The sequence below is a fragment of the Sceloporus occidentalis genome, unplaced genomic scaffold, assembly GCF_023333645.1.
Source record: "Sceloporus occidentalis isolate IW3139 unplaced genomic scaffold, rSceOcc1.0.p SCAF_2, whole genome shotgun sequence".
In the NCBI taxonomy this organism is placed as follows: Eukaryota; Metazoa; Chordata; class Lepidosauria; order Squamata; family Phrynosomatidae; genus Sceloporus; species Sceloporus occidentalis.
The window spans coordinates 58,659,526-58,720,473 of record NW_028316982.1 but is presented as its reverse complement, the minus strand read 5'-3'; the positions used below and the strand labels follow the sequence as shown (position 1 = coordinate 58,720,473).

Sequence of the window (60,948 nt, the reverse complement as noted above, 5' to 3'; positions counted from 1 at the left end):
CTAATACTCCAGAGGACAGGATCAACATTCAAAATGACCTGAATAGACTAGAAAGCTGGGGCAAACTAACAAAATGAAATTCAACACGGAGAAATGTAAGGTACTGCACTTAGGGCAGAAAAATGAACTGCACAGATATAGGATGGGGGACACCTGGCTGAATGAGAGTACATGTGAAAGGGATCTGGGAGTCCAAGTAGACCACAAGTTGAACATGAGTCAACAGTGTGATGCTGCAGCTAACAAGGCCAATGCGATTTTAGACTGTATATTGTCTAGATCAAGGAAAGTAATAGTGCCACTATATTCTGCTTTGGTCAGGCCCCACCTGGAATATTGTGTCCAATTCTGGGCACCACAATTCAAAAAGGACACTGAGAAACTGGAGTGTATCCAAAGGAGGGCAACTAAAATGGTGAAGGGTCTGGAAACCATGTTCTATGAGGAATGACTCAGGGAGCTGGGGATGTTTAGCCTGGAGAAGAGAAGGTTAAGAGGTGATATGACAGCCCTGTTTAAATATTTGAAGGGATGTCATATTAAGGAGGGAGCTGACTTGTTTTCTGTGCTCCAGAGAACAGGACCCAGAGCAATGGATGCAAATTACAGGAAAAGAGATTCCATCTCAACATTAGGAGGAACTTCCTGACAGTAAGGGCTGTCCGACGGTGGAACACACTCCTACTTTCTCTGTAGGTCTTTAAATAGAGGCTGGATGGCCATCTGTCGGGGATGCTTTGATTGAGATTTCCTGCATGGCAGAATGGGGTTGGAGTGGATGGTCCTTGTGGTCTCTTCCAACTCTATGATTCTATGAACCATGGCAGCCCATGCTACAAGTTATATCCCACTGACATAATCTTCCATAACTCTGAGTAACTTCTATACTACAATGAAATAGGCACAATAAGACTTTATAGAGACAACTGAAAGATCAGCAACATAAATATGTACACAAATCCCAAGAAAAATCTGAAGCCCCACTCCCCATAAAGGAAAAAAAAGTTTACCCAGTTTAGATTGAACACAAACTATTTGAATCTTAATCCAGTCATGAAGATATAACAATTGCAGTTGCACTGTAAAGAGGCAGATGCCACTTGCAATAAGCCACCCAGCTGCTAAACCAGTAGTACTTTTGACCTCTGTTGATCTCCACAAAAGAAGCAAGAGAGGCAAGAAATATTGAGAAAGTAAATTTTTGAAAGCTTTCTCTAAACACCCAAAGAGAGGCAGCATCCCACTGAAAGAAATTGTGTTGGTTGCAAGGATGGTGCCACTTAGAGGCTGAAGTAGTGCAATACCAAACATAGAAGTACTATAGGGAATGTATGGGATTTATGGGAATATATGGTATAACTTGGGGTGAAGCAGCTTCCACCATGGAACAGCAAAAGTGTGGCCACTCACTTTTTACAGGACGAGTTTGGTGCACAGCATGCAGAGGGAAGCCCTGTTATCTGTGATCCGTACTTGATGGCGACTGATTACTTATTACAAAGAATAGCAGGCATTTCCTTACACTCTGCTTTTCTTCCAAAATGGGGGTTGTGAGGAGCATGCAGAGAAATCCCCACTCTTATACTTCAGTGTATAACCCCAGGACTTCATCTCCTTGTTAGTTTCCAGGAGGCAGGACTAAGGAAGTGCACAGCTAGATCCTGCAAGCCAGGATAGCAAGAAGGGCATCAATCCATCTATCCAGCAGCACAGGCACATGCATCCAGGGCTACTCCATCCTTGGCACCATTCATTAATATTATCAGTGTGACACATGCATTTCTTTGCTGTTTGATCAGGTTTAGTGGATAGGACACAATCGTTTCTCTTTCTGGGCTCAAATCAAAGTGTTAGTTATGACCTAGAAAGTCCTATACAGCTTAGGTCCAGACAATCTGACAGAATTTATCTCTTCATATGAGTCTGCCTGGGCCCTGAAATCCTCGGGGGTGCCTTTCTCTCAGTTCCACCGTCTTCCAATCCAGCCCTTATCAATATGAAGTTGAAGGCTTTCACGGCCGACATCCTTGCGGGGGTTTTTGGGCTACGTAGCTGTGTTCTGGAAGAGTCCATTCACCAGCATCTGGCATTCAACAACAGACCAACACTGCATGTTTTCTGGATTGTGAGATACCACAACAGGGAAACCCTGATAAGTGAGCCAGCGGACTGGGACCTTCAACCAAGGTAAAGCATCTTTCTTCTTTTCATATTTGGACTGAATTGGCATGTTTTAACTCAACACTTGCCAAAATGTTCCTGGTGCAAAAACATGGAGGCTTTTTGAGGAATCCATTGTCCTCTGCCTACAAAGAGGCCTGTGGCTTCATAGGAATGGAGACAGATTGGACTGCAAAAGAAGAGTCCTTGTTGAGATGCCAATGGACTTTAAATTTCCTGGACTTTGCCCAATTGCTGCATGGCCAGAAGAGGAGGGGCCAACCTGCCAAAGATACCCTCCCCATACCATCTTAACCAAGGACAGAAACAACAAAATGCAAGCATCTTACTAACATCTCTATTTTTAATCCTGTTTGTTGGTAACTTCTTGACTGATGAAGACATCCATGGAGCTTGGAAAGCTTGCAACAAGTCTATTGTGCATTTTGGGCTGGCCAATAAAGGGATCAGTTTGGTGGATTTTTGTTTGAATTTACTAAATGGCCAGCACACCATCCCTGCATGTAAATCACTTCCTCTCAACCCACGGTCATACAGTGATTGAGATATATATATATATATATATATATATATATATATCTCCCACTCACTTCCATGCCAGCATTCTCTGAAGATGCCATCCACAGATGCTGGTGAAACCTCAGGCTCAGGAATAGATTTTTCCAGAACATGGCCATGTAGCCCAAAAGACCCACAAAAAGCTACCCCTTCTCACTCTCATCTGCTCATGGTTGTGCCCTGGGCATTAATTTCCAGACACAGCTTTATCTATCGGATCTTCCTCCTCTTCTTCCTCAATGGATTCCATTGAGGATGGGGAAGAAACTGTTAACAGGCAGGGGCTGCATTTGCACTGAGGAAATAACCCGGTTTGGCACCATTTTAATGGTCATGGCTCCAGGCTAGGGAATTCTGGGAATGGTCGTTTGTGGTGGCCCCAGAGCAGAGCTTCCACAAACGACCGTTCCCAGAATTCCACAGCCTTGAGCCCTGGCCATTAAAATGGTGCCAAACCGGGTTATTTCCCCAGTGCGGATGCATCCTAACTGATATCCAGGGCAGCCAAGAAAGGCCTCCAGGCAGATAAGGATGCGCTGCTAAGAGCCGCCTCCATTGCTCTAGTGATGTTGCTTGGGATGAAGATGAGGATGCTGCGCTCTTTGGTTACCAAGCACCCTGCGACGTCACAATGCCCTCCCGACCAATCAGAGGGCGAAGGATGCAGTTCTCTGGAATCCCACTTTGAAGGGCTCCAATGAGGAGGCGGCAGCATCGGCAGCATCAGGGCAGGAGGCCGACGCGCAGGCCCCGCCGACACGTGTCCAGCAGCGTCACGTGGGAACGGGGCCGGTGCCTAGGAGGCAGAGGAGGAGGAGGAGGATGGGGTCTGGGTCGGGCTCGGGGGCCGTGCTGCTGCTCTTCTTCTCCCTGTCTCCGCCTCGTCCTCCGGGGGGAGCGGCGTGGCTGCTGGGCCTGAGGCCGGAGGACACCAGCCCCGGCCGGGTGTGGCTGGAGCGGGGCTCCCTGCGGGCGGCCGAGGGCTCCCGCTTCTTACTCCGCCTCTACTTCCAGCCGGGCCCCGAGGAGGAGCAGCAGGAGCAGGAGGGCGGCAATAGCAGCAGCATGGGCAGCAGCAGCCCCGGGGGCCGAGGCGGGCGGCACCCGCGGGAGCGGCGCCTGGTCTTCGTGGAGGAGCCGGTGCAAGCGGAGCGGTGCCCGGAGCGGAGCTCGTGGGCCTCGGAGGTGGAGGTCTTGGGCCCGCTGCTGCCGGGGGGCTCGGTGGGCTCGGCCTTGGCGGAGGTGCGGGTGCGGGAGGCTCGGAAAGGCGAGGCCGGGGCCGGAGGGCGGCGCTTCGGCCTGTGCGCTTGGGACGGGCAGCAGTGGCAGCTGCACGGGGCGCCGGGGGGCTTCGTGCTGCAGGTGGAGCCGGGCCCGGGCGCCTCGGGGGCCTCGCTGGCGCTGGTGCCGCTGCCGGAGTCGCTCTGGCTGCGGGGGCTGGGGGCGCTGGCGCTGCTGGGGCTGTCGGCCCTCTTCAGCGGCCTCCGTCTGGCCGTGCTCTCCTTGGACCCCGTGGAGCTGCGCGTCCTCCGCAACAGCGGCTCGGCGGCCGAGAGGGAGCAGGCGCGGAAGGTGGAGGCGGCGGCGCGGGGCCGGGGCGGCAGCGGCACCTTCCTGCTCTGCACTCTCCTCCTCGGCCAGGCAGGCGCCAACGCAGCCCTGGCCGGATGGCTCTGCGGCTCCCTCGGCCCTCCGCTGCCCGCCGCCGCCGCCGCCACGGCCTCCTCCTCCTCCTCCTCGGCTGCTCTGGCCTCGGAGGCCGGGGTGCCCTGGCTGCCGGTGCTGCTCTGCACCGGAGTGGTCTTCCTGGGCGGAGAGGTGGCGCCCTACTCGGTCTGCTCCCGCCACGGCCTGGCCATCGCGGCCCACACGCTCTGCCTGACCCGGCTGCTCATGGCCGCCACCTTCCCCATCTGCTACCCGCTCAGCCGCCTCCTGGACTGGGCCCTCCGCCAGGAGCTCAGCACCTCCGCCACCCGAGAGCGCCTCCTGGAGACCCTCCGCGCCGCCGCCGACCCCCGGCACCTCTCTCTCGGCCGAGCAGGAGAAGGAGCAGCAGGGGACCTGGTCAGCCAGGAGCTGGCCATGGTCCAGGGCGCCCTCGAGCTGCGCACCAAGGCCGTCGAGGAGATCCTGACCCCGCTCAGCGACTGCTTCATGCTCCGCTCCGACGCCCTGCTCGACTTCGCCACCGTCTCCGAGATCCTCCGCTCGGGCTACACCCGCATCCCCGTCTACGAGGGAGACCGCAGGGACAACATCGTCGACCTCCTCTTCGTCAAGGACCTGGCCTTCGTCGACCCCGACGACTGCACCCCGCTCCAGACCATCACCCGCTTCTACCGGAGGCCCCTCCACTGCGTCTTCCACGACACCCGCCTCGACGCCCTCCTCGAGGAGTTCAAGAAGGGTCAGAGCACCGCCTCCCCCGATCCCCCGACGCCAAGGGGCCCCCCTCTGCCCCCACCCCCAGGCCCACTGCCCAGGGCCTCCGCTGCCTGGGGAGACCGAGGGGGGAAGGCCACTCTCAAGCACTCCCCCTTTGGAACCTCCAAAAACTCCCTCCGAATCTCCAAAAACCTCCACTTAGTCTTTGGACCTCCCTCCTAATCTTTGGATACTCCAAAGATGCCCCCCTTATCTCCAAAGTCTCTCACCTCTTCTTTGGAATAATAGAATCCTAGAACTGTTAGAGAGCACAGGGGCCCTCCAGTCCAACCCCATTCTGCCATGCAGGAACTCTCAGTCAAAGCATCCCCATTGACAGATGGCCATCCAGCCTCTGTTTAAAGACCTCTATGGAAGGAGACTCCACTACACTCCGAGGGAGTTTCTTCCACTGTCTTACTCTCAGGAAGTTCCTCCTAATGTTGAGGTGGAATCTCTTTTCCTGTAGTTGAGTCCATTGCTCCAGGTCCTGTTCTCTGGAGCAGCAGAAAACAAGCTTGCTCCCTCCTCAATATGGCATCCCTTCAAATATTTAAATAGGGCTATCATATCACCACTTAACCTTCTCTTCTCCAGGCTAAACATCCCCAGCTCCCTAAGTTGTTCCTCATAGGACATGGTTTCCAGACCCTTCACCATTTTAGTCACCCTCCTTTGGGCATGCTCCAGTTTCTCAATGTCCTTTTTGAATCATGGTGCCCAGAACTGGACACAGTATTCCAGGTGGGGCCTGACTAAGGCAGAATAGAGTGGTACTATTACTTCCCTTGATCTAGACACTATACTTCTATTGATGCAGCCTTAAATTGCATTAGCCTTCTTAGCTGCCCGACCCTCCAAAGGCTCCCTCCTAAATCTTTGGATACTCCAAAGATTCCCTCATTATCCCCAAAGACTCCCACCTTATCTTTGGACCCTCCAAATATTTCCTCCTTATCTCCAAAGACTCCCTCCTAATCTTTGAACAACCCAAAAATTCCCTTCTAATCTCAAAAAACTCTCTCCTAATCTTTGGACACTCCAAAAGCTCCCTCCTAAACTGTTAGGATGGGTGTCCAAGATGTCCTGGTGAAGCTGCTTGCCTGGGGGATACTGAGTTTATAGGTATTCTTCCATTTCCATCCATGAATGAATATAGGCTGGCCAAGGTGTTGTCTGTGTCCTTGCCTAGTGGTCCATGCATTTTCCTTTCCATGCCCCTTGCACAGGGACTCTCTGCTTGCATAGTGCTTCTCTGCCTTTGCTAACTGTTGTGAGGAGAGATCCTTGTGCCATCATCTGCCTGCACAAGACAAATAATAGAAGATGAACTTTGCCTTGAACATATGAAGTTGTCGTATACCAAGTCTGGTTCATCTGTCTTAGTACAGTCAGCCCTCCACATCCACAGATTCCTTATCCACAGTCAACCATCCACAGCTTGAAAAATCTTTTAAAGAAATCTTGATTTTGCCATTTTATATAAGGGACCCTATTTTACCATGCCATTGTATTCAGTGGGACTTGAGCGTCCACAGCTGTTGGTATCCATGGGGAGTCTTGGAACCAAACTTCAGCAGATACCAAGTGCCCACCATATTGTCTTCATTGAGCACTCCTCAGGTAGGGTTGGACACTAAATCCCTGACCAGCCCTACCTGGAGATGTAAGGGATTGAACCTTTGACCACCTGAAATTAAAGTATGTGTTCTAAATGATGTATGATCCCTCCCCAGTAGAGAGTTTGTTGAACCCCAGCATCATCATCCCACACACATACTGTTCCAGAGAAAATTCTGGAACTTATATTTCCAAAATAACTTTTCTAGGGTCTGCACACATATCCTTGCATACATATCCTGTTGGTATCAACATGGCCCTGAGCAGCTCACCCAGTCCTGGCTAATCTCATGGTTTTTTTACGTATTGCACTGAACATCTTTTTTTTCTTGAACTATGTATGTTAGATGTGAAACGGAGCAGGAAAGCAGATGCAGGGAATTGGTAGTAGTACAACCCATGGCTGCAGTTTTAACCTTTAGGTGGGAAAGCCTCTCTTCTCCACAACCCCAGTTTGTGAATTTGTTTTAGGGATGGTAGCCAAGAAAACAGGCAGTTTGTTGGCCACACTGACCTTAATTTGGATTTGTGTACCGCAGTTAGTGACCGAGCATCCCTTTGGGATTTGGGCATATGTTGCACTGGAGTGATAGGTAGAGATGGGCGGTAAGGCCATTGCTCTTTGATTAGTGAACTTTTAGGTTTCCCTTCCTGGTATCAACACAGATGCGCTAGTATACGGTTAGTTATCTACAACTAGTGTGCTCTTTTCAATTGCTGAATGTTGAGTCAATGTGTAGGTAACTTCCATTGATTAACTAGATCTAACCTACTCAGAACAGACAACAGCAGTTAGGCCACAATGCATTAGGCTTGCTGGATGTTTTAAAACACAATTTTCTTCAGCTGTTAGCCATGCTGGCTTCGGCTGATGGGAGTTGAAGTCCAAATAATTTGTCAGGTACCATGTTTGGAAAAACTGTCTGGACAGCATCTGTCTTAATGAGAAGGATGGGCATGTATTCAGGCATGAACTCAACTTGGATTGTGGACAAGTCAGTAAGTAGCAGGACCAAAACTGTATCTCTTTTCTGCAAACTTTTCCAGAAATATGCTTGCATCCCATATTTTTGCCTTGTAACAACTGATTGCACGCTCCAGAACCCTAGAATCGGCGCCGGCACACCACTTCTCCCCTGACTGTCTCGAGCCCTAGTCTCTGGAGCTGCAGCAAACAATCTTGCTCTATCCTCAATATGGCATCACTTCAAATATTGCTATTATATCATCTCTTACTCTCTTCCCCAGGCTAAATATACTCAGCTCTCTAAGTTGTTTCCAGACCCTTCACCATTTTGATCACCCTCTTCTGAGTACATTGTGGTTGTGACACATGCAACCCCTGGACTCCAATGTTATGGCCCAGGAGGGCCCCCACCAATCCCTCAAAGCCCCCCCCCCAACTCACAAATTTGTTTTTTGAAAATTTCAGCACAGTTTCTAGGCAATTTTTGTCCCCAAACAATACAGAAAGCCCCTCCAAAATGTACTTTATGCAAAATACCCCTGGAAGCACCCCAGAATCCTGTATTACCCCCCCCCCAAATAACTGTTTTCCTCAGCAGCCCCTCTCAAAATGGCTACAGGAGGTGAGGCCATGCCCATGTCACTTCCTGTCATTTTGAGAAGGGCTGTAAAGGAAAACAGAGGCATTTGGGTTGATGGAAGATGCTTTGGTGGGTTGAGGGGGAATTGGTCCCTGCCTTCTATGTAGTTGCTTATCCTTGCCCTTTATAAACATAAAAATTGTGTTCAAAGCCTCTCTGAAGTAAGATCAAAAGTCCATTTTCCTATGAAGGCAGATTTTCCAGGAGAGCACTGTGCACATCCCTTGGGTTGAATGCTTAGGAGAAAGGTGGAATGTATTTTTAATAAATACATAAATAATGATCTTGGGCACATGCGAGCACACTGGACCAACGCAATGCCACATTTGAGATGATACCCAGCAGTGGTTCTGTTTAGCTACAAGCATCCCTGAACGATGCTGGAATCATTTGGCTGAGTTGCAGCTGGATATGCCAGATGCATACAATCTAAAGCAGCTGCCCTCTTGAAAGGCAGGGGAATTATATGTTGAGTCTTGAATTTGGCTTCTTTCTTTAATCTCCAGGTGTGCACTACAGGCTCCCCTGACACTGCTGAGCTTTGCTTTGGCCATATGGAAATCATTAAGGCTCATTGATGTTGTTCAGGGTCACCAGCTTTCACAATTTTATTGTGAACCTTGTGATAGCGAGTGCTAACGTTGCACCAGCTGAAATAATGCACAGAAATTATGTAGGGGAAGGGTTGCTCTCCTTCTTTTAAAACTCCAGCTCTCTCACACACTACACAGTTAAGGCACACTGATAACTCTTTAACTGTCATAGCTCCATCCTATGAAATTGTGGGAATTGTAGATCTGTGAGATATTTAAAATGTTCAATCGCAGTTCTTAGTGACTCTCCAAACTACAACTCCCAGGATTCCATAGGATGCAGCCATAGCTATTAAAGTAGTATAAAGTGATATAATTGTGTAGTGTGAAACAGACTTCACTTTGTGAAGTCAAAAGCTTTCATGGCTGGTATCCAGGCTATGTGGCCGTGTTCTAGAAGAGTTTATTCCTAATGTTTTGCCAGCATCTGTGGCTGGCATCTTCAGAGAATGCCAGCTACAGATGCTGACAAAACGTCAGGAATAAACTCTTCTAGAACACGGCCACATAGTCCAAAAAACCTACAAAAACCACAGACTTCACTTTTCTAGATAATATATTTGCAGTAAAGCTGAAACAGTTCAGAGGCTGAAAGACACATTAGTGGTTTTCCAGAACTGGCATAGAGGGATCAGTAATGATACAGAGGGCATTGTGACTCCATAATACCTCTCTGAAGTTATAAACCATGTTATATAAACCAGTTGAATGATCAGAGTTAAATCTCTACATCTAAGTAGTGCTAATGCAAATGGATTCACATTGGATGCTACAGTTTTGAATGCTGTCATTTTTGCAAAGCCTCAGAATGGCAACAAAAGTAATTAGCAGCAGAGAGCGAAGGCTAAGCACCACTGACATCCAAGTAGCATTCAAGGCTAGTCTTAGTGTGTGAGTTGAAATCTAGTGGGTGCTGAGTATTGTATCTGTTGGCTTGTCTTCATTATTCTTGTTCATGCAGTGCAGTAAAATCTTGCTTAGTCATGTTCAGCTTGCTTCCCCCCCCCCCCCCCCATAGTGCTATTTCCTAACAAATTATTCCACATTTAATTAAGCTGCCCATTTGGAAAGTTGTTCCTAAATGACTGCATAGCTGTCAATATTGTCCCATAATAATTAGGTGTAATTACAAGTGTAGATGAATAGATGAGTAAAGCAAAGGTCAGAACCCTTCATTTTATGTTCTTACCATTGGAAACTAAGCCAGAGATCACTGAAATTTAGGTAATTAAACTGAAGATCCTTAGAAACAGATGAAATGGCAGGGTGCTCTTTTAGCTTTTATTAAGCATATTTTTGAAAAATGTAAATCTCTGGCTTAGTTTCCAATGGTAAGAACATAAAATAAAATGAAAGACTCTTCATGAGTCTTTCATAGAGCCCTGGTGGCGCTGTAGTTAAATGCTTGTACTGCAGCCACTAACTCACAAACCATAAGGTTGCGAGTTCAATACCAGCCAGGGCTCAGGCCCATCCTGCCAAGGTTGCTAAAATGAGTACCCATCTTGTTGGGGGAAATTAGCTTACAGTTGTAAACCGCTTAGAGACTGCTTAGGTGATATGAAATGAAGCTGCTGCTGCTATAAGCATCATCGGATCTAGAAAACATTGACAGCAATTGCAGCTTTTGAAAAGCAGACATTCATCATGATCAGATCTATAATCTCAAGCCTAAGGAAAATAAAATAAAAATGCAGCTAGCTGCATTATCCATATCAGCAAACAAGTTCTAGTAGTTCTCATCTTTAAAATTTTTAAATTATTGTAAGCCGCCTTTAATCTCATCATGAGAGAAAGGCAGAAATTCAATAATATGAATGAATGAATGAATGAATGAATGAATGAATGAATCTTCCTTCAGCTTTTGCAAAACTAAATGTTTTTAAATGTTCCAAGACCAAGTGACCCCAGAATAGTGTATAGCACACAACCATCTACTGTTGCTGGGAAAATCCATCCCCTCCACTAGTTATGGTGTTAATTGTTGCTAAATTCAGAGGGAAACTTGAGAGAGTGACAAATGGTGTAATTGTCCATTGCTAATTAGAAAGTCCTGTGCTTTGACACTGCAAGCCCTGACTCCAGTACAAACCTGATAATTGGCAGTCAAGATTGTTGCCTGGACACCTAACATCATTCCCATCATAGGCCTAGAGTGCTGACCAATAGTCCTTAAGTTCCTGGCCCCTTTGATAGTTTGATTCCTCTGTGATAGCAGTATGGGAAGCTGGCCTCATTGCTTAGAGGCCTTGACTGAATGTGTTGGGCTGTCACAGAATAAGTAATTTCTTGACATTCTCCTTTCCTTTCTCATTGTTATGAACTTCCTCTTACCAACAGCAAGTATCATAACATCTCCCATGTCTTTCAGTCTACAATCCCATCACTCTATGGCAAGTAAAAACTCCTTTCTCTGAGTTTCAAGGTGTAATAAAGTCCCATGAAGTCTCATTGCTTAGGCTGAGAGTGCACATTTATCATTGCTAGGGATAGGGTAAAATGGACTGCTTTAGCTTTGGGTTCTCATTTGAAGGGGAGGTATTATCCTACAGTCTATGGAACCAATGGCCATTCAAGTGTTTCACTTCCATTTTGGTTGGGGGTGGTGGGTGCCACAGTAGAGTGACTACTTTTCTTTTTTCTAGCCGCCTTGGGTCCCACTTTGGGAGAAAGGCAGGATAAAATAAAATAAATAATAAAATAATAAATAATCATTTTCTGTCTATCCTCTCCTTGCAGGGAAATCACACCTGGCAATTGTGCAGCGGGTAAATAATGAAGGGGAAGGAGACCCCTTCTATGAGGTGATGGGGATTGTCACTCTTGAGGATGTGATTGAAGAGATCATCAAATCAGAGATTCTGGATGAGACAGACCTCTATAGTGAGTATCAGGGGAACAGTGCTGTTTCACTCACAGACACACATTTACACAGAGATGTACTGTAACTAAAGGCATAGACTACATCACTGTAGCGGGGGGGGGGGGGGGAGCAGGAGCCATGAGAATTGCAGGGATCCCTTCCCATGTGGCTTTTAGCAGTTTTTGCTTGTCTTCCTTTCTGGCTCCTCTAAAGGCTCTGTGCCAGCTTGAGCCAGCTTGGGGGTGGAGTTGGAGCATAGTTCCTCTGGCGCTGCGTACATATGGCGCAGAACTGAAGGAGTGCTGCTAAGCCATGGCAAAACGGCTGTTGCATCCTTTGCAGGGTGCAAAAAAAAAAGCCACTTTTTGCAGCTCCTTCTTGCACCCTACAAAGGCCAGATCAGAGCCACAGCATGCAGTTGCTGTGGCCCCCATCTGGCTGAAACAGGGGTGGCTGCATGCTGCTCTTTCGGGGCTGTCTGTACAGCCCCCAAGTTCCCACATATTTCAGACTGAGTTCCTAAAGCAGCTGTGTGGATCAGAGTAGTCTTCCACCAAAGGAAGGAGTTTCTCAACACCTAGCATTATCTGATAAGAGGTTAAGAAGGTGAGTTTTTATTTTAATTTAAGAAAAGGAAGAGTGTGGCAGGTGGCTGAAGTTCATTTAGCATGGAGGTTGCTCTTAGATACGTATGTCAATGATTTCAGCCTTGGTTGGCTGATAACAGATTTTCTGAATGGCACAGGGAGATTTTCTCTTCGTTAAAGTACTAGAATAGGATTATTCAAAGGGCAATGTGTATAAAATAGTTTAGACAAGGTTACACACAAGTTAGTAGTTTTGCTTCCAAGTGTGGGGAGAGAAGGGAAGGAGTAGTGTCATTTGTAGATAAGAGATTGTACTGTGACTATAGCTTTTCTGTCTTGACCGTTAGCTGACAATAGGAAGAAGGAGCGGGCACCCCATCGAGGTAGAAAACCTCATGACTTCTCCATCTTCCGTCTTTCTGATAGTGAGATGAAGGTGAAGATCTCTCCACAGCTCCTGCTGGCTACACACCGTTTCATGGCTACCGGTATCCAGTTCTCCTTATGCTCTCTCTTTCTCCTGGCATTTTGATAATTCATTGCCTTTGGCCAGTGCTGATGGCATGCATGGCAGCTGTATACTTTAAGGAGTCATCCTCTTGTTCTACCCAGTTTTAGTGCAGAACTTCACTTCAACTCGCTTACCTTTATGTTCTGGTTCCCAACTCCTGTCTGGGAACTTGTGGTACAATGGAGAACTGTCTTTATCCTCCAGTTTCTTCTGGAGAGGGATAATAATGAATGGGAAAGTATCATTTTGCCATAGGTACCATTTTCCCCACCTACAGCCTCTGTCATGGAGGATTTCTCCCCTTTGCTTGCTTTTTCATACCACATTTCACAATCCTTATGGGTTCAAGTAAGGTTATACAGTCAGCCCTCTGTATCCACAGATTCCTTATTTATGGATTCAACCATCCACAATTTGAAATGTCAAAATGTATATATAAATTCCAAAAAGCAAACCTTGATTTTGTCATTTCATATAAAGGGCACAATTTCTGTCCCATTGTATTTAAAAGGATGTGAGCATCCACGGATTTTTATATCCACAGGGAATCCTAGAACCTAGTCCCAGTGGATACCAAGGGCCCACTATAGAAGGTATCAGTCGTACTTACAGAGCTGTACATCTTCCCCTCCCCTTCACTTGTAGAGGTGGATCCCTTCAAGATGCCATATCTTTCTGATAAGATCCTGCTTCGGCTGCTCAAACACCCAAATGTCATCCAGGAAATGAAATTTGATCACAAGAACAAGCGAGCACCTGAGCATTACCTTTATCAGCGCAACCGGCCAGTTGACTACTTTGTACTCATCCTTCAGGTTTGTCAAGATTGCTAGCAGAAATCCACAGTTTTATCTCCCTCTTGTCCCCTGAGATCCTGTAATATAGTGTGGGATAGAAATATTTTTTTAAAAGGGAAATTATCTATTACCTTAGATGACGAATTGTTAAAGTGCAACCCCCCCCCCCAAGTCATTTCTGAGGCCCTTGGGGCACCTCAGCACACCCTTAATGTGTATATGTGTGTGTGTGTGTACGTGCATTCTCTCTTAACTTTTGTAGATTGATGTTTTAGCTTGATCTTTTAAAAAATTATTGTAAGCTACCTTCAGTTCCATCTTGAAAGACAGATGGGATATAAATTATTTAAATAAATAAATAGCATGAATTTAGAAGTGCTATGGCCTAGGGAAAGGAACATGGCTACTTTGCTCCATGTTTATGGGTCATGCAAGTCTGCTACAGCAAAAACAATAAAGAGCTGAGAGGGCTGCCATGGATGCCTCAGTACCCTGGCGGATATTAGTACACCTGCTCGTGTGAAGGGAATATGTGGGAGAATACGTCTTTGGAGGGTTATTTTGCTAAGATGGTCACCTTGAGGTCAGAGACAGAGAGTTCTGGGAGATGGAAGTGTTCCTTCACTGGTTTTTTTAATATTTATCCAGTGGCCTAAATATCCTAAAGACACCAGATCCCATCTGATCTTGGAAGCTAAGCAGAGTCGGCTCTGGTTAGTATTTGGTGAGAGACAGCCACCAAATACTATGTGCTGTAGGTTCTGTTTCGAATGAACGAACTAGAAAACCATCTCTGAATGTTTATCACCCTATATCTATAACACAGCAAAGGGAGAAATCAAGTTTCACACAACACACACACACACACACACACACATACAAGAACCAGCAATATAAAAGTGATAGTTGCTAATGATTTAGAGAGTTTAGCAGAGGGCAATACTTTACCAGATTCAGGCGTGGAGCTCCAATCGGGGGACGAAGTAAATGAGTCTGGCTCAGCATGCAGCCTAGGACTGGGTTTGGCCTGCATGTGCTGAGGAGTCAATGGAGAAATGGACAGAGCAGCTGTTTGAATTTAATTAAGGCCAAATTGAAGGTGGCCAAATGCATATGTATAGGGTAAAATGTGTTCTGGGGCAGTTTCTCAGGAGTTTAGGAGGACAAATGGCCAGGGGATGTATGGAAACGGCAGGGCAATCAGCGCAAATGTCTTACACAAAGAGTTGTCATCTCTAGAGGGAAGTGCCCTTTGATTTCCAACCTTTGGCCAGTACCTAAGAGTGTGCCAATTATCACACTCCTCTGCGAAGGGATTGTGCAGATTCCAGCCTCATTGAACTTATGGCTTCCATGCTTAGCCTACTGGATCTCCTTATTTGGGTGGGGTGGGCTATTTCCTCACATTGGGCATCTTCAGTGGCTATGTGACCCAAACATCCCTTTTAATATTGATATTAAAGGTTGACTGGGGGTTAAGGAGGGCTAGTTCATGGAGTAGCATTGGCTTTCTCTTCTGATTGCCCTCCCAACCTCCCTCCCTCCCTCCCTCCCTATTTTGGCTGCCCACTCCTATTTTCTGCCATTAAGGGGAAATACCCACCTATCTGGTGAGTAAACAGCCTTTTGTTTTGCCCTAACTTATTGTGTTAGGAAGCAGTGCTTTCTTTAAAAAGTAAAATAAACAAGCATGGCCCAGAGCTGTGGAGACAGGAATTTTAGGAGTGTCTGAATAGCATTTTCTTTATTTTTGTTTCTTCAGGGAAGAGTGGAGGTCGAAGTTGGAAAGGAAGGACTGCGTTTTGAGAATGGAGCATTCACATACTATGGTGTTCCAGCCATCATGGCTGGGGTCTGTGCAGGTAAAAATCTAGAGGAAGGCATACAACCCTGGTTCCCACTTAAATCGATTTGTTGAAGTGTTACAGTGAGGGGGGGGCATGCATCAGACCCATTTAACCCACGTCTTTTTGACGCTGATTTTTTTTCTGCATCTTTTTCACCAAATTGATTCAACACAAGTGTGAACCACAAGTGGATTGGAATCAATTCAAATTTGCCCTTCGGCCAGCTGGTGCCGAATCATTTTGAATCAATTTATTCATGAATGCGAACCACAAGTGTGTTATTTTGATGACAGAAAATGCAATCGGAGCAAGTGTAGTGTAAACCACAATCCGATGTCGAATTGATCCATCGATTCAGTTCGCACACCAATTTATCTGTAAGTGGGAATGAGGCCTCAATCTATTGGAAAACATGTGAAGTTGTCATACTTAGGCAAAATCTTCCCTGCGGTTAGAAAGCCAGAAATATTTTGAGTAGGGTGTCTTGGCTTTACGTTATCCTGAAATCAAATTCTATGTTGAGTTTTAATTCTGTACCATATCTCTGTAAACATGTACAATTAAGAGTTTTGCTGGAAAAAAAAGGTGAAGCAGGTTATGTACAGAGTTTGTAAAGATTACTTTTTGGACTACAATTTTACCAGATGCCTCCTGCCAACCTGACCAACTGCATCCCAAAAAGACACTTGCCCCTAGGAAGTTGGTAGGCTTCAGAATCTCTTAGCTACCCATTTGCATTTTTGGAGAAAATATTTTTGACAACCTAAATCCAGTTATTAGTCCTAACTACAATAATCCCATTGAATCAACTGCTGAATGTTAAATCACCATTATGTAAGTTCCATTGATTCAGCTGGACAAACAATTTAATTTAGACCATAGTTTTTCTTTTGGGGGTAGAAGAAACCCTCTCCTGCCCATACCCCACATTTATGTGTGTGAGAAGATGCACAATATATTTCCTTCCCAGTAGTAGCCTAGGATTGAAACATAGATAATATTAAAGTATGGTCACAGCTTGGGAGGAAAAGTTGTTCCAGAGGACACTGTCGTATCCTTGTAAGCAAGCAGACCTTGCAAGAGAGAATAAAAACATGTTATCTGCCTGAGCTGGTGCATGGGGTGTCATTCATCTGCAGTTGGCATTACCCTCCTGACCTTTCATTCTCTTGAGAAAGTGTGTCTTCCCAGTACAGGGAAGGGTGGCACAGCAAAGCTTTGAGTGGGACTCACCTTCCATCTTCTCCCTTTATTTTCAGATAACGAAGCACGCAAAATGAGCAGTCTGGCTGGGTCATCGGTCCTGTGTATGTATCTTTTTCCTTCTGACCTCTTCTTTTGCTAATAGTGAGGAGTTGCCAACTCTGTCTCCTTTCCGACCCTTTCCCCTTCTAGCCTAGGACTTGCATATGCCAGATCTTGGAAAGGTTACTATTTGTGAACTACATCTTCCAGAGATCATGATGGTTGAGGGGATTCTGAGAGCTGTAGTCCAAAAAAGTTACTTTCCCAAGCACTATTTTATACATTCTACCTCCTCCAACTGATTTGAACTCACCAGAGTTTATCGCACGGCCCCTAAAACGGGCCCAGTGCGTTCTAAATGTGAACGCGTGCAGGCACACACAGAACGGGTTGGGGCCAAGAACCCTATTTTATCGCACACTGGAATGCCGCCTTTGCTGCCGGGCATTCCAGTTGCATCCCCGTACTGTTCCAGAGATCGCCATTTCTGGGGACGCTTAGAAACAGTTCCCCGGGGCCATGTGATAAACGCCACCATTTTAGGATGCTGTCCACGACCATATCCAGTTATTTAATCTAGGAAGTCTTTATTAAGCTTTCATCAATGCCATCTCCTTTGGTTTAGCTAGCTTGGAGTAACACTCCTAACAATTTTGTTTATACTAGGGTTATTGGCATATATTGCACAGCTTAATACTTGGAGTCCTGTGAGGTGGATATTGTCTTATCTTCATCCTGAATTATAACACAATACCCTTCCACTCCTTGCACCAGGCCACAGTGCGCACGTCATAAGTACAGTTTGAGACACCTTTGGAACATTGGCAAAGCAGGTGAAAGCCTTACCAGGCATCTAAAAGGATTATGAGGAATGAAAAAGACATCAGAAATAATAGACATCAAGACATTACTGCCACAATAATCCCATTTTACTAACATTTATGACCCCTAAAGTTTTGGTCCATAATCTCTTGTGTATGCCCCGAAATAACCCTGGCTTCTCAGCTGTCTGTATTCCATCGTGTGTATTCTTAGTGTCATCTACTGGTGATGCCAGGGGTTGCACCTTGGATCTATAAATGTTCATAAAGCATTTATTAAATCCACTTTTTCCATTGTCATAACATTAAATGTGGGGTTGTGAAGTGAAATCTTACATCCCTGAGAAGATTGTGGGTGACATGCACATCTATATAACTTCTCAGGATCTGCAGTATGTTCACATCCTCTCCCCCAAACTCTAGTAGTCTGGAAATGGATCTTCTATAATATAATCTTTAAAAAGCTAAGGTCACTTGTGGAAAGTGGCAGCTGATACTGATACTAACAGGTCCTTTCCTGTCCTCTATCTGGCAGGATATGCCCAGTGGGTATTTTTACATGTTTCCTTTGGAGTGGGAGAAAGAGCATCTTTTTCATTACAAGCCAACTCCAGGCATCACCAGTAGATGGCATTAATTACATGCCATCTTTCCAGGGACAGGCTGTTAAGGGCACTATGAAGCCAACCTATTCTTGTCTACCTGGCCTAGTTCAGTCTCTGTTCCTTCTAAAATACATTCCCTTGCTCCTCCTCCCCCTTTGCCCTTGGTTTTTGTCTCCCAATCTTGGTCCTTTACTCCAGTGCCTGTGTCCATGTCCCGAAACTTCGCCTTCAGCAGAGGGGAATCTTTGGCTGGCTCCCCAGGTAACTGCATACTCTACACCTGGCAAGGTTCCCATTCTGCTGCCTCATGATTCTGGGCATGTGCTTATTTATAATCCCTTTCTCCAATCCTGAGTACTCCAGAGTACACCCTATGCTATCCTGCATGCATGCAAAACTGAACACTGTATGTACTGCTGCATGTGCTGTGCTTCCACACAGCTGTGTATGTATGCTTTTGCTCAGCAGTCATAAATCAGTATTCTGTATCTGATGCTTCAGAGATGGCCACTTTCTCATGTTTAACATATACAGGAGATATATTATACAGAGAGATGCATTTGTGTTGGTAATGTGGGCATACATAGTAGGTATGTTCTTAAAAGATCTAAAGGAATAGATGCAGTTGACAGGATCCAAAGAAAGATTAAACCCCTATGATTCCAGGATTAAACCCCTACGATTAAACCCCTACTGATTGATCTGAGACTCACTTTTGCAGTTCTGCATGCTTTTTCGTTTTGATAACACTCCACGAAGAGCCATGTGGATGGTGCCTCGGTTGAGAGGAAGCTGCCTACTTGGTGGAAATTGACCCAGCGAAAGAGAGGCAGGAATTTGAGGGTGGCAGTGAGAGGAGTATTAGCCATGAAAACTGTGGATGTATGTGTTTACACAAACACCCAAGAATTCAAATATTATGGATTTAAGGTAGGAGAGGAAGCATTAATAAGAAAAATGTTGTGCAGTCATTTTTGGAAAGCTTGCTATAAGAAAAGTTAATGAATCTAATGGATTCTGGTCTCCATGACTTGTTGCATAACAGTCATTAAAACTGCAAGCCTATCCTGTGCTCAGAAGTATGTCCTATTCATTGACATTTATTCCCAGGAAAGTGTGTTTAGGACCAGTGGTGTCACTAAGGGGTGTGTGTGTGTGTGTGCAGAAGCGCAGAATGCACTGGATGATACTCCAGAAGAAGGGTGACACCCAACTGAACATCCCCTCCCCACCTCCCTGCCCTGTGCTATTTTACTTGCAGGCAGGGAGGAAGAGGGACTCAATGCATCCCCACCTCCCTGACTGGTGCCATTTTACTTATGAGTTATTCTTATTAGGGTGAGTATGTTAGAAGGAAAGATGAGGTTTAGAGTAAGAAGGAACTGTTTTAAAATAAAAATAACAAGAAAGGATTGAATCAAGGGAATTATGCAGTGAAGAACTTGCATTTCAAGAATGTTCAAAAACAGGGTGAGATAGGGCTGCAATAAAGGGTAAAAATATGGAATTAATCAAAGGGAGCCAGTAGGGAGAATAAAAGAGAAAACACCATGTGTACTGTATGTACAGGTATACTACAGTTAACAAATTCAGTGTGTTTCTGGGCTTTACTTCTTTATCAGAAAATTTGACACCAGAGACATCAACAACATGGAAAGAGTAGGGATAGGTTCCTACATTGCATAAAAGAAGAGCAGATCAATATGTTAAATAAGCAAACCTTTTATTCAAAACTGCCAAAATGCACAAGTGAAATGAAACAACCAGGTAAGGTGAGAGTTACAGCACTAAAGAAAAACATTTTGAACCTTCCAAAATACATCTAGCTTCTTCCAAAATACTTCTACCTGAGCTTTTCTTTCAGCAGTCTCCACTTATTTATGATTTCCATTTAGTGGCCAAATGTACAGATTTATGTTTCTTTAACATGCTGGTGAGAACTGATGAGGTAGGCATATTTGGTGTCCACTTTTCTCTTTGTTTTGCTGTTTATGTATATTCAGAAAGGGCTTGTGGAAATAGCTAATGTTTACTTTGACTGTTGTAGGCAAGCACACACAGCTGCAGTAGGGTCAGCTAGAACCAAATCCCATTATTTCTCCAGCTCAAACTTTTATTGTGTAAAAGTTGCTGCGGCAATGGGACACCAAAAGTCTGAGTTTCTCCTACACCATCCTCCTGATACTGATACTGCAAAAATTTTTCCAGATAAATAAATTTCCAGGGGTGGGCATCTATGGACAGCTAGGGGATCATATTAGTTCCCTAGGAAATCTTGGAGAAGCATACCTACTTCTGCTAAAAGCAAAAAACCCCAAATACCTGTAGGGTGTATGAGGACACTTTTGTCATGTTTTGGGTTTCAAAGAAGGCCTCTCCTGGGCCTAAATTGGCCCTGGAGAGTGCAGAATGGGGTGGAAATACACGCCATGCCCCTGGTAGACATTTTGGGGCATTTTAAGGCAATTTTTCTTTAAAAATGCCAAAAAAATGTTGGCCCTAGAAATGGAAATGCCTTCCATACCCCTAATTTCGGGCATTCTGGAGCAAATAAATGCTTTGGAAAATATTTTTTGCAAACAAAATAGCCCCTAGGATTGGTGCATGCAACCCATGGGATGAAATTTGCCCAACACTGAGATAGACAATAAGAAGGAAAGGGTGTAGAAAGACTTTGTGTAAAATAATTACTTTGTCAGGGGGCTTTGTTAGCTGAAGTATGCCTGTATGCTTAAAATTCAGGGCAACATTTCATATTCCTGAAATAATGAGCTACACATAATCTTATACCATGAGCAGTACAACCTTGCTATAGCCATCAGAAGGTTATGCTATAATAAACCGGTTATTCTTTGAGGTGTCACCAGTCTCTTTGCATTTCTAGATTAGGATAGGCAACTATTGAGCTGGGGAGCTGCTGTAGCCCTATGGAGGACCATACCCTTCTGCCTGTGTTTATCACACTCTCCACCACATTTGTCCAAAATGGCCAGTAGCACCTGCCAGGGCCTTTGCTGGAGTTCATGGCATTTTCAGAGAGACCCTCCCCCCTTTTTTTCCTTTCTTTTTCCTTTTTTGCCTGTAGGATCTTGATTGAGTGCAAAGCCAGAAGAGAGCATTCATCCATTTTTATAAAAAATATGCCTGGGCCTTAAAAAAAAAGGCTGAGTCCCCTGTCCCAATGACCAAGTTGCATCAAAATGGTCAATTGGTTTTCACCCAAGGGGACCCTTGAGAATGGCAAAAACAACTGTGGGAGCCGCACATGGCCTGCGGACAACAATTTGCCCACCCCTCTTCTAGATATAAAATGGTGGTGAGCAGTGTCCTTCTGTGTACTTAGATTTAAGGGCTCTCGTGCTTCTGGCCACATGTTTAGCCTGAGCATTCATTTTTAGTCCCATAAGAAAGCTCACGGTCCTTTTACATATAAACGTTCACACTTTATTTTCCTCAAGCCTTCGTTGGGTCAATCTGATTTAAGAAATAAAAAGAAAACTGTTCAGTTGTTGATTTTGTTAAATTATTGGGAGTTGAAATCTCCTACTGATCTATTGTCAATCACCCCAAGATATACCAGTAGACCCTAGTGTACATTTTGTCCACCCCTGTTATAGTAATAAAATGGAAGAAGGTTTCTGTATGGCGTGAGGGAAGTGTCCCTTCTTTCCTCAGCCCTTTGAAAAATCTGCCCCTGAAAATTCTGAACAAATCAGCCACAAGGTTTTGGTTTTTTAAAATATTTTCCTGTTCCTGTTACAGGCTGGCTGTAGTCCCAAACAGAAGCCTACAACTTAGGAAGTGACAGTATGCTGCAAATTTTTGTGGCTCCCCATTTGACCATCCTGATCCAGACAAAACATTGTGGGGAGAGGAGGAGATTAACAAGCTATTGCTTGTTCTCTAACTTTGCTCAGTACAGCCCTGCAGTTAAAGATGCCACTTAAATTTGTGTAGGATTATGCTTCTTTTTGCTATAGAGGGCATCAGTAAATAATGCTGAAAATGAAAAATAATGTTTGTGCTATCCATTCCAGTTAAAAGCCCTGTTTTTTAAACATTACGTCAAGCAGGAAGGTGCCATCAATTTCTCTCAGTTCTGTTTCTATCATTTTTTGATCAACAAATATTTATACTGGTGACCTGAATTCCCACCATGTGAATAATCCTTCAAATTTTCCCTCTGCTAATACTCTTTCTGAAAAGCCTTTCTGCAGTCAGCTTGAAAAATGCAGCATGTGTTTGTGTGTGTCTTGAGACAGATGTTGGTTTTAACCCTCTCCTCCACTCTTGTATAAAGCACGCTGCTTTTTCCTGCTCCATTGCTTAGTGTGTTCTCAGCCATTGCTACAGCCACACAAGACGTCTTAGTTTGTTGTGCAGCAAATATTCAGCACTCATTCTTCTTTAGCGATGCTGGTATCCCCAAGAGCTGTCCTAATGTGTATGGTGAGATCCCTGAAAGCAAGCCAAAATAAGTGGCTGATGGTTTCTGGGTTAGTGGTGAATCTGCTCTGGGTTTTAGTGCAAATACAGTAGTAAAAATGTTATCCAGGAGGCTCTCCCCTATCCCCAAATAGTCCTAGCATCTTGCATAAAGTTCAAACTAAAATATGGAACAATTCACCAGCTCATGGAAACCACTAGCCATCACTGACCATCACTGCAAACTGAAATGTCAAGCTTTGGAAGTATTTATGATGATGCAGCCTTAACATCCACTTGTCTGGAAGGGCAGTATTTCTCTGTCGCTCAAAGGTCCTGAATGGTAGTATTGTATCTTGAATGCCAGGAGGGGTGATGGTTTTGCTCACTGCTGCCGCTTTATCTCTAGTGAACCAGTCGCCATCCCGTTGCAGTGGATTAAATCGCTCTGAGTCCCCCATCAGAGAGCGCAATGACTACGGTGGCAGCAGCACCCAACTCCACAGTAGCAGCAACAACAACATCTATACACCAGATTATTCTGTCCACATACTCTGTGATGTACAGTTTGTCAAGGTATCTGCGGGACGGGATGGCAGAACCAGGTGCTGACTGTTGGTTATACCTTTGAGCTATGTGGTATTAATTGCCCCATGTGCAAGAGTGTGACTTCCACTGATATACAAGTCTGGGAATAAATTTAGTAGTGTGCAGAATGAAAGAGGTGTTGTGAATCCAGTCTGGGGAGGTAATATTTTTGGTTAGATGGACAAACATGGAAAGACATGACATGATGATTTTGCCAAATGGATTTTTCCAGGGCAACAAAAGGGCCGCTTTTACTTCTGTAATTCAATAAGGCTCTTAATGGCTAGCACATCACATAGGAATTGCCAGTTTGAGCTTCTAGAGATGATTTTTTTGGGAAAGAATAAGGAAGCTTTATCATTGAAGGGTGGGCAAACTGTGAGGATCCAGAGGCCAACTTTGCCTCCCAAGTACCTTCTACATGTCACCCGCTGTCTAAAAATGAACTTCTCCCCTCACAACATTAATGCGGTAATGTGATATGCCATAAGTGTACTAACCTATCCTTTGCTGTGCTACCAATCATCTGCTAGGAAGTGTCACAGCATCTGTTTGGTTCAGCATGTGAAAGGATATAGTATATGTGATGTGATATAATGGAGCAATGGAATTTTGTAGAGTAAGCTGCTGTACCACCAACTTCGAAGAACCTTTTTTAAAATGGTAAAATGCAAGTTCCATTCTCCCTAGCAATGCCCCTAACAAAGTTTAGTCCTTTAAAGATCCTCTTCTTTTGTGTATTTCTTTCATCCATTAGTGGAGTACAAACTTTCTGCTTAGCAACCTTTCAGATTATAGACCTCATTCCTCTGTGTTGTAGAACTTGTAATTGTTGGAGAAATGAAAACCCAGCCAAGGCGAGATTAGTGTGGTTATGTAGCCTTTTGGCTGTTGTGCCATAAATAGACTTCCTTTCACCTTGCTAAATTGCCAAGTCTGTAGTGGTAGGTGTCACATTTGATAATGTGCAGGATACCATACCAACAGCTGTTACACAATAGAATTCTCTGCTTTTCTGTTTGTGAAGTTTCAATACTTCAAAAGTTGTTCCATTAATAATAGGGAAACTGAGTTCATTAAAGTCAGACCTTTTTCCTGAAATTAAGATTAAGATCACAAGTGTCCATTTTGCCCGGGTTAAAAATGCTAACATATAAGTCTGCTTTCTGCAGTGATGACAGGGCAATGTTGAGATCCTTTAGGGGAGAAAACAATTTCTTTTTTTGCTCCTCTCCAGATTACAACTAATGAACATTAGCGCAGTTTTCAGGTCAGAGTAAGGATGAAGAGCTTTTAGTAATCTAGATATTTCGGTCTACAACACAGCATGACCAATGGGTAACATTGTGGGGAGATGTAGTCCAAAACATCTGGAAGGCCTGTGGACCACTAACCCTGAGTTAAGAGTGTTGGGGCTCTTTCTTACTACACAAATATAGCACTGTGGTTCCACTTTAATTGCCATGGCTGCATCCTATGGAATGCTTGGATTTGTAGTTTGGGAGGCACTAGCACCTTCTGGCTGAAAATTCTAATGCCCTTCCCTAAACTATGTATCCCAGGATTCCATAAGATGTTGCCATCGTAGTTAAAGTGGAATCATAGCCCTATCAGTATGTAGTTTGAAAGGATCATTGGCCCTGAAACACAGAGATTTGGAATATTCCATTTAAAATATGGGACCTGGGTACAAATCAGTGTTTGGTCATGAACTCACTGTGTTAACCTTGAGTTTAATCATATTTCTTGGCTTAAGTCACAGGGAGGAAAAGGAAGGGCAGAATATCAGTGTAATGCATTGAAACAACTTTTTGGGTACAAATAGCTGGGTGAAAGATGTTGAATTTCTATTGAGACTTGAAACAGGCCATGGAATGTTTTGTAGAATAAAAAAATTTGTGAACAAGTTTAATGATGGGAAGACAGTTTAAGGAATCTATATAAAGGAATCTGTTCAGATAGGATGAATGATATTGAAGAAGGAGAGGAAAATAATGGATAGCCGACAAAAAGTTGCATTGAGGAGGAACTTGAAAAATGCAAAACAGAAGATGAGACAAGCATTTGATTGAGGATCAAATGGGGGTAAAGCATTAAATGTAAGGATCAAAATTGAAACTGATAACAGTGAAGTATTGCAGAGCCTTTGCAAACATAGATTCAATCCTGGTCATTAGACATTCTGTTAGGGGCAGTTGGCTGTGGTTTTGGTACCACTATTCTGATGTGTTGAAAGAGAGATGAAATGATAAATGAGAAAAGTTCCAGAAATCAATGTTTGATGTGCATGTGGGGGATGTAGAAAGGATAAGGCAGATGTTAAAAGACCTCGAACAACTGAACTGGCAAGACAAGGTGTAATTCTCAATGGTGATTCCTCTGGCTTGATGACTTAGATCACTCGGCAACAGTACCAGAATGCCCTGGCTGCCAGCCGCATGGATAGCTCACCTCAGACCCCTGACATAGAGGCTTTCAATGATGGAGATTCTACCAAGGCTCCCACAGTCAGAGGCACTCCACTGACACCCAAGGATGATCCTGCCCTCCTCCTGCAGGAACGAAGCAGCATTGTGGGTAAGTATTGCAGATATCAAAACCTGGAAGTTACTTCTCTTGCATTATGGTGAGCAGGATGCCAATAGTTGGCGTGGCTATATTGGCTGTGGGTGTCTGAGCGGTATCATCCAAAATGATGTTTCCCAAGCAATCTGAGGTATGTTCCAACAAAATAATTGTATCCACTAACAGCCACTAGTGCAATGCACAGTTTGCAGATCATCATGAATGTGCTTTTTGTAATTTATATTTTGTATCAGAAATTACTTTTGTACTCCTTTTATATCAGATGCTGTAAGGCCAGTATCCCTTAGTGATGTATGCAAACATAAATCCAACATACATTTGCTTACATGTTTTTGGGGTGTTGCTGAGGTTGGTATCTTCTTCCTTCCTCCACAGTGACTCCCCCCAACAGCACTTAGCATTTCACTGTAACAACCCTACTCCATGGTCACCCAGTGGCTGATATTTGGGAGTACTGGAGAAGCATCTGGCTATGTCCCTGTAATCTGACGCAGAATAGAAGGGAGGCTTATTGCAATGAAACAGTACAATGAAACAGTGAATACTGGTAGCAGTGAGGGGATCCATAACATAGTTCTGCCTGTGGAACTTTTATGCTGTGCTCAGTGATGTAGGATCTTGGCCTAAGTTTGTTAAAACCAGGCCAAATAGAAAGAGGTTTTAAGTTAGATGTTTGGTTGTGGTAGTGGTGTTTGATCATGCAGTCCACTCTTCACGTGTTCCTGTCACACATGTATTTGAAAAGCTGTTATATATACCATGCTGCACTTCCTTTTGTGTATTATCTATCTGTGTCCTGCAGTTAGCCAGTCAGATGGGCATCTAAAGAGCCCTACAGACTCTGTGTTCCTCCACATTGAGGGAATCCCCTACATCCAAGAGGAATTTCCAGGGAGCACAGACACCAACACACAAGAAAGTGAGTGTTTTAAGAGCAATGAAAACATTTTGGGATGGCAGGAACAAGAAACCAAAGCTGTCAGAACAGATCCTACCTTTAAAGTTAACTCTTGTTACTTTCCAGAAAACGAAGGCTACGTTGTCAGGCTGGAACCTGAGGGCTCAAACAGAGAAATGGAGCTCACCACATCCCCAAGTGGCCCTGAAGAACCCCTGGGCAAGAAGTTACTCCGGACCCTTAGTGAGTCATATTAGAGCCCCTGGAATGATTAATTAAATGGAGGGCTCTGTGACACATAAATCATATTTGAGATATATAGGCATGCTGTTCTGGCTACCAATGCCAGGCCTTCCTTGCCTTTGTGAGCCTCGTGATATACCCCCGATACCCCAAATCCACTAGGGACTATAATGTTTGAACATTTTGCATTACACTGAAGGGGGAAAGAAGAGATGCTGAAGAGTGTTATGTTCCCCCAGTGATGCTGGCCTTTGAAACAGAGCATCACCCCCCAACAGCAGCGCCCAACCCATTGTTTTGCTTGAAATTGCAGGTGAGAGGAGAAGAAAGCCATCAGCAGACAGCGAAAAGAGTTCGGATGACAATACCACCTTCACACCTCTCATCACATGAGCAGCATTATGGCTTTGCCCCTCCCACAGGTTAGTGGTATTTGTTGCTCTTTGCCTGATAGTACCAGTCTCTTCCTCAACCGGTCATTCCAGTTGCAAACTGGGTGCACATAGGTGTATACACAAAATGATCTTGTTGTGCATTTCTTACATGACTCAGCACACCTTTACTAGGCGGTCACATATTGCAGTAGTGCTGCTGCTGTTTTGAAAAAGCTATGCATAACTAGCGCAAGAACATTCCATGATGTTTCATGTAATTTTTAAGGGGCTCTTTTTTCTTGTGTGTACAGTTTAGGGCAAAATCAGGCTGAGGCTATTATATTAAGAACAGAACAAATGGAAACTGTAACATAATATTACAGTTTATCCTCACTTTGTTGAAGAACATTTATCTGCATTGCTTCAAAAAGCCTGGCAGGAGCTTCATGGTGCTGTATGCATCTCTGAAAGAAAAGCAGTGGTTTCAGGAGAGGGAACAGATGAAGGACATTTCCTCATCCCCCATGGATTTGCTGTGCCACCATCATATCACCCTGAAAACAGCTGATCTTGTCTGATCTAAGCAGAGTCAAACCTGGTTATTGGACAGGAAATGACCAAAGAATACCAGTGATATCCAAGTAGGTCTAGGAAGAAATCCTGCCTGAAGCCCTGGAGAAGTGCTGTCAGTCAAAATGGGCAACACTGGACTAAATGAACCCATCATCTGACTCTCTAGATGGGAATGCTGTGTGTTCCCGTGTAGCTCTTAGTGCTGCAGCCACAATGTTTCAGCTTTCCATCCTCTTAGAGAGGGCTTAGCTCACTATTAAGCAGTATAGAAATGTAAATGCTGCCATCCCCATGACTGAATATTTTATAAACTGTTAGAGGCTTTAGCACAGGAGTGGAAGTCATATAGCCATCCAGGTATTGTTGACCTTCAGCTCACAGTATTTCCCACCATTAGCTATGCTGGGATGATGGGAGTTGCAGTCCAGCATATGGAGAGCTGTATGATTCTTACTCCTATTTCAAGCAGGTCATTCCTTTTTCTTCCTCTGCCCTCCCCAACACAAATACTGTATTGCATGTTTCAGATTGTTCTTAATTATATACTTAATGATTATCACGTTCTTGTGGCTGCTTTTTAAAGACTATTTCCTCTCATTGCCATTCTATAAGCTTAGAGGTTCCTGTTTCTTATCTTTTTCTTGCAGATGGGTGTGCACATTTAAAACCTCTGCTTCTGCATATCTGGGGTATCTCTTGAATAAACAGAAGCAGCTACCATTACAAGAGTGAGAGTATTTCCTGATAGGCTGTAAGAGGAAATAGTGTGCTTAGGGTACACTCCTGCATCTGTGCACAGATAGGCCAGTGGTGATATTTTTTTTTTTTACAGACACATTTAATTGCTTTCAGATATATGGATGTAGATCAGAATACTCTTAAGAGGTGTTACTTGAGGTCTTCAACAGCTCTGAGGTTTCTTCAATGATTTTGCTTATTCTTTCCATTCGTTGTCTTGTATCTTTTGAAACCTCTGACAGACCATGGTTATTAATGGCCAGTGGTGATATTTTTTAAGTGTTGTGAGGGATGGAGCTGGGCACATCCTGTCCCTTCAGTATAGGATCCCGTGAAGTACTGTGGCCAAAGCCAAGAGCCATTTGCAGGTGGACATTGCTAAACAAGTGTTTTTCTCTCCCAGGTCTGCAGCATGACAGCCGACTGACAAGATTCATGTGTGCGTGGTGGCACCAGCTTCTCTCTCACATTAACTATCCCCTCCCTCTAGGGCTTGTGAGCCAGACAGCAGCCCTTTGAGCTCGAGAGGTGGCACCAGCACGTGGAGAGAGCTGAGCATGAAGGCTCAGCAAAAGATGGAAATGAGAAGAGAGTATCCAATCCTGGGTGTGTATGATCCCTGTGGGTAGCATAGCAGGGCAATGTCATCACCATCTCACAACAACTTCCATGGGTTAAATGCCCAAGGGAAGGAGGGGGGTACCCAGCCAGCCCTCCTTCCTGTTGGAAGTGCCTATTCTTCCTTTGCATGGTCCAGCAACTGGACCCCAGTGCATGTTTGTGCAGCAACAGCCTCGCACCACACACTCTCTGTATTCATATACACCTGAACGTTACCCAAACCTGCCCGACCCATTGGTATCTGTATCCAGCACCAACTGGCTTTGGGCTGGCAGTCTGAAGGGCAGATCAGTGCACTGATCACCTTCTCACCTGTGAGCTCTGAACAACACAGACACGGGTGTGTGACCCTAGAGAATAGCCCTGACCTCCAAGTTAGTTCAGAGCAGAAGAAGTGTTGACAGCAGGTGTCTATAAGGGAGAAATAAAATGTACTTGTTTTACATTAAACCAGTCCCTTTCATGTGTAGCTCTGAGAATGTATTTGAGGGAGGGGAAAGGAGAAAATGCCCAATAAAATGTTGCAAGGGATTGCCAAAGGAACAAGCGCTTATATCCCAGATACCTGGCAGACAAGTTGGAGACTGAGTGCATCTTTTGGACATTTGACAAATGTGCTGGTTCAAGCATGTTTTCCCAAGCATTTCTGCTAGTGAGGGGGGGACTGAATAGCATCATGAAAGTCCTAAAAGCAATTACTTCTTTTCTTCTAGAAAACTGGCTAGACTCACATTGTGCCTCATTATGGCTTCCATTTCCCACCAAAAAAAGAAGTGGAATTTGTGTACTAACACTGAAGCAGTAGCATAGAAGGCATTGCCTTCACCTTGAACAGCACAGTCCTTTGACTTTGGAGCTTGGAAAAGCTGTTTGGACTACAGATTTCTGGGTAGTCTAATCCAAAAGCTCACTTTGCAAGTTCTAGTTTATGCAGATGTATGCCTCACCTGAGTTCAAAGGGGACCACCTGTGTCCATATAGCTTTGTAATATTGTCTTTGGTAGGCCTGCAAATCCTACGTTATTATCAAGAAATACTGTCTACCTCAGCTCATACATCTTCACTTTTTTCTCTGGTACCAGAGAGGAAATTTATGCTGGCACCTTTTTGCAATCACACTTGGCTTGGTTGTTGTGCTGAACAAGAACATCACATCAGACAGTTGTAAACTGCTTTTGATGTTAGGATTTTCTCCTTTCTCTGAGTGAACATAAGCTATTTGGAAATATTATTTGTATTCACACTAGGTCAGCTATGAAACCCTCACTTGTTCTGAGGTTAAGCAGTAAGAAAGAGAAAGAGGACGTTATCAGACAAGGGAAATTGGAAGTATAATCCAATGGCAATCTGAACGCAATCTTGGGGTTTAATATTATTGCGTGATAGACTACCACACATAATTTCAGGCAATGGGAAGTCAGTCCGAACGCAATCATGGGGTTTCACTTTATTGTGTGAGAGGTGATCACATGCAATTTGAGGCAATGGCAAGCTATTTTCGAGCAATGGGAAGTCAGTTCGAACACAATTCAAATTCACGTAAATTCGCTCAACTAGCGAATTCACGTGAATGCATTCTGGCCTCATTTTCTTTTCATTTGAAATTAAGAGAAATTCCTTCCGTGTGATAAACTCCATCTGGTGTGGCTTCAATTGTTATAAATAATGGCTGCAATCATGTAGTATGCAAGTGTAGTTGTATCTGAAGCATTGCAGTTGAGGCTACAGAAAAGCACTAACTTCATCTGAACCAATGACGCTGAAGACTGAGAGGCAGAACACATTTTTGACAAAGTCTTAACACTGAAGCTTCTGCTGGTTTATGAAGGTTCTTCTAAGGCGGTAACTTTGCTCTGGAAGCATTATCTTCACCACTCTATTATGAATAAGCTAGCCATTTGCAACAAACTGTTTTCTTAAGATGGTGATTAGAAAGGGTTTATATGCACAGAATCATCTTGGGAAATAACAGCAGTCAGACATATTGACCTGACAATTTGAGACGCAACTTGAGCCAAGGAACTGCTTTGTGCCTTTTATAGGAAGCGGATGGCTGGGGGTGAGATCCACTTCCTGTTCTCAGACCTCAACTTGCCAGGATGAAATAATGAGTTGTTTCAGCAATAGCCCAGAATCCCATGTAGTTCTCTACAAACTAAGCAACTGTTCCTGTTTTCACCTACCAAGCCCTGATGTTGGCTAAGAGAAAATAGTGGCATGAAGAGATGTTTTTATTTTCTTGCACTAATGAGTCAAAGTACAGTTATTAAGATTACAATCTTTGCTTATGCAAGGCTGGAAACCAAGGGAGGCAGCACCAGCCTCGCTCCCTGAAGTAGCCCACACAGCCTGCAGCCCATATATGAAAACCAACTGTTTTGGTTTTTATCCCACATCGTGCTGTTCTGTTGCTGCAGCAGCTGTAGGCCAGAGAGGGTTGGTTAACATAAAGTGCAAATGGACATAACAGACATGGCAGGTGGAAGAAGCCAAGTGCTTGGGTTCTAGACTTAGTCACTACTAGTACTAGGTGTGCAAAATTAACTGCTTGCATGCAGAAGGAAGAGAAACTTGGAGCTGGGCTCTCTCCCACTGGCATGCTTACACACAAAATAGGGCCATTAAAAGGCAGACACTTTGGTGACACAATTGCTGTTCCCAATCCCAACTGAGTCATAGAGATGAGGGAGGTGAGCTCATGAGATTACATGTTACAAGATGGAAGGAGTCAGTTGTTCATGTTGCTAAGGACCAAACTATTACATACAGTTGTGTGTAACTTCTCCCACTGTTCTGATGAGGCTTCCAACTTAAGAAGGCAAGGAAAAATATAGAGGACTACTTAATCCTTTCCCCTCTGGCCACTTTTCTATTTGCAGTTCCTTCCCTCCATCTAATTTTGCCCTTGCAAGGGAAGAGAGATCTGTCAAGAAAAGGAATCACTTTAAACAGAAAAGTGGTGGGAAGAGAAAGAATTAAGCAGGCCCTCTATGGAACCCTGGCCATACCTCTTGTTTGAATTCCTGTGCTCCAGCAGTTACTCTTGGTTTCCAAAAGAACCCAAAACACGAGGGGAACATTAAAACACAACTGCATGTAATGTCTGGCTTCAGATTTACTGGATCTTGGTAACAGCTTCGTGGATGGAAGCAGCAACGTAGTCCAGATTCTTTGTAGTCAAACCACACATATTGATGCGGCCACTAGCCATCAGGTAGATGTGTTTTTCTTTGATCAGGAATAGTACTTGCTTAGCTAGAAAAGAAGGAATAATAAGTATCAGAACTCTTAACAAAAACCCCAGAGCAACATCTACCAAGATTCATATGTTATGGCCAAGGTCATGGTATGAAAAGCCTTCAATAAACAGGCAGAGCAAGGGAAGGACCTACTTACACTTCAAAAAGTGATATTCATGCCCACACATAACTTCTTTCACGGCAGTTGTCTTCCAATGTAACATACCATAGTATGTGCTGCACTGCCCAATTGTTCCCAATACAAGTGTGAGTGGCTAAACAAACCACAGATGTTCAATCCCTGGTTTGTTTAATGTGGAAAGGGGGGCAGCAAGTCACATATGACCCCTCCAGGCTGCGTTAGGAGCATCCTTCAGCCTATCTATCCACACACACCCAACCATTTGGAAATTTAAAAAAAATGTCTTAGAGACATGGAGGATGTTTTCACCATAATCCCATCCAATTATTTTAGGCCCAGGAGACAGCTTTTTAAAAGCTGGAAATAAATCAGGCCAGAAACTGTTGCAAAACCCTAAATACCCATAAGAGTAGTGTTTCTTAGACTCTGATAACCTACTTCTACTTCTATTATTATTATTATTAGTAGTAGTAGTAGTAGTAATAGTATGCCAAGAACTGGTACTATTATTTTCTGGCTAATGTGCCATGGACTGATACTGTATTTGTGCCCATTTGTTACAATAGTTTCTTTAATGGAAACTCACCATAAACCAGCAGCAGTTCACTGACTACCACACTGACTAATTCGTATTAAAGGCTGAAAGGGGCATTTTGAATAAATATTTAAAAAATGTTAAAGAGGAGGGAAATAAAATCTTGAGAGTGGGAGCGCAACACTTTAAAGTTGGTGGGTTTGTGCAGGCGCTGGACCTAAAGTAGTTTGCCCATCATCTGTTTAGAACAACATCTTAATCAGACAACAAAGAAAGAATAAACATGGGTCATGTCTGTGGCTTGTTGAGGAAGAGACAAACCAAACCATTCACACATCACAATAAATGATGGATCTTAGTGAGGCCATGGCAAATGCTTCAGTGTCATGTCTCATCTCTGATAAGCCAAGATTTTTTTTAAAAGTGCAAATACAAACATGCATGCAAACTTGGATGTGGTACAGTGCGCCAAAAAGAGGCGCCGGGGAGGCACCTCTTAATCTGCAACACCACAGCAGCAACCAAATTGTGTGATACTGCTGCGCAGCAAGAAAGGAGCTTGTGGAAGTGGCTCCTAAACCACCAGAGACAGCGTGATGGCGTCACAGCTGTGCAGCGCTGTTTGGATGCTGCACTGCTGCGACGTCATAGCTGTGCGCACCATGTTTATGGTGCTGTGCAGCTGCGACGTCCTCGTCACATGCTAGGGTTGCGGGGCATGATGCCGCAAAGGGCTGGTATGTACCGGGCCTTGTTCAATGAATAACTACATAAGACAGCTGACTGGACTTTTGGGGAAGCAACATTATCCAGTATAGGTCCAAAACACACTGCAGAAATAACCCAGTTTGAGACCACTTTAACTGCCTGGTTCAGTGCTAGGGAATCCTGGGAGCTGCAGTTTTGAGAGACCTTTAGCCTTCCCTGTCAGATTCCCTAGCACTGAACCAGGGCAGTTAAAGCAGTCTCGAACTGGATTATTTCTGCAGTGTGTTTTGGACCATAGAAATATCAGATAGGAAAACATTAAATTTGGAACCAAAGCTCCCAGTGATCATGCTGACTGGGGGATTCAGTCCAAAAAAGGGACTTTTCCAAGATCTGAAATATCATCCAAACAGCTGTTCAGTTCTTTGTGACATCCTTCCCTCTCTGACTCTCTCCTTTGCTCTCCCTTGCCCACCCCACACTTGTACTCACGATTGAGGCCGGTAAAGCTAAACATGCCAATCTGCTCCGTGATGTGATTCCATGTACCCGGTGTATGTAGGGCCTCAAGCCGAGACCTGAGCTCTGCCCGCATCAGCAAGACACGATCTGCCATGGTCTTCACATTCTCTTTCCTGTCATAGAAAAACGCTTGAGCTTGATCCAGTCTCATACAAACAGGAATGAGCTAGGTTATAAGCTCTCCCCAGATAGTGAGTCCTGACACCTATTAAGTCTTGGCTTGGTGAGTCTTACCATTCAGCAAAAAGCTCTGGGGAAGTGAGTGTTGTAGCCACAATGCGTGCCCCCTGGGAAGGCGGGTTAGACCAAGTAGTGCGGACAATCTTCTCCATCTGGGATAAAACTCGCTGCACATTTTCTCCATCCTTTGCCACAACAGTCAGGTTCCCCACACGCTCATCTGAGAAAAGAAAGCCAAGAGAAGTGCTGTTATAAGCCTCAGGCTGCACACAAAAACCCATGGAGTGAGAAGCAAGCCTCACTTTCCTAGATTGCAAGCTGATTTGTAAATATTCCACCTTTCAGCTGTAGAGGAAGTCTCCTGTGAGCCTTACAATATCAAAAATCATACCATATAAAATTTTTAAGAATAACATTTTTCAAGATGCAGCAGGGTTGTCCCACTGACAAAACTGTTTACATCTGGAGAAGTGTACTGAGTACTTACTGTATAGGCCAAAATTTTTTGAGAAGGACTGGGCACAGAAGAGTTCAAAGCCTTCTGAAACAAAGTAGCGCACAGCCCAAGCATCTTTATCCAGGGAACCTGAGGCAAAGCCTTGGTAGGCAGAGTCAAAGAATGGAAACAGGTATCGGCGCTGCATAAAGAGAAAAGATAGAAGGAGTTCAGGCTTCACTGTATTATGGAAAACAGACTGAGACTAAGGTCCAAAACACACTGAAATAATCCCATTTGTGACCACTCTAACTGCCCTGGCTGAGCACTAGGGAATTCTGGGAATTGTAATTTATTGTAGCACCTGAGTTCTCTGACAGAAGGCTAAATGTCTGTCAAAACTACAAGTCCCAGGATTCCCTAGCACTGAGACAGAGCAGCTAAAGCAGACTCAAACTGGATTATTTCTGCAGTGTGTTTTGGACCCATGATAACTGAATGAAGCTTTATTTTCTTAACCACTGTCAGGAAAACTAAACAAGGCTCTAGCCCTCAATAAAACAAGTTATAAAGCAGAAGTAAATGGGAATCTCATTACCTAGCCATACATTGTTTACCCATTACATAGCTTCAGCAGTTTCTAATCTTTGTTATATGTAAAAAGCATTGCTAGCCAGTCTAGAGTAAATATATCTAATCAGCAGATTTGTGCCAAGCAAGCTATTTCCCCATGTAGCCAGTAATCCTTTCAGCTAGTTTGACCAGTTTTTATCAAAAACAGAACCTGGTTTTGTTAGCAAACTAACACAGCTTGCACAGATCTCTCTCTAAATCTCAGTAGAAACTTTGTTTCACAAGTGCATGCTTTTAGAAGCACATCCCAACCTGCTTTTCCACACATTGGGATCCCTGCATGAAGAAATTCAGCTTATTAATGGGTAGAAGCAACATTAAATTATGTAAAAGCTGAAAGCTAGCTTCACTGGCTTAATTCATACAGGCCACAACTTTAAAGTACATTTTGCATGACTTTATACACATATCCACTCAGACACAACAACATGAAGTACAAACACAGCTCTATTGATCTTCTTTGGCTCCATTAGTGAACTCATACCTTCATAACAGCAGCAATTTGTTTCCATTGCTCCTGGGTGGGATCTGTGCCAGTTGGATTATGAGCACAAGCATGGAGGATGAAGATAGAAAATTCTGGAGCTTTCTGAATTAAAAAAGAAAGAGAACCAAATCTGAACCAAGCAGCACTAACCAATCATGTTTGAGGCTCAATAATACACCATGAATGAAACTGGGATGCATCTATACTGTAGAAGTAACACAGTTTGACATCACTCTAACTGCCATGGCTCCATCCTACAACATCTTGGGATTTGTAGTTTCATGAGGCATCAGCATTCTGGCAGAGAAGGCTAGAGATCTTGTACAACTACAAATGCTACGATCCCACAGAATGAAGCTATAGCACTTAAAGTTGTATCAAACAGCATTAATTCTACAGTGTAGATGCACCCCCTAGGAGTATTTAGATAGGTTTCAACCATGTAAAGGTAGGTAGTAAGATGTTAAAATCCTTGGATACTGTATTTAAAAAATATTAAATGGGGTAAGCCTCACAGACACCACTCTCTCTCCCACATGCATATTATTCTGTTATATTCTTTTCAATCCACTAATGTGGGACTCTGATCCAAACAAATGAACTCCGGCATTTCTATGGTTAAAACTAGAGCTCTCCACATTTCCTTCCTGGCTATAGCTCTAGACTGGAAATTACACTGGAGGCATAACTTTCTAGAATGGCTATTCATGAGGCACGATGTGGTCAGAAGGCATCAGAAGCACAGTCCATACACAGATGTTTACACTTCAGCTCTGCCCACAGCTCTTTGAATCCCAGCAAATGCATGAGGCTTGAGCATTCTAGCTGGCAAGAGATAAAGATTCTCCTAGCGAAACCAAATATTAATATAATTCAAATCTAATACACTAGTTACAACAATGAACTAAGTTATTCTGGCTGTCTATGAAATGTAGCTTCTACACAACATCTATACCACAGGAAGTTCCCATATCTGATCAAGCCTAAAAGCCTACCTGGAATCCTAATTCAGATCTCTTATCAAGTTTAAACCCAACTTATAGGACACCATGACCCACCTCCAGGTCCTCCAGAAATCCCTGGATGTCTAGACCTCTGTTTGCAGCATCCCAGTAGCGATAGTTTCGGATGTCCTTGAAACCAGCATCCGTGAAGACTGAATTATGATTTTCTGTGGAAAGGAAACAGAAGCATCGGTTGTTCAACCATGGAGGGCTAGACTGCCTAGCATGGAATATATTTTGAAATGTTTGGGAATATGTTTGGAGATGGAGACCTCAGCCACCCTCCTCTCTACTCCATACCATGCCAAGGATGCAAGCCAGGCCTCAGTACTCACCCCAGGAAGGAGAAGAGATATACACAGGTGTTGCTGTGTTGTTGGTTCCATTGTACCAGCGTCTCAAGAACTCTGCTCCAATACGAAGTGCCCCTGTGCCTCCCAAGGACTGGACACCTTCCACCTGAAATAAAAGGAAAAGATTTGTTAGGAAGAAGACTGTTTTTATGCCGGACAGACTGACAGCAAGGATTCAGCTTCCCATAAGAAACAAATAATCTCCTTTTTTGTTGCAGTGGGATTCTCAGCCATTCCCAAATTAGAATCACAGAATCAGAGTTGGAAGAGACCACAAGGGCCATCCAGTCCAACCCCCTGCCATGCAGGAACGCAAAATCAAAGCATCCCATCTAGTCTCTGTTTAAAGACTTCCAAGGAAGGAGACTCCATCACACTCCAAAGGAGAATGTGTTCCACTGTCAAACAGTACTTACTGTTAGGAAGTTCCTCCTAATGTTGAGGTGGAATCTCTTTTCCTGTAGCTTACATCCATTGTTCCGGGTCCTATTCTCTGCAGCAGCAGAAAACAAGCTTGCTCCATCCTCAATATGGCATCCCTTCAAATACTTAAACAGGGCTATCATATCATCTCTTAACTGCCCCTTCTTTAGGCTAAACATACCCATAGGGCATTGTTTCCAGACCCATCACCATTTTTGTCACCTTCCTTTGGACACGCGCCAACTTGTCAACATCCTTTTTGAATTGTGGTGCCCAGAACTGGACACAGTATTCCAGATGAGGCCTGACAAAGCAGAATAGAGTGGCACTATTACTTCCCATGAACTATACAGTTGTCCCTCCTTATTCGCTAGGGTAAGGGGAACAAGACCCCCGTGAATATGGAAAAACCGCAAATAACAAAAACACTGTTTTTACCTGAGAGGACACCTCTCTAGGAATCTCTAGGTCCTCCAGTGCAACTCTGTGGTCAATGTCAACATACACTGACCATAGAATGGCACTGGAGTAGCTACAAATGGTCTTTCAGTGCAACTTTTAGCTAAAGTTGACCACAGAGTTGCACTGGAGGACCTAGTCCTAGAGAGAACATATTAATGAAATCCGTGAATAATCAAATCCGCAAATATCAAAGCCGCAAATATGGAGGGATGACTGTACTTCTGTTGATGCAGCCTAGAATTATATTGGCCTTTTTAGCTGCCGCATCGCACTGTTGACTCATGTTCAACTTGTGGTCTACTCGGACTCCTAGATCCCTTTCACATGTAGTCTCATTCAGCCAGGTGTTCCCCATTCTATATCTATGCATTTCATATTTTTGCCCTATGTGCAGTACCTTGCATTTCTCTGTGTTGAAATCCATTTTGTTAGTTTTGGCCCAGCTTTCTAATCTGTTAAAGTCATTTTGAATTTTCACCCTTTCTCTTCCATTCCAACTAAAATGAAACCAACAGATGCAAGACTGACAGGACATACTGTAGTGTAGCCTCTTCCTGTCCTAAACCTTCTGTTCAATAATGGAACATGCTGCCTCAGAGTGAGGTGGAGTTTCCTCCTTTGGAGGTTATTAAACAGAGGCTGGATGGCCATCTGTCTGGAGTGCTTTAATTGTGTCTTCCTACATGACAGGGGACTGGACTGGATGGCCTTTGGAGGTCTCTTCCAACTCTATGATTCTATCTGTACCTTCCCATTTCTGTCCTTCAGTAGCACATCACATGGCCAACCACTACCAGTATCACTTTGTATAGACCGAGGGAAGGAACCTCTGCTCACCAAATGCTTTATACTACACCTCCCAGAAGCCCTATCCAGCACAGCAGATGTTGTCATCCAGAACTGGAAAGCCAAAGAGTCCCCATCCAAACCTACCTGGAGGCTGCTTGTTTCAACAGTTCTTCCTTTCTCCTTAGGAAAGTGCTTGTCCATCAGTACCTATGCTATAGTTTCCAGAGGTTCCCACTGCACAGCATGGCATGAAAAGCCACATACAATATTCCTAGCCTCGGCTATGTCACTTAGAAGATGTCACCTCACTTTGCTCCCCCAGTCCAATTACCCTTGTAATAGATGAGTAACAGGAGTTTCTTCTTCAGACTAACCCTGTTCTCCTTGATAGCTAGACTGTCCTCTCCAAGGGCAATTCGTGAGGAATTGGCACGAAATTCTGGCAAGCCCAAGATGGGAAGGTACTCATGGTTCAAGCTGGTATCCTTGGTAATCATCATTTCCACCTTCCGGACCACCGGCAAGACCCATGGCTGCCCCTCGTCTGTGCGATAAGCTGTTGGACAGAAAGGGCAGGAATTACTATTCTAGACACATTTGAACTTGTATGAACATTAGTATTGTACAGCTTACTGAAGACAGAGCTCACCTTCTCTTCTAAATTGCCCATTTTTATTTAAATCCTTTGCAGCAGTGTATCTGCTCTGACATAGGGAGTCTCCAATGCATTACAATTCCCACAGTCCCTTTTGCATAGCTATTAAAATTCAAGCTCCTCATTACTGTGGAAAAGGCTATTAAAATGTCTGTTTGGTCACAAAATGTAAGGGCCTTATCACACGAGGGGTTTTGCAGCTCAGATCCGGAGTCACTACGGGTCCAGCCATGCTTATTCACGTTATAACGTGATGTATTATCAGACATGATTGCTTTCTATGGGGGGGGGGTCATTCCAAGGACCTGTCCCATCATCCCCTCTGCTCCTTCACCCTGATCTCGCCCCCAGTGACCCCCTGCGACCTGTCCCATCATCCTCTGCCTTCTTCATCCCTATCTCGCCCCCTCTGCCACCCTGACATCTGTCCCATCATCCCCTGCCTGCTCCTTCACCCCGATCTCACCCCCTCTGGCACCCTGCCACCTGTCCCATCATCCCCTGCCTGCTCCTTCACCCCGATGAAGGATGACAACTAAGGAGGAGGCAGGGAAGGATGACAGCGTCCAGAGCCTCACTGAGCATGCACAAGGGTGCCAATTCGAATCGTTGAATCCCTCTGGTGTGGTAATACAATGTGCACTGGCTCCGCTTTGCTCAAGTAGAGACCACAATTTCGTTCCTCAGGTATGATAATACATCACGTGAATTGCCTTGGATCCAAAGTGACTCTGCTCCCCCCTTGCTTCAAATTGGAGCTCCTGTTTCACATGTGATAAGGCTCTAACAAGTTGGAAGGCTCTGGAGGTGGATGAGAGCTTGGGGCCAAAAACATGGGGAAGACTCCTGAAGTCAGCAACTCGAACTATTATAAAGAAAGAATGGTTCAAACTTTGAGCATATGATATGGAGGATAGACAAGAAAGGTCATAAGCAACAACTTACAAGTGTCCCCAGATGACACTGGCAGAGACAGAGCTAAAAGTTTACTGCTGAACAGCGGTCTAAGAATTGTTCTGTTTTGAGCTCTGCAGAAAGTGAGTGACTGCAGTGAGGAGCAGCTGGACAGTTATCAAGCAAATAACTCCATATTTTACAACCTACAAGACAAGCAGCTTATTGAATTCTATGCTCAGTCTGTACTCTGTCTTTTAGTCCCAGGATAAAGTCCCCTCCACAGTTTCTGCAATGCCCGGGCAATAATATGCTCAAGGTCATACAGGCTGACCCAAGAGGAACTTGGATATCAGCCCAGATCTCCTGACAGCTTTTTACCAGTCATAAGAACAGCAGGTGCCAGACAGCCCCACACCTGAAGGAAGCCAAGACATGAGGGCCACAGTTGGGATCAAATATAGAAAGCACAAGAAATAAGTCCAAAGAACAAGGTGCACTTGGACTAACTGAGACAGTACAGAACAGACAGGAAACCAAATTAACAAGATGACTGTCGGATTGACACTGCATGAAAAGGATGCCACTTCTTCTTTTAAGGGATTCAATATAGTCACAATTCAAGAATTAAACACTTTCATTAATGCTCCACCTTTCTCTCAACATGGGACTCAAAGTGGCTTACAAAAATGTAAAATCAAGTCCAGCTAAAATGCTATTTTACAAAAGTTAAATGCAATTAACTAATTCTATTTAAAAAGCACATCAAAACAATTTAAAACACATCTCCCCTTGGCAATTTCAACCTCTTCTTTTACCTCATAGGCAGGTTACAGACCGCCATTTAGTACGTATAGAATACGTACTAGGGTTAGGAAGGGGCGGTGCTTCCGCACCCCCCTAACCCTAGTACGTATTCAATACGTACAAGATGGCAGCGCCCTGTTCATACAGGCGCTGCCATGTTGATGTATCGGACGCTGAACGTCCGTACGCGTTGCGGGCGTTGTGACGTAGTGAGTGCGCCCCTGGCGCCTTGCTATGTCACAAACGCGACTCAAAAAGAAGCTCCATTTTGGAGCTTCTTTATGGGTCCGCACGGGAGCCGCGCCGTGTGGAGGCTCTGGCTCCCCCGCGGACCAACTGGCGGCGGCGGCAGACCGCCGCAAAGCGGCGGTCTGTAACCCGCCATAGTTTTCCTTTCTTTCCATCTGTCACCACTGGTCTTTTGACTACGGGCAGGGTACACAACCCAGTTTCCACAGCAATATTGCTTCAGATTTCCAGTAGACATCTAGTACTCCACCTTGAGGCATCCATCCTTGGAACACATAGCCCCATTGCTAGTAGCTCCAACACTTTTTTTTAATGGGTCTTTCACATGAACTTATTAGTCAGTTGACTCTCGACATAGGCCTGGGGCCAAAAGTAGGGATCGGTCTGCATGCTCCCAAGCCCTACCGTGCACTGTGGGCACTATCTTGGGGGCGCGCCATGATGATGTCACTCATGCACGGTGCACAAACAGCGCCATGCACGGGGGGCATCATGAGGGCATGGCACGACCATTATGGTGCTCCTGTAGCGCCAGCAAAAGAAGCTCCTTTTAAGGGCTTCTTTTCCCCAGCGCACTGGAGGCATAGCGTCCGGTTGCCACATCCTCAACCCCACACATCCAGGGGCGGCACAGAACCGCTCCTTTTGGGCTGTCTGTAGAGCCCGATAGATACATTTAGAGCAGGTCCATTGAAACCAATAGGACCTAAGTTATTCCACGTTTATATAAATCTTGACTTCTGTAGAATAAAGAATAATGAAAGAATAAAGAAATAAAAAATAAAGAAAGCAGTAGAAAACTCATGCTGTGGTGAGTCATGGAGTTGGAAGGGGCCTCATGGGCCACCTAACCCCTGATCCAACTAAATCTCAGACTCTCCAACTAAAGCGTCCCCAGCAGGTAGCTGTCCAGCCTCATTTTGAAGACATCCAAAGAAGGAGACTCCACTATCTCTTTTGACAATCAATCCCATTGCCAAACTACTCTTCAAAACTGAAGGGATTTGGGACACAGGTGGTATTCTCGTCAATTCTGCCCGTGAAGGATAGAGGAACAAGAAGATATTAAAACTGAATGGCTGGCTATGTAGATGGTGTAGGTGGAGAGGTTTGGCTTCTGGGGTGGTCTTCACTACTTAGACAAAGGACTAGTTGCTAGAGATGGGCTGCACCTTGTGAAGGTTGGGAAGAATATTTTTGGTAGTAGCACAGCAACACTAATTAAGAGGGTTTTAAACTAAATCCTTGGTGGTTGGAGATGATAGCTCAAAGATCAGTTCAAAGGGAATCCAATCTTGGGGGAAAAATTGAACTATAGTTTCCAGAAAAACACACACGCTGGCTGGGGGATTATGGGAGTAACAATAACTCTTACACGCTCTGCAAGCTTTTCCAGCCGTGAAGGAGCCATAGCAATCAAAGAGTGATTCATGGGCTGTCCATCACTAGAGGTCTTCCAGCAGACCATTGACAGATGTTAGAGATACTGTTGTTTTTAGATTTCCTGCATCAAGCAGAAATTTGACCAGATGGCCAACAAAACCATCTTCAACTCAATGGTTCTAGTCCCCACCCACCCCAAATAAATACTTAAACTTCTGCTCCCTGCTTTGGGGAACGAAATATCCAGTTCTCAGCAAAACAGATTGCTAACATTCTCTGCTAAACCTTATAATTACAGCCAGCCCTTCCTGAGCTCCTAAATCAATCCATAAGCATTAGGAAAGGATGCAAATTACAAAAGTCTAGGGCTGTGCCAAGGCCCAGTTCAGGAGCCTTTACATTTTGATTGTGTGTTCTTTCGAACAGGGATTATCGAGCCTTGAACCATTTTTGACATGCATAAGCAGAAAGCATTCAAATGTGTATCTTCTTCCTAAACTCAAGAGCCACCAGACAAGATATAGAATATTTCAGAGATTGTATGATTAAGTCCAAGCACTTCAGGATATCAATATGAATTTAAAAAAACAAAACAAAGAAAGCGTTTTCAGCTGGAAGCAAAAACAAAACAGAGTTAATTAATTCTCTCAACATTCTCAGCAGGATTATGCTGGTATTTGGGGAGGCTTGAATCAGCCTGTTGTGTAATCATCTAATAACAACACAATCGCCTTTATAACGGACCCATTTGGCTATGTATTGGGGTAGAAATCCCATCCTTTTCTTTCTCTTTCCTTCCGAGAGAACTATGGGACATTAAACAGCTGCTTGGCAAACACAAATCCAGCAATGGCAGTTTTCTTGGCATGGAACTAAAGCTATCATTTGAGGATCCCGCTAAGAAAAGGGGATGGAAGCCATCCTACAACTAGAGCAACCTTTTTGGATTTTGGAGACCAGGGTTCGAATGGCTGAGCCACGTAAACCCAAGTCACACACTCTCAGCCTCAGAGGATGGAACCTGTTAAGAAAACTCCATGATAGGGTTGCCATAAATCGGAAATGACTTGAAGGCACACTAAAAACCAACCTCCAGTTTTCCCTCATCAGTCTACATTAGCCAGATCCATATCAGTTCCCTCTTGGATCCTATGGTGCTCCCCACACCCTCCTCTTTATTTCCAATGGCTCAAGACATTCAGGGTCCCACTGGGCCTTGGCACAGCCCTGGGCTTTTGTCACTTGCATCCTTTCCTAATGCTTATGGTTTGATTTAGGAGCTCAGGAAGCCATGGCAGTTAAAGTAGTGTCAAACTAGATTTATTTCTGCAGTGTGGATGCAGCCAAAGTGGTGTCAAACTGGATTAACTCTGCATTGTGGATACAATCAAAGTAGTATCAAAACGGATTACATATTTCTGCAGTGCGGATGCAGCCAAAGTAGTGTCAAACTAGATTTATTTCTGCAGTGTGGATGCAGCCAAAGTGGTATCAAACCAGATTATTTCTACAGTGTGGGGGCAGCCAAAGTGGTGCCAAGCCGGATTAATTCCGCAGTGTGGATGCAGCCTCGCCTGAAGAGGCGCGTCAGGGCCAGGGGCCACTCACCTCCCACTCCCAGGTTGACCTTGCGAGGATCAGTGTCTGCGCGGAAATCCGCCGTGAGCTGGAAGACGGCCACCGGAAGGGCCTGAGGGACGGCGGCGAAGATGGACGCTGCTCCGGGAGCCATGGCCGGGAAAGAGGAGGAGGGAGCCGAGCGCTGCCTGAGGAGAGTGTAGTGTCACCTTCACCGGCCCAACAAGGCCCCGGCCTCCCCTTAGAGAGAGAAGGACGCGTATCCACCAATCAGAGAGACGCTCTCGAGGGACTACCCGCGCAACAGCCAATCAGGAGAAAGCGTTCAGGTTGCCAACCGGAGCGGCGAATCAAACGCCGCGAAGGGTTTGAAGGGCGGGAAGGCTAAGCCAATGACGGCCTCCCAGGGGCGGGGTTAGGAGAGGAAACGGAGGTAGCGAGTCACAAAGGCGGTTGTAGCTGGAAAAATAACCCGGCTTGGCACCGCTTTAACACTTTCTATGGCTCAAGGCTATGGAATTCTGGGAGTTGGAGTTTGTTGTGGGCCCAGAGCGGAGCAGAGATCCACAACAAACTCCAACTCCCAGAATTCCATAGCCTTGAGCCAGACAACAAGTTAAAGCGGTGCCAAACCTGGTTATTTCTCCAGTGTCGATGCAGTCTAGAAGGTTATCCCCCTGGAAACCCCAGCAGGGAGGTACTGAAACAAATGGCAGTCCTTGGCCATAGAGAAACCACACTTGCCCATAGGGAAGCATAGGGGAATACTTGCCAGCAGCGGATACCCCAATGATTCTCTATGGGCAAGCATGGTTTCCCTATGGGCAAGGACTGTCATTTGTTTTCCTAGGTCCTCCCCCAGCACTCTCCCCCTGAGAGATACAAAGGGAGCCAGGAATGTATTGTGGATTTGTAAAGTGGGACAAAAATATGTAGCTATGCAATGATTGAAACTATTTACAAAAACCTCAGAAATCAAACGCCAGCAATTGACAGCAGCACACAATGATGTGGCAAACAAAATTGCAAAATGAGAACAGTTCCACAGTCATTGAACACATTCCTCAGTTCTGATACACAGAGTCTAGATCTGACAGGAGACAAAGTACAATTTAATTAATGCACCAAGAACAGAGAGGTTCAGACTGGAACCTAACTGGACTCACGCTAGGATACAATGCGTGCAAATTTATTTACAATTCTGTATTTACGCCTTGGTATTTTTAAAAAATAACTTTTGCCTCAATCACATCATCTCTGGATTATATGTATTAAAAACATTCCAGTTGCAAACCAGTTGAGTGTGAAAATGACACCCAATAACCATTTCTTTATAAACTGTTTCAAGCAGAGTGGCAGACGAGACATAACTTCAGTCCAATCCACACAGCTTTAAGCAAAACAGATTTCAGTCCCCTCAAGTGTTGAAAAAGACAGATGAATCGATATGTATTCTTGAAAACCAAGAACTCATTTGGCTGCCAGGACTGAGAATAGGTTCAGGAACCACATAGTTAATCTCATACTATGACAGTATTGCTGGTGCCGATGTATTATTTACCTGCAGCAGAGAAAAATAATTGCCATTAGAGTATTATCACTTGGGGGGGAGGCTGTGTTATACTTTGTGTAAGAAAAATCCCATTATCCACAGAAAATAATCATATGAACAAACTTTCAGTTTCTCCAGAAGTCTTCATTAGGATGGAAAGAGCCGATAAGTATTGAAAATCTTGAACTATTTCAATGTCTTCATTGCTTTAAAGTTATGTAAATCATCTGTGGTCATTGTTTTTGTTTTCTTAATGTTCAGCTGTAAACCTGCTTTTGCACTTTCTTCCTTGACATGTTTTTTTCAGTAATTGTTCCAGGTCTTCCTTATTTTCTGCTAGTAGCATGGTATCATTTGCATATAATAATAATAATAATAATAATAATTATTATTATTATTATTATTATTTATATTCCGCTTAATCTCTTGGAATCCAAGCAGATTACAACAATAAAAGAGAATACAGTTAAAATTCTAAAAAAATCTATCCCTCCCCCCCCAGTATAAAAACATAGTAATACTAAAAAGAGATTAAACCAGACAGATATTAAAATAGTAGTATAAAATCACAGTTAAAATCAATGGAAATGTATAGCAGGGACCAGATAGGATGGAAAAAGAGATGGAGAAAAGGGGAGAGAAGGGGGGGGGGGCAGGAAAATAGAGGTGGACCTAGTCAGGAAAGGCCCGCTGGAAGAGATCCATCTTAATAGCCTTCTTAAAGGTTTCCAAGGTGGTAATCTGATGGATCTCATCCGACAGGTCGTTCCAGAGTCTAGGAGCAACTGCTGAAAAGGAACACTGGGTCACTGCTGAAAGTCTAGTCCTCTTTGGTTGAAGCAGATTCTTCCCAGCAGAACGAAGAGTGCAGGGAGGATGATATGGGAGAAGGCGTTCCCGCAAGAAGTCAGGACCCAATCCATGTAGGGCTTTAAAGGGTAAAACCAACACTTTGTATCTTGCCCGGAAACTAACAGGCAGCCAGTGAAGGGATTTTAAAACTGGTGTAATGTGGGCAAATCTAGATGTGCCAGTAACCAGCCTGGCTGTCATATTCTGTACCAGTTGAAGTTTCCGAACTTGTCACAGAGGTAGCCCCACGTAGAGCGCATTACAAAAGTCAAGATGAGAGATTGCCAGTGCATGTACTCCTGTTTCAAGGTCTTCCCACTCCAGGAAGGGACACAGTTGGTGTATCAGCCGAAGCTGAAAGCAAGTGCTCCTGACCGTTGCATGTGACCCCATCCAGAACTGGCTGACGTAACTCCATTCCTGGATTGGGAGTCCCTATTACTAGTACCTTCATCTTACCTGGATTCAACTTGAGTTTGTTTTTCCTCATCCAGTCCATTACCGATTCAAGACAGGCATTCAGAGGAGAGATGCCTTCCTTAGTCACTGCATCCGTCTTAGACATAGAGAAGTATATTTGGGTGTCATCAGCGTACTGATAACACCCCGCCCCATGTCTCCGGATGATCTCACCCTGCAGCTTCATGTAAATGTTGAACAGCATTGGGGACAGAATCGCACCTTGAGGGACGCCCGACTTGAGCTCTCTCTTGGCGGAATAACTGTCCCCAAGCGACACCATCTGGAATCTGCCCGAGAGGTAGGATCGGAACCACTGCAAAGCAGAGCCTCCAATTCCCAACTCTCTCAGGCGTTCCAGAAGGATACCGTGGTTAACGGTATCAGAGGCTGCTGAGAGGTCCAAGAGCACCAGCAGGGTCACACTTCCCTTGTCGGTGCCCAGATGAAGATTGTCGACTAAGGTGACCAAGGTCGTCTCAACTCCGTAGCCTGCCCTAAAACCGGTTTGAAATGGATCTAGATAATCCGTTTCATCCAAGATTGCTTGGAGTTGAATGGCGACTGCTCTTTCAATTACCTTTCCCAAATATGGTAACAATGAAACAGGCCTATAATTATTTCTGTCCAGGGGTCAAGGGTAGGCTTCTTTAGAAGTGGTTTAACCACTGCCTGCTTAAGGCAAGATGGAAGATAGCCCTCCCTAAAGGATGCGTCGATTATGTTCTTTAATAGTAACCTGATGGCATCACCCCCCTGGACAGCCAGCCAAGATGGGCAAGAGTCGAGAGAGCAAGTCGTCTTTTTCACACAACCAAGAAGCTTGTCCACATCTTTGGTACTGACAAACTCAAATTGATCCAGAATAACAGTATAGGCAGAGATACTGGATACCTCTCCTAATGACTCAGTTTCAAAGCCGGCATCCAAGTTGGCTCTTATCTGAGAGATTTTGTCTGCGAAGTGATTATTAAAAGCGTCACAGCAGGCTGTTGTAGGTTCTAGCAAAGGATTCAGGGTTGGAGGTAGCTGAGTTAAATCCCTAACCACCCTGAATAGCTCTGCCGGACGAGACTTCGCAGACGCAATAGATGCAGAATAGAAAGACTTCTTAGCTGCATCTATCACCACACCATAGGATTTAAGATAAATCCTATGGCGTGTCCTGTCAGGTATGAGTCGAGATCTTTGCAAGTCATGCTCAAGTCACTGTCCAACCCGCTTCAATATACCAGGGGTTGCCGTTAGGGGCGGGCTGGAAAGGAAGCTTGGGAACGATAGTGTCTATAGCCCTGGTAAAATTGTTGTTCCAAGTGTTAACCAAGGTTTCAACAGTATCACCGGCACTGCCAGCCTTTAAACCCTCTAGGGCCTCTAATGGGTTCCATCAGCCTTCGAGGGCGGACCATATGAATAGGCCCTCCACCCCCAATCGGGGGAACAGTCACACCCAGGACTCTCTGTCTGGTGCTGCTGCTTAAATTGGTAATGTTCCTATTGCTATGTTTATACATTCCATTTCGAGTTTTACTCTGTCTAGGTTCCCCAGACTCATGCTTCTCACATTCCATGTTCCTATAATATGCATCGTTCTTTCACATCTGAGCACATCAGCAACTGAACATCTTTTTGGTTTGACCCTAATTGTGTCATTAGCCACAGCTCTACTCATAGTTGTCCTCTGCTGTACCCCAGTAGCTTGCTGTGTGCCTTCCAACCTGGGAGTGTCATCTTCTAACGCTACCCCTTGTTTCATTTTGGATTGTCTCATTCAAAGTGGGGTTACCATGCCTCCTTCTGCACAGTACTGTACTAACAATGGTCAGCTGTGTTGCCACTACCATAATCTCTGACAGGTCCTCCACCAGTGTCACCCTCCACTACTGCTGCCACTCAGTAGCTGTTTGGCTCATTTAGTCTGGCTGCTCAACAGAAGCCTGTCTGACATGAGAAACCCTACCAGACATTGCTATTGTCACCGTAGCCTCTTGCCTCACAGGAGCACACAAACCCATCGCTATGGAAGGGTAGTGCAATGGTGAGATACAACAGTGCCGAGTTTACTGATAAGCGGTATAGAAATGTAAATGCTATTGCTACTGCTATCACATACAGTTTATTTATATACCACATAGACATCATCATTCAATACTGATGTTCTGCATGTTCCAGATTTAGTCATGTCTGTAAGGCCACAGGGGGGCACTGTTGTATGAGCTTTGCTTGGTCAGCCAAGCAAAGACGTAAATGGCCTGCTTTTTTATCTCTGCTGTTGTTATTAAGTGCCCTTCATTAGACTTCAACTCATGGCAACCCTGTAGATGAGACTTTTCCAAGGCCCCCTGCCTTCATCCTCTCTTCTCAGGCCCTTCAGGCTCAGGCCTGTGTCCTCCATGATCGAATCTAACCATCTGGCATATAGTCTTCCTCTCCTTCCATTGCCTTCCACCTTTCCTAGTATCATTGTCTTTTCTAATCATTCATTTTTCCTCATGATGTGAGTGTGACCATAGTATAACAGTGTCAGTTTAGTCATCCAGGCTTCCAGGGATAGTTACGGTTTGATCTGTTCTAGAACCTATTTGTTTGTCTTCTTTGCCATTCTCGATATCTTCAGTCTCACTCTTCTCCAGCACCACATCTCAAATGAGTTGATTTTACTTCTATCAATTTTTTTCACTGTCTAGCTCTTGCATCTATACATTGTGAGGGGAATACAATGGCTTGGACTATCCTCACTTTAGCGTTCAGAGTTATGTCTTTATACTTTATGATCCTGTCCATTTCTTTCATAGCTGCCCATCCCAGGCTCCTCCTGATTTCTTGACTGCAATTTTCGTTCTGATCAGTATTTGAACCAAGATATGGGAACTCTTTAACTATTTCAATTGTCAATTCAAGCAAAACTATTTTTACTTGCCCAGGCTTTTAAAGTGTTTCAGCGTACAGATGTTTTATTCGAACCCTTTTATTCTGACCTGCTGTAGCCTGTATTCTTTATTTTGGCTGTGACTTTATTGTAGATTTTTTTCTAGATCTGGAACACTAATTCACATTTTTTAACAGAGTGTTTACACTTCTTTTAAAGACTAAAAATATGTTTTTGGAATAAAGTAAATTCCAGCCATCAGTAGTCCTGGATAAAATAAAAAAGCTGCAGCTAGATCATAGATTTCTTTTCTAGAGGGAGGGGTTAGTTGTCATTTTATCATGTCCTTTTTGTTTGCTTAGGTCCTGTAAGATATTTGCCACGGTATCTTCAGAACCCTAAAATGTAATAATTTCTTATCCCATATTAATAGTAAACATCTCTATTGTCTGAAATAATCTTTCTTATATAACCATAGCTTCTAGAAGAATATATGGGAAATAAATTGGAATCCTTCGAAAAAACACTGTCTGCAAAGTTAGCACACATTTCTATAAAACAAATTGTATTTAAAAATAGTTTCCAAAGAACTCAAATTAAAATTAGACCTGTTTCTAAGAGCTTTTGCAGAAGCACTACACATGAATAGATTCCTGTGATTAATGCCCAGTCTACTGTTTCTGGAAGTCCTTGGTTTTGTTTTTTAAACTCTCACAAAGAGATGGTGGTTTTATAAAGCTTCACTTTATTATAACACTGATTCCTTGGAGACTAGATTTTTGTCCTGGTAGACTGGAAGCCCTAAATCTAATCTCAGCACTACTACTCTTGTCAACCTAAAGAATTGTCCTGACACACAAAATCATGCCTAAGGAAAATACTTAAGGAAAATATTGTTTTGATCCTGGTATTCATATCATCTAAGACTTGACAATTTGGGCTGCAATTGTACACACTAGATTGGAAGTGAACCACATTGAACTCAATGGGATTTGCTTCTGACTCAGTAAATCTATTGCATTGCCAGATATCTCTACTTTTAAGGCAAAGGCCCTATCACATACTTTCATGGGAGTACTCTAAACAGAATGAGTATTCTCAATGAACATGTTTCATATTTTGTTTTAAACATAAGCTTCTTTGAGTGGCTTCTTACTATAAAAGATAGCCTAAAGTTTAAAAACAGTGTATCAATATAGTGTTTCTGTAACATTCAGAAAATTGCTAAATAGTGCAGTTTTATTTTAAGTTATAAGTAACACATTATTAAATTAGTAAAATAACTTTAAATTTTATAATTAATCATTTTGTATATTTCCATTTCCTTCCGTTTCCATCCCCCCCCCCCCCTTGGAGGAAAAATCTGGCTATATTTTTCCCCAGGGAGGAAAAGAGGAGGGGGGAGTCCCTTGAAATCAAAATTTCCACAATGTTTTATTCTCTGGTTGTCACTGTAAGTGAATTCATATTCTCAAGATACAAGGGGAAAACCTGTTAGCTCCCCTTTCCCCTAAATATTTACCTTTCAGTATTCCAAGATAGAGTTCTCAACGTCTACAGATCTAAGCTGAATCTTTAATTTCTAACCTTTGCTTGACAGTTGCAGAAGTTAATTGAAGTAGAAGTAAGATAATTAAATTCTGTGTCATTGCCAGGAGTTGTATGATCTCTCACTTCCTTAGTGATTTACATATTGCAAACATTTTAATCCATCACTTAGGGAAAAGCCAGTTTCCTCAAGTATGTTCCGAACAAATCAATTAACCAAAGCGCTGTCTATATTTAGGTTCTAGGTTGGAGAGCCTCAAGACAAGTGTCATATCAATATCCAGATCAATCTACCTGTGCAGTTCATCTTTATGCTGTGCCTTTGTAGACAGTGGCTGGATCCCAGTCTCAGGAGCAAAACAAGCAGTCAATAAAAAAGGTTAAAGATAATGTAATTGCCAGAGCCTAAGAGTATCATAGTTCCTTGCCTTTTTGTTTTTGAGGTAATGAGGTAATGAGACAAGTAGCAACAATATATCTTTTTAGTGTGACATTGTTGTGTTACTTTTAAATTAGGTTGTAAGGGCAATTTTAAAAGCGGATTCTCCCCAATTTTTATGCCATTTCCATATGAATCCTAAAGGTTTATTCTCCTTTAAGAAAAATATAGCAACTGTAATAGAGTGGGGGGGGGGGGGAACCACATATTAGAAAAAAATGTAAAGTAACAGCGCCCATTAGTCCCATCCAGCATAGCCAGTCATAAGATATCGGGGAATTCATAGTCCAGCATTGCGTAGTGGTTTGAGTGTTGGACTAGGATGCTGGGAGACTAGGGTTTGGATTCATGGATTAATGGAATTTGAAACTCACTGGGTGACCTTGGGCAAGTCACACCCTCTCAGCCTCAGTGGAAGGCAAGGGCAAGCCTTCTCTGAATAAATTCTGCCGAGAAAACCCCATGTGAGGTTCACTTTAGAGTTGCTATAAATCAGAAATGACTAGAAGGTGTACACAAGAAGTCCAAAAAAAGTCTAGGACCACCCCGGCATATGGAAATGTCACATCACAAGGCAATCAGAGTGGTTCAAGAGCCATTCCAAAGAGGGGATTCATAAGTAGGGTGTCATGCATAAGATGGCCTTCTTTCCAGTTATTACTTCACTGGACAGCAGGTATACCTGGAAAGATTTCTTAAGTAGATAGGCAGACTGATGTGAGATTGGACACTTCACATACCACATGCCAAACCATGTAGGACTTTAAATTTAAGCACCAGCATTTTGTATTATGCTCAGAAGCAGTCCAGGTGTCAGTGGGACAGACTAAGTACCAGGAAGCTATGGTAGGCAATGATTTGCCTTAGTTAACCCAGTGTTTTTTTAAACAGTCTTCAAAGGCAGACCCACATAGTGTTTATCAGTCTAACTTGTGTTAATCCCGTAGTGAATAATTATAACTACAGCAAGTGTATAGCTGTTATGGAGAACAGACGATTAAAAGAAAGCACATACGAAAGAGAAAAAGAGGCTCTTGGCCTCTGTATAGGAGAGAGAAAATGCAAAATTGGATGATAACTTTTATTAGGACCACTAAAATGTTACAAAAGCAGTGAAAGCTTTTGAAGTGAACTTTGTCTCTGGTACAGTGGTGCAGAAATTAATCTATGTCAGCTGAGCCAGAAGATGAAATTTAGCATACCACAAAAATTTAATCTCCAGCTGAGTTGAAATAGAGACTGCCATGTTTCAAGCCCTAGGCCTACATGCTTTGAAATGACCAATGCACACTTACTAGGGTCTCAACCAGCTCTCTAGTCAGTGGGAGTTGTCATTAAGCTGGAGGCAAATTCCTTCCTTAATATCTTCCTGTTCACAGGCCTTATTATGAGACATGGTTTCAGAGGCACACATGATGGCTACTCCACCAGGCCAGAGTCTGGGAGTTTTTGCTTCTTCCCATGTCTCCTAAATTTCATACCATCAAGACTGGTGAAGAGTTTTGAAAAAAATTGAAAACTTGTGCCACATTTCCACCAGTTTGCAACATGTTAGTTCTCTTTAAAAAATATTGTTTTAAAATGCTTAAATGAATTGTGCTTGTACGCCACCATGGGATCCACCCATGATATAGGGTGGGTTATAAATCTTTAAATAAATAAACATTATTTCTCTACATTTTATTTTTACTTATGGACCACCCAGCTACTTTGTTTTTATTTGTATGAGAAAATCCATGTACAATATTGCCTTGAGAAAAATGTCAAATTTGATTGAGGCCTGGTTGTTCTTCTGGAGAATACATACTTCCCCCAAAGCTAGGGTACCAACACCTTTCTTCATTGCAGGATTATGAACTAGATATCATTTGGGTACAGCCCAATAGTTATGTGTATACATCTGTCTACACTGTCAAGCATTTCCTAGACTGTCAACATAAGAGAAAGAAGAGGCACCATGCCTGAGCTCTCCCATAGGGCTTCGTAAAAGGATTATAGCTACTTTAGGCCATCTTCCTGGTCCAAACAGCTACTACAGGAGACCTCACTACACATATGCAGTGTTATTTGTTTACTGACCACCTCAGATATTCTCTACCCTAGAGCCAAGTCCAGATCTGGAATATTACTCCTTAAGCAAATGCATGTGGGACACACACAACTGAAGGAATCTAGACCCTTCGCTAATGATCCATGTGGCAGGTCACTAAAAGAAAAATAATTCCCCATCCTCCAGCTCCCCACTGGCTACACTTTAATCTTGCACAGGTACACAAAGGCTGCCATGGAAAAATATGTCAAAAGAGAGAATGTAGAAAGGGGCCCTGAGGCACCCCATCCCTTAATCTCCCAACTATGATTGATGCACAGCAATGGCCTGCCATTCAACGCAAACACTCCTACACCTGAGCCAAGAGTGAGAGAGACCATCCCCCACCTTGCACACTTAACACAGCCCCACCCTGCAGCAAGGCCCCTGCAGAGAATCTATGTTTATGTTTTGACATCTTCTACGAGAGGCCTGGGGAAAAGACTCCCCACAGAGAATTGAGAGGGGCCAGAGGGAGGAGGATTGGGTGTGGAGGCAAACATTCTAGGGTCTGTCTTTCTCTAGAATAAAGCTTGTGGCTAGCTGTAAGTTTGTGAACCCTCCAGCAAAAGTGCCACCTCTCCATCTTTAAGTGAGAGAAGTGAGAGAACTCTGCCCAGTTAGCTCTGTACCTTGGGTCAGATCTAATAAAGCTTTATGAGATGTCCACCAATTAGTGTCTTGGTGTTATGTCCAGTAATGCCAGGTCACACTGGATCAGTGCCCCAAAGTGTCTCATCTAGACAGATTTAGCTTTCCAGTCACTGCCTGCAAATTCTTCATTGAAAGACAATGAGGCAGTAGAGACCGGCACTTTCTGAACTGGGACTGAGCGTCCACATGCTCCCAGCCCTGCCGCTTGGCCGCCATCATGGCGTGCGCCTGTCCATACTTCAAGCCCCAAGAACACCCGGCGATGGCGGGGAGGAGGAGAAAGGGGCCGCTCGGCCCCTTTTTCCTCTGCGTCGCTCACACAGCCGTCTAAAGGCTGCACCAGCGACACAAACCTCAGAAGGAGCTCCATTTCGTTTGGAGGCAGCGCGTTCGTGATGTCGTAATGGCAGACCCCCATGTGGAACGGGAGCCGCCATTTTGTACGGACTGGGTCCGTACTAGGGTTAGGGTTATGCCCGTTTGTAATGGGCCACAGTCTTTTAGATAGTCTAGACTTAAGGACTGAAGAGTCATAATTAGCACATTAAATTCAACTTTGAAAACTGTATTTATGATTTTTTGAGGGGCGGGGATCCATAGCTCTCATCAAATTCTCAAAGGTATCTGTGACCCAAAAAAGGTTAAGAACCATTGCTTTAAATGAGAACGCATTATACTACTTCAATTACTTCAAAATATGGAATGCCAGTTCTGCTGTGTGTGGGGCCCTCCCATTTACACTGGCTAGATATTAATCCCCCCCTTTCTGCCAAAGAATGGCACTTGGATTTAGTGTGGCTCTGGACTTTGCCTCAAAGCTCTACTGTGATGGCACTACTGGTCATAGTCCCACATTACTTGTACCCATGATCATCTCTTGACAGCTCTGAAGTATCTTGATTTGCTTCAGAACCATAGCAACCTCAGCATTCCTCTGAGTGCAGCTGTTCTGCAGCAGATAGGTCCAGACTAGGGAGAGTGAGTTGTTTTCATTCTCATCCCCAAGGTCAGGTCAGGAAGCTTTTCTTGCTATGATTTTCAGATTAGCTGATCTCTAACAAGCATGTCCAGATCTGCACCCTTTATTGCCCTACACACATCAGCCCAAGTTATGTTTGCAAAGCTGAATTTTTAGGCACAGTGAGGATTGGAAATGCTAGCATAAGTATGTATGGCACTGCAAGTGGATGATGGGCAGAGAGAGGTCTATAGAGGATGCATAGTACTGTGTCTAGATAACATGGTATCACAGAACCCCCATTTCTGTTTATCTCTATAGATACTAGCTAGCCTTTTTGAAAGTAATGATAAAGCACAGAAAAGAACCCTTTTGAGCAGGGGTTGGCAACCTCCAGCCCGTGGGCCGGATGCGGCCCGCAGGCCCCTTTCTGCCGGCCCCTGGTCCCTCCTGCCGCTGAAATAGCCGCCGATCTCGGCCGCTCCGGCCGCCATTTTGCCCTTCAAAATGGCGGCGAAGTCTCGCGCGACCATAAAAGTCACGCAAGACTTCGCCGCCATTTTGAAGGGCAAAATGGCGGCGCCCATTAGGAGGCCCGATGCGGCCTCCTGAGCCCTGAAACGGGGCTCCAGCAGCCGCACCGAGCCTTCCAATGGGCGCCGCCCACCTCCCTCCTGGCTCCGCCCACCTCCCTCCTGGCTCCGCCCTCCCTCCTCCCTCCTATAAATGGAGGGGCGGGGAAGGAGGAGGAGGCAGAGAGAGAGAAAGGGAGGGAGGGAGGGAGGGGAGGGGAGGGGAGGGGAGGGGAGGAGAGAGAGAGAGAGAGGGTGGGAGGGAGGGAGGGAGAGAAGAGAGAGGGAGGGAGGGGAGGAGAGAGAGAGAGAAAGGGTGGGAGGGAGGGAGAGGAGAGAGAGGGAGGGAGGGGAGGAGAGAGAGAGAGAGAGGGTGGGAGGGAGGGAGAGGAGAGAGAGGGAGGGAGGGAAGAAGAGAGAGAGAGGGTGGGAGGGTGGGAGAGGGAGGGAGGGAGGAAGGGAGAGAAAGAAAGTGGTTTGAGAGAGTGGCATGTGTTTTTCGCTGTTTTGTGGCCTTGCCTAGTCGCTTCCATTCTTGCAAATATTGCTATTATTATTGTTGTTGTTATCCTTTGGTATTCTCTTTGCAAAATCCCCCCACATGGACTTGCTTGCTCTTTTCTGGGTTGAGACAGTGTGCATGCATTTTTCCTGTGTTATGGCATTTCCGGCCCTAGTAACTTCTTGCAAATATTATTATTATTATGCGGCTCCGCCCCCGGAGGGTGGAAACTCCGCCCTGACATGTGGCTCTGCCCCTGGATAGTGGAAGCTCCGCCCTGGCATGCGGCTCCGCCCCAGAGGGTGGAAGCTCCACCCCCCGTGTGCAGCTCTGCCCCCGGAGGGTGGAATCTCCACCCCCGGCTTCGGTCCCCCAGTTGTCTGAGGGACAGCAACCCGGCCCCCGGCTCAAAAAGGTTGCCTACCCCTGCTTTTGAGGATGTGCTTCTGTGGTGGATCTAGAGCTCAGGATGGTCCTGAGATCTATAAGTAGTGCACATTACATCTTAAAAGAAGCAGGGACTTGGGTCAATTTCAAGGTGTGCTGGAACTTTGTTGTTTGGCTATTGCCACCATAACAACAAAACTTCATGTGGACAGATCTTCTTTGCTATGCCACCTCTGAAAGTCACTTGCTTCAGTTCTGAGCTACCAGCGGCCAAGAATTAGGACATTAGCCAAGCTATATAATCTTAATGTAATTTCATGGTGTGGTTAAATAGGATTGTTAGATTATACTGTAACCACTATAGTATGGGAATCTATATGTGAGTGGGTGGATAGGTGTGCAGATATAAACAGAAAGATACAATAGGTTATAGGCTGTATTTAAGGATGCTAAAAAAAATTGGTCAGCTCCTGTTCTGATACGAGTTGCCCTATCTGCATTTGTTGGACTAATGTGCAGGTTGGGGAATATCTAAATTTCAAATTGGACATTCATGCAAATGGTGCTGCCTTTCAAAATTATTATTATTATTATTATTATTATTATTATTATTATTATTATTATTACCCCGCCTGTTTGTGGAACACAACCAGGGTGGCTAAAGTTTCTTCTTCTTGCTTTCCAAGTAATAGCTGCTCCAATTGACTAAAAATGCTTTCCTAAGTAGTACACAGATATTCAAACTGTGGCCAAAAATCCCCAAGGAATGGTGTGAAGTGCTGGCATGCTGTTCCTCTGAGGAGGATATGATGGGGCAGGGAAAAGGTAACTGTACCATGGCACTGGCATTTTTGCCCACATTTTAAAAACCAACAGCAGCAACAGAGCTTTATGACCACTTGTAGCAACCATTCCCTGGAAAGCATGAATAGTTGTGCTTTTTAAGGTAGATCTTAGACCATTTGTAAGAGTATATGTATTTTTGCAGGAATTTTAATGTTGATTTTGTTTTTTAAAATCTGCACATTAATGTGGAAATGGAATAAATTAGAGCAAATTATGAAGAAATGTGAAGGTGAGATGAAGTAGAATAAAACTTATTTCTCCATTTCAAATTATACATTGTTTGTTGATAAAGAAGACACTCAAACATACTATATTGGCTAGCTGGCTGGTTAGATTATAGAAGAGGAAGAATTAATTTAAGACCAGAAGTGTCTTTTCTCGGTGACATGCATAAGAATTCCCATTTTTTTGCCTCTGCATCTCACAATTTTAGCTCTCAGTTTGAAATGTAGAAAATTATTAGAGCTGGCCATTCAGATTTTGGCAGCTTTGTTTGGGAATCTCACAAAAATGATCCATATCCTGGATATCATGTTATAATGACTGAGGTTAAATTCATCTTTTGAGCAGGTGACCTTTTGAGTAGGTGATTTTGCACTATTTTTTTCTGTGCTTCATATAAATGGGGAAATCACTCTCCAAGGGACATGATGGAAGTTGTAGTCCAGGGTTTCTGGAAGACATCAGGTTGGTGTTAATAACCTGTCCTTCAGATTTATCTCAAGACCAGGGGATCCTAAAAAGATCCAACCACTTTGGCCATTTCAAGAAGATATCTGCCAGTTGCTCACAGTCGCTGCTCAATTTGGGACCCATAGTACCATTTCCTTCTTACTCTGACTGCAACAGAATAAAATCCTTGCTTGCCAAAGGCTGATTATTCTACAATGCCTCAAAGAGATCTTCGTTGCATGTGCCAATAGATGCTTGTACGCAGTTTTGGAAACAGTCTGGAATATGATCTGTTCCCAGTGATCACCATAAACCCTGAGCCCCTTTTGAAAGTTAGAAAAAAATTAGATTTTTCCTTATTGTCAAAGGTTATTGTGTTCAATGTATGGAATGAATAGTTAAGTCGCCATTGGGTGAATTGGCCTGGGGAACAAACATTTGCAGGACCATACCCTTAGCACACTAGGCCAGTTCCTACACCTGTCTTTTGTCAGAACCAGTAGTCCAAACTGGTGGTCATTCTTTAAACAGAGAAGGAAGAAAGAAGTATCTATTATGCAGGATTCCACATTTGTACACACCTATCCCAGGACAAGAACCAGAAATCCAGAGAGGGCAAAGCTCCAGCATGTTTACATTCCTCTGCCTGCATGCTCTTTCTCTGAGAAATGGGATGGGTGGGGAAAGATGGAAGCCATTTCAGCAGAAATTGATTGTTCAGGATAAGAGAGACCCTCTCTATGCTTTGAAAGCACAGCAGCCTCAAAGGTTAATATATAATGGGGGGGAAACAAAGGTACCATTTCTGCCCAAAAGACCACTCCATGGCCAGCCCATTAGGATGACACAGTCTCCATTAGCCTAAGCAAAGAGTTGTAGTCAATGGGCACAAATAGGGGACTGGTCTCTGGCACACTGGGGGGAAATACCCCATCTTTCCAGTTCCCTCCATCAGAAACAATTATTGCTTTAGAGCAGTCTCCTCAAACCTGTTGTGTGATGGAGCTGGGCATTAGTAAGAGATGTCAGCCTTAAAATGTAGGACATTTTGAAGCAAATTTGATCTGCCTTTAAGAACTCTTCACAGTGTTCCTGCTTTTATTTCTTCGCAGAATGTCTGTACCTTTTACAAGAGAAAAAAGAAGGAAAAAAGGTGGCTTTCTCCCTATCACACAAATTTTACAGGAGGAGTGGGAATATGTTGCCCTCTAGATGCATTTGGACTAAAGTCAGAGCAGCCATACGCAGCATAGGCAATTGTGAGACATGTTGGGAGCTGCAGTCTATCGACATATTGTTTGTTTTTAACTGCCATCAAGTCAACTTGTTTTATGACAAACCTATGAACGAGAGTCTGCCAAATCCCACGATCATCTACTGCTCTGCTCTAGTGTTGCTGTCATGGCTTCACCTATCCATCTGGAATGTGGTTTTCCTCTTTTTCTGCTGCCTTCTGTCTTGCCATCTTAATTCCCTTCTCTCTTTTGGATGCACAGGAAGCCAGTTTTGTGATTGCCCTTTTATACTTTCAGTCTCAGGAATCTGTTACCGGAAATAAGTGTCCACCAAAATGATCAACATCCTTCTCGATGGGCAATTGGTTAATCCTTCCTGCCAAAGACTGCAGGACACTGTGGCATTTTAAAAATAGTCTGCTAGCCACAGAATTTTATTTGTTTTTCACCTTTTAATGCCATCTTTTCACCAAGGAGTTCAAAGCGGTGCTTTGCCCTCCACCTTCAACCAGCCAAGGGCTGTTAAG

The 60,948-nt window shown here is 44.1% G+C and overlaps 2 protein-coding genes across 3 annotated transcripts; one reads left to right on the top strand and one right to left on the bottom strand.

Annotated features, from left to right (window-relative positions):
- Window positions 1-3,492: 3,492 nt before the first annotated feature.
- On the top strand, window positions 3,493-29,972 carry LOC149318402 (metal transporter CNNM1-like). 2 transcript variants are annotated; one of them, XM_089509608.1, is made up of 13 exons: window positions 3,493-5,149; window positions 11,726-11,869; window positions 12,784-12,924; window positions 13,593-13,762; window positions 15,507-15,606; window positions 16,851-16,898; window positions 18,461-18,523; window positions 23,097-23,263; window positions 25,672-25,852; window positions 26,664-26,780; window positions 26,886-27,002; window positions 27,316-27,424; window positions 29,091-29,972. In XM_089509608.1, exons 1-12 carry the CDS (start codon window positions 3,562-3,564, stop codon window positions 27,393-27,395), a joined length of 2,916 nt encoding a protein of 971 aa, XP_089365734.1. In that variant the 5' UTR covers window positions 3,493-3,561; the 3' UTR covers window positions 27,396-27,424; window positions 29,091-29,972. The 2 variants fall into 2 exon arrangements, with proteins under 2 accessions (XP_089365734.1, XP_089365735.1); XM_089509609.1 differs by lacking the exon at window positions 18,461-18,523.
- A 760-nt stretch (window positions 29,973-30,732) lies between these two features.
- LOC149318401 (aspartate aminotransferase, cytoplasmic) lies at window positions 30,733-45,036 on the bottom strand. The gene is made up of 9 exons (XM_089509611.1): window positions 44,818-45,036; window positions 39,596-39,777; window positions 37,530-37,653; window positions 37,249-37,361; window positions 36,188-36,292; window positions 35,122-35,272; window positions 34,689-34,854; window positions 34,425-34,567; window positions 30,733-32,563 (listed from the first exon to the last, which is right to left on the bottom strand). The coding sequence occupies exons 1-9, from the start codon at window positions 44,939-44,941 to the stop codon at window positions 32,424-32,426; spliced, it is 1,248 nt and encodes a 415-aa protein (XP_089365737.1). The 5' UTR covers window positions 44,942-45,036; the 3' UTR covers window positions 30,733-32,423.
- Window positions 45,037-60,948: the final 15,912 nt, after the last annotated feature.

Coding starts and splice junctions, on each gene's coding strand:
- LOC149318402 (XM_089509608.1), top strand. CDS start 3,562: ATGGGGTCTGGGTCGGGCTCGGGGGCCGTGCTGCTGCTCTTCTTCTCC. Junction 5,150..11,725: donor CCTCGAGGAGTTCAAGAAGG/GTCAGAGCACCG, acceptor CTCTCCTTGCAG/GGAAATCACACCTGGCAATT. Junction 25,853..26,663: donor GGAACGAAGCAGCATTGTGG/GTAAGTATTGCA, acceptor TGTGTCCTGCAG/TTAGCCAGTCAGATGGGCAT.
- LOC149318401 (XM_089509611.1), bottom strand. CDS start 44,941: ATGGCTCCCGGAGCAGCGTCCATCTTCGCCGCCGTCCCTCAGGCCCTT. Junction 36,293..37,248: donor GATTTCTGGAGGACCTGGAG/GTGGGTCATGGT, acceptor TTTTTAATTCAG/AAAGCTCCAGAATTTTCTAT. Junction 34,855..35,121: donor AAAAAATTTTGGCCTATACA/GTAAGTACTCAG, acceptor TTCTTTTCTCAG/ATGAGCGTGTGGGGAACCTG.